Source organism: Aegilops tauschii, chromosome 3, assembly GCF_002575655.3.
Source record: "Aegilops tauschii subsp. strangulata cultivar AL8/78 chromosome 3, Aet v6.0, whole genome shotgun sequence".
In the NCBI taxonomy this organism is placed as follows: domain Eukaryota; kingdom Viridiplantae; phylum Streptophyta; class Magnoliopsida; order Poales; family Poaceae; genus Aegilops; species Aegilops tauschii.
The window spans coordinates 460,295,130-460,367,218 of NC_053037.3; the positions used below are offsets into that span (position 1 = coordinate 460,295,130).

Sequence of the window (72,089 nt, forward strand, 5' to 3'; positions counted from 1 at the left end):
ATCGCGACTATATGAATAAGCCTCCTGTTGAATCAAGGCTGTCTGAAGAAGCTCCTTAACCCGACGCGTCTCGACCACTGCTGGAGAATCGCCTTCGATCGGGATGGCCGCCAGTCGTGAAGCGGCAGCGACAATGTTGTCCATTGGGTTAGAGTAATGACCCGGTGGTGTGGGGACATGAGGTACCACAACGTTGTTCTGACGAGGCGGATCCACCAAACGTGGCTGAACCGGGGCCCCTGCTCCGGGTGCCTCTGCCCGGTCTACCACCGGCGGATTGTTGGTTCCTACTCCTGGGGTGTTAAAGAGATTTCTAGCTTCATAAACCGGCGGAAGGCGAGATCAGTGCCTCCTCTTCAGGACTTCGTTCGACACACTCTGATCCAGCATAATCCGGTAAGCTTGTGCATCCAAAGCGGTCCGCTCCGCGGCTATCCTGGTATCCTCAGCTGCTAAGTCGGCTTTTGCCTGGGTGATCTGATCTTTCACTTTCGCGACTTCTGCATTGTGTGCATCCTGATCCGCCGGGTTAACCTCCGCCATCAGCGTTGCCAACATATCAAACAAATCAGATAGAACCTGAGCTGGCGGTCGCACAGGACCTCCTGCCCTAGCCGCTGCTGATCCAGAAATCATCGCCGTTGCGGTCGAAGAGTGGAGCGCCGGTTGCGTGCCGGCCATGAAGATCGCCACCCGGTTTGGCAGATCAAAGGGGTCCGAAATACTGTCGCCATCGGAACAGCCCCCAATCCGGCCATCTTGTAACTGATATAACGACTCGGTCTCTCCAATCGATGACTCGTCGCCGGAATAAACGACGGTCTCACCACCAGATTCCGATCTATCCTCAGATTCACCTCCATGGATAACTCCCACGAAGGCACGCTTCATGACAGGCTCGACCCGGGTAGATCTCGCACGCTGGGCTGTTTCGACGAGGTCGGTGCAGATGTCCGGCTCAGGGCCCGGTTCGCCGATCTTGCCAATGAAAACGTGTAGGCCACCAAAGGGGACCCGGTACCCGTACTCGATTGAGCCGGCCTCGGGGCCCCAGCCTGCATCGTCGATGTAGAGCCTGCCGCGACGACTCTTGGTCATCCGGCCCACAGCGTAACCCTTGAGTCCTTCGAAGCTGCCCTCCAAGAACTTGAAACCATCGTGCGATAGCCCCACGGTGGGCGCCAACTGTCGTGGTTTTGTCAAGGCAGATGTCCTCAAGAAAGGACTTAGTCGTGGAGCCATCGCGACGGGTTAGCTTAAAGGGGTTAAAGCGGACAAGGGACGCAAGAGAGTTTTATACTAGTTCGGCCCCTTACGATGAAGGTAAAAGCCTACGTCTAGTTGTGATGGAATTGATGGGGTTTCGATGACCAGGGAGCGAATACGCTTTGCCTGAGTCTCGAGTTGTTGTCTGTTGTCCCTGAACCGCTGCCGGGTCGTCCCCTTATATACATGGGTTGACGCCCGTCGGTTTACAGACTCCGAGGCCGGCTCATAATCATGTCCGGCTTGGTCTCTGCTACGCATATCTTACAACACAAGTTTACATCTCAATGTCGGTTTGTGTCTACATGCCTTAAACCGGCTTTGGGCCCTGGGCCTTCATGAAGCGTCACCGTCTGTCTTCATGGGCTTCAGATATAGATGAACTACTTATGAAGTTAACACGGCCTCTCCTGGCCGGTTTACGCCCAGTGGTAATATCCCCAACAGTACCGGAAGGTTATGTTATGAATGAGGAGACAACTAGAGATATTCTTGCTTGTAAGGATAGAGATGATCTAGAGAAATTATTATGCAAGTATAAAGAAAAATATATGAATGCTAGAATGCAATATGATTCTAAGTTTTCTACCTCACCTATCTTTATTGATGATAAGGATTATGTCGTGGGAAACCACGGCCACCTATGGGACCAAGGGCCCCTTGCTGTTTCGGTAGGGGCGATGTTGCGTTGCACAAAGAGCAGAAGAACATGAGACGGCGCGATAGCGATCACACAGACGGTTTTACCCAGGTTCGGGCCACCGTGAGGCGTAAAACCCTACTCCTTCTTTGGTGGATTGATGGTGGAAGAATGATGGCGGAGCGTAGTACACTTGCCCGGCAGGGACGATAGTGGCTACGTGCGTATGGGTGTGTGTGTTGTCCAACCTTCCAACCCTTTCTACCATTGCCATGGGCCTCCTTTTATAGATTAAGGGGTTACCACAATTGCAAAGTAGTCATTATGCACTGATAAGATAGCGAACAGTGCTATCATACCTAACTCTGTTGGCTGACAAGATGCATTAAATGCACCACTTAACATCATGTCATTGGTTGCCCTGAAAGCCTTGCCGGGCTGTTTTGCCAGCTTCACACCTGCTTGCTTGACACGTCGCAGGACGGGTGTCGTTCGTGGGCATTTCTCATAGAGAAAGGCCGCCATGTGGCGAATGGCTGCCACTGAGTCACTTTGCAACTTGACACCGCATCGATCATCGATGTGGGTTGTGGTGGAGTAGTTGGGTGAGGTGGTTTTTCCTTCATGAGTCCCGGCAGGCCCTGCCGGGACGTCTTGGATGTCCTCTTCCGAGGGCGACCCCGTCCCTCTCGAGCTCGTCTACCCGTCAAGGGAGGCTATTCTCCTGGTGGCATCTTGTTTCTCCGGCTTGATCTCGGTTCTCTTGATATGCATATCGGTCCTTTGAAGCTCTTGGTTTCTTGCACTCTAACTTGGGTTGATGCATCAATCCTGTTCCCGTGCCTGTGCACAGTCTGGGCAACAGACCCAGGGTTTGTTGCACCGACAAAAGCCCCCGGGCCTGCCCCGATCGCGCTGTCGAGTGTCGTCGGGGTAGGGCCTAATAAGTGCATCGGCAGGGGTGCTGAAGAGGCTAGCCTCTTGAGGTCTTCTTTGCTTCTTTATTAATCTTGAGCTTGGGTCTGTTTCTGATTTCCCCGCACGTCGTGTAAAGCTAACTGTGGTGGGGACGCTCTTGTAATGGCCCTTGAATGACTTTAACGCACTAAGGCGAGGGCTCGGCCTTCTTGATTGGTGGAGGAGGACGGTGGCCTCCCGTTGAGGGAGCGGCTCCCCTCCCCGGCCTGCTTATAAAAGGAGAGGCGGAGAGAGGGCGGAGCCATTCATCCTTGTGCTCCCCCTCCTCTATTTTCTGCTTCTTGCTGGTTATTTCGAACGGAAGAGCTTGGGGCCTGCCCCCGGGCTCTTGTCTGGAGCTTCGCACAGACCCAAGGGGGGTACTTGGGCGGCGCGGTGACAACGTCGGGGGTGGCAACTCCGGCGTGCCCATCACCGGGCCGCCCACGGCCTTAATTCCAGTGGGAGGGGACGCGAATGTCACCATGCTGAGGCCTGTAGCGGGCGCGGCATGTGGTAGTTAGTCGCTCCATATTCTTTCTCCCTTCGCGGTGCCGAGGAGGGGTCATGGAAAAGAGTCGCTGCCAACAGAGGCGAATATGACCTCCCCCGGGCGCCGCCTTCTTGTCGTGCAGGAGGGCTCTTCGCTCCCATACACGTCTTCAGAACGTGCGATGGCTTCTAACGTCAGGGCTCCTGGGGACGACCATGCATGCTCTTTGTGGGATGACCCAGGGAGCATGGTGCCCGATGCGACTGCCGCGCCGAGGTCTTCGGGCAGTAGTGATGCGGAAGGCGGCGGCAACTCACGACGCATCAAGAACGGGGGCAGTCGTTCCGACGAATCGTGTTTGCCGGTGACTCTGTGTCCCCCATCTGCTCCTCCGGCAGCGTCACCGTCCATGCCTGCCCTCCGGTTTCTTCCTCCTCGCTGGGGGGGGGCGACGCCACCCTGATCCTGGGGAGGCGCCGAATCCTAGATGGACCCGCCACCGGCCTCCTCGACCTCTTCCTGAAGGAGATGGACAAGGGCAAAGACATCACGGGGCACTTATCTTTTTTTGATCTTAAACTTGTAGGCGCCCGCCAAATTTTAGTTAAAATAATGTAATTTCTCGAGTCCATGTTTGTGTTCTGTAATGCTTGTACTTGTATCATCAGCATATTAATGAAAAAGATGAACCTTGCCGGGAACTCGTGCATGTATATGTTCATGCAGAGGTGGGATGCCTCCTTAGTGTAAATAAACGAGTTTTCCCCGGCAGGCTACCCTGTCGGTACCCTCTTGTTTGCCGGAGAACCGAGTCTACCTGGCAAAAAATAAAGGGACCATCCCCCCGCCAACTTCTTTTTACCAAAGGCAACTATGACCATCTTGGCTTGAAGCATCGTTCGAGCCAAGGATGGGAGCACCTAAGTTTCAAAAGAGTGGCAGGGTTTTCTTATGGACAAGCCCTAGCTTACAGAACACTAATGGACAAGAGATAGAACTTATCTGTTGGGCTTGCCGGGGATCGCAGCACTGGTTCATCTTCCCAACTCCTTGTAGAGGCCAAGTTCACGGCAGGAACCTGCAGCTTCATGCAGATGGGAATGATGCAAGATGCGATCCTATCTATATGCATATGCAAATGCTCATGAAATGCTTATGCAGTGCTCTTGAATGCTTATGCATGCATGCAACTTGGTTGGGGGCCCCTAGTGCTTCGTTTATTTCTCTGCTGCTCAGGGTCATCACCTGGCTTTGTACAAGGGGTTACATGCAACTGAGGCAAGGCCTGTACAAATGGGTGGCTGTCGGGCAGGGCCCGACAGCCGCGCCTTACGGGTAGAACTTGTGGAGATGCTCAATATTCCATGAGTTTTGCAATTGAATGCCATCTCCGGTCTCTAGATGGACTGCGCCGGGTCTAGTGACTCGTACTACCCGGTAAGGGCCTTCCCACTTTGGCGTCAACTTGTTTGTACCCTTGGCGGACTGAACGCGCCTAAGGACAAGGTCGCCTTCCTCAAAACACCGGGCATGAACCCTGCGGCTATGATAGTGACGCAGGGCTTGCTGATAGCATGCAGCACGCGTAGCAGCCCGTAGACGGTTCTCCTCGAGTAGCACAGCATCATCACGCTGGTGCTAATCTTGCGCTACTTCATCGCAGGCAAGCACTCAAGGCGACCCGTAAATGAGTTCCGTGGGGATAACTGCTTCTGCCCCATAGACTAGGGAGAAGGGAGTCTACCCGATAGCTCGATTTGGTGTCGTTCTGAGGGACTAGAGAACTACTGGTAGCTCATCGATCCACCGCCTGTCGTGCTTCTACAGCGTATCAGAGGTTCTTGTCTTGAGTCCTCGCAGCACTTCAGCATTCGCCCTCTCAGCTTGCCCATTGCTCCTGGGATGTGCAATAGAGGCAAATGAGATCTTGCATCCGAGGGCATGAACATATTGCATGAAGGCGCGGCTCGTGAACTGGGTGCCATTGTCAGTAATGATCCTTGCCGGGACTCCAAAACGGCACACCAATTCTTTCAAGAACTTGATAGATGACTGAGCAGTCAACTTTCTCACGGAAGTCACTTCCGGTCACTTTGTAAACTTGTCGATAACAACGAACAAGAATTCAAAGCCCCCGATTGCTCGGGGGAAGGGGCCGAGGATATCGAGCCCCCAGAACAAAAATGGCCATGATAAAGGGATTGTCTGAAGAGCTCGGGCAGGCAGGTGGATGTTCTTGGAATGGAACTGGCAGGCTTCACATTTGGTGACTAGCTCGACCGCATCTTGGAGGGCTGTGGGCCAATAGAATCCTTGCCGGAATGCTTTCCCAACTAATGCCCTTGATCCAATGTGGGAGCCGCACATGCCTTTGTGTATCTCAGCCAGCAGTTCCTTTCCTTCTTCCCGGCAGATGCACTTCAATTTCACACCGTTGAGCCTCCTTCTATATAGAGTGTCATCGACAAACCGATACATACTGGCCCTCCGGGCTACTCTTTCAGCTTCATCTTGGTCGCCGGGAAGCTCTCCTATTTGGAGGAAGTGGATTATGTGCCTTGCCCAAGTTGGAGCCTAAGGCTCCGCAACAAGGGCTAGCGGCACCTCCTCTACTGCGGGGGCACATTCCTCATTCACGGGGACCATGGGCCCGGCTGAAGGGTGCAGTCCGACAGCTGGTGAGGAGTTGTTTCTGGCAGGGTCTCTACCAGGAGCGGACGGCTCTACCGGGAGAGGCTTACCGGAGTCCAACTTTATCCTTTTTTGGGCCATTGTTGCTGGGGACACGGAGGGCCGAGTGAGATGGAGAACAAAAGTCCCTGGTTCCACAAGAAGCTTCTTCGCAGCACACTTTGACAGATGATCAGTTATGCTATTTTTCGCACGGGGTACGTGCTCTATTTGCAATTCATCAAAGCTTTCCTCCAAACTCCTCACTTCCTCAACATATGCCTCCATCAATGGGCTTTGGTCATCCTTGTTGACTTGTCTCACCACGAGCTGTGAATCTCCTCGAATGATTAGCTTCTTAATTCCTAATTATGCGGCAATCCTGAGCCTGGCAAGGAGCCCTTCATACTCTGTTGTATTGTTGGTTGCCTCTTCCCGGGAAAAATGCATATGGACGACATACTTCAAGTGCTCCCCGGAGGGGGCAACAAGAAGCACGCCAGCCCCTGCACCTTGTAGGGAAAAGGCACCATCAAAATACATAATCCATTCTTGGGGCGATTCCTCGCCGGGGACAACTGTCTCTGGTACCTCCTCATCAGGGGTTGGCATCCATTCTGCAATAAACTCTGCCAATGCCCTGCTCTGGATAGTTGTCGTGCTCTCAAACTTCAAACCAAAACTGGATAACTCCAAAGCCCACTCCATTATTCTGCCGGTAGCCTCAGGGTTTCGGAGTATCCTTTGCAATGGGAAACGAGTGACAACCGTAATCTCGTGGGCTTGGAAGTAGTGGTGCAGTTTCCTTGAGGCCATGATGAGACCAAAGATCAAGTTCTGCATGCCAGAGTACCTCGATCTAGCCCCCTGCAATAAGGAGCTGACGAAGTACACTAGGCGCTACACCACTTTCTTCCTTGCTGTGTCCTTGGGGTTGCCCTCGCTATCGTGCCCATTACTGTCTTGACCCTTCTCTGGCTCTACCGGTCCTTGCTGACTCTCTGCTTCGTCCACTTCCCGCTGCGCCACCAAGGCTGCACTAACCACTTGGTTGGTTGCCGCTAAGTATATCAGCAACTACTCTTGTGGTTTGGGAGCAACCAGGGTAGGCACGGAGGACAAGTAGGTCTTCAACTCTTGCAAAGCTGCATCTGCTTCCGGAGTCCACTTCATGGGCCCTGCCTTCTTCAAAATATTGAAGAACGGCAGGGCGCACTCAGCAGACTTGGAGATGAATCTGCTTAGCGCGGCAACGCACCCTGTCAGACGCCTTACATCCTTGACCGTCCTTGGCGCTTGGGTCTGCTCGATAGCTTTAATCTTGTCAGGGTTGGCTTCGATCCCTCGATGGGACACAAAGAACCCAAGCAGCTTGCCGGAGGGAACGCCAAATACACACTCCTCCGGGTTGAGCTTTAAATTGATCTTGCATAGATTAGCAAATGTCTCCTCCAAATCCTGAATAAGGGTGGCTCTATCCTTGGTCTTGACCACAATATCATCCATATAAGCTTTAGTGTTCCTGTGCAACTGTGGCTCCAAACCAATCTGGACTGCCCTTGCAAAAGTGGACTCGGCACTCTTTAATCCAAATGGCATGCTGATACGTCTCCGTCGTATCTACTTTTCCAAACACTTTTGCCCTTGTTTTGGACTCTAACTTGCATGATTTGAATGGAACTAACCCGGACTGACGTTGTTTTCCGCAGAATTGCCATGGTGTTATCTTTGTGTAGAAACAGAAGTTCTCAGAATGACCTGAAACTTCACGGAGATTATTTTTGGAAATAATGAAAAATACTGGCGAAAGAATCAAGGCCAGGGGGCCCACACCTTTCCACGAGGGTGGGGGCGTGCCCCCTGCCTCGTGGGCCCCCTGGAGCTCCACCGACCTCAACTCCAACTCCATATATTCGTGTTCGGGGAGAAAAAAACCAGAGAGAAAGATTCATCGCGTTTTACGATACGGAGCCGCCGCCAAGCCCTAAACTCTCTCAGGAGGGCTGATCTGGAGTCCGTTTGGGGCTTCGGAGAGGGGAATCTGTCGCCGTCGTCATCATCAACCATCCTCCATCACCAATTTCATGATGCTCATCGCCGTGCGTGAGTCATTCCATCGCAGGCTTGCTGGACGGTGATGAGTTGGATGAGATTTATCATGTAATCGAGTTAGTTTTGTTAGGGTTTGATCCCTAGTATCCACTATGTTCTGAGATTGATGTTGCTATGACTTTGCTATGCTTAATGCTTGTCACTAAGGCCCGAGTGCCATGATTTCAGATCTGAACCTATTATGTTTTCATGAATATATGTGAGTTCTTGATCCTATCTTGCAAGTCTATAGTCACCTACTATGTGTTATGATCCGGCAACCCTGAAGTGACAATAATCGGGACCACTCCCGGTGATGACCATAGTTTGAGGAGTTCATGTATTCACTATGTGTTAATGCTTTGGTCCGGTACTCTATTAAAAGGAGGCCTTAATATCCCTTAGTTTCCAATAGGACCCCGCTACCACAGGAGGGTAGGACAAAAGATGTCATGCAAGTTCTTTTCCATAAGCACGTATGACAATATTCGGAATACATGCCTACATTACATTGATGAATTGGAGCTAGTTCTGTGTCACCCTATGTTATGACTGTTACATGACGAACCACATCCGGCATAATTCTCCATCACTGATCCAATGCCTACGAGCTTTTCACATATTGTTCTTCGCTTATTTACTTTTCCGTTGCTACTGTTACAATCACTACAAAACCCAAAAATATTACTTTTGCTACCGTTACCGTTACTATCATACTACTTTGCTACTAAATACTTTGCTGCAGATACTAAGTTATCCAGGTGTGGTTGAATTGACAACTCAACAGGTAATACTTGAGAATATTATTTGGCTCCCCTTGTGTCGAATCAATAAATTTGGGTTGAATACTCTACCCTCGAAAACTGTTGCGATCCCCTATACTTGTGGGTTATCACATGCGAATAAAACAGTACGTACCACATGGAGTGATGAACGATGTCTTCTCTTCATCTTCCTTGGACATGAAGATTTGGTGATACCCAGAATGTGGATCTAGAAAGGAGAGAAAATCGCAGCCTGAAGTGGAATCCACAATCTGATCGATGCGTGGCAAGGGAAACGGGTCCTTCGGGCAAGCTTTGTTGAAATCTGTGAAATCTATGCAAAGCCTCCACTTCCCATTAGCCTTCCGGAGTACCACTGGATTTGCCAACCATGTGGGATGTAGCACTCCTCTGACCAAACCATCCGCTTCAAGTTTCTTGATCTCTTCCGCAATGAACTGCTGCCTCTCCAAGGCCTGCTTCCGGACTTTCTGCTTGACAGGTCAGGCGTGTGGGCAGACGGCAAGGTGGTGCTCGATTACCTCCCTGGGAACACCGGGGATATCAGATGGTTGCCAGGCAAACACATCGATATTCGCCCGCAGGAAGGCAACGAGCGCGCTTTCCTATTTGTCATCGAGGGTGGCGCTGATAGTGAAAGTACCATCAACGCCAGCCAGCCCTGCCGGGACCTTCTTCACTTGGGGTGCAGTGACCTTCGATCTCTTACCGTGGGAACTCTCAGGCAAGTCATCAACAGGCACAGCGCACTCCGGAGAGGTACGCTTCCCGGATTCCTTGCCAACGTCCTTGCTACCCTTCTTCTTTCCTATGTCCTCCTTGGCGGGAACTACTGTTGCTGCCTTTGTCGCGACTGCGTCCCGATACATTTTTTCCATGCAAATGATTGCATCCTTCTTGTCTGATGGGATGGTAATGACTCCCATCGGCCCAGGCATCTTCAAGGTGTTTTAGGCATAGTGGGATGCCGCCATGAATTTAGCCAGGGTTGGGCGTCCAAGGATCCCATTGTACGGCAGGGGGAGGTCAACCACATCAAACACAATCTTCTCAGTTCGGTAGTTCAGCTCTCCCCCAAACATCACCACAGCGTGATATTTCCCTTAGGATGACTCCTGCCGGGATTAACTCCTTGAAACGTGCTGGTGGCCTTCAACTCATCCTCTGCTATCTGAAGTTTGCCGATGACTGCCGGGGAAATCAGATTCAACCCGGCCCCGCCGTCCACCAACATTTTTGTGACCTTGAGATTTGCGAATTGTTGGAGAGACCAACAATGGCAAACACCCTACCGCAGTGGTATGGTTAGGATGATCCCCTTCGTCAAAGATGATGGGCGTGCGTGACCATTTGAGCGGCTTCCGGGCCTCTGGCGCTGGTTCCACATCATTGACTTCTCGTGCCCACCGTTTGAGCTGGCGGTGAGAGGTATGCAAAGATGCACCCCCGTCAATGCACAGGGCGTCAGTGGCCTTCTAAAACTCCTGCTCACTGGTTTCCTGTTCATCCCTCCATCGTTCTCATCATCACAGGTTTCCTTCTCTCGACCTCTGGCGGGTTTTCCTTGGTTCCGAAAGGGTTTGCCGGGACGATTTACTTCACCACCTCGGCCCTTACTGCCAGCGACATTCTGACCCTTTTCCTTGTCGCGCTTCTCATATTCTGCTCCCTGTCTCTTAACAAGCTGTTCAACCTGATAACACTCTTGAAGGTCGTGGCCTTTGGTCCCATGAATCTTGCAATATGGCCCATCACCTTTCCCGGCCTTCTCGGCAGCCGCGGCCTCCCGGTAATCAGCGCACACGGCAGCTTCCTTGCCGGGGACCTCGGCCTTGGCCTTCTTGCCGGTACTAGGTGTACCTGATCCTTCAACAGTCATCATTGCCTTATCCTTCTGCTTCTTACTGCGCTTCTTGCTCTTCTTTTGACTGGTTGATTCATCATCATCCTCTGAATCGACGTTGGTGCAATCTTCCTCTCTAGGAAACTTCCTTCCCTCCTCCATCCGAGCACAGTAATCAACCAAGGTGTAGAGCTCCTTCATAGTCTTGGGCAACCACACGTTCATCTTGGAACAGATCCGGCGGTTGCACACATTGGACTGGAAGGCAGCTATCACAGCTGCCGGATGGATATTTGGGATGTTCCTATGGACCTTGCTGAATCTCTATAAAAACTTATGGAGGGTCTCTCCTTCCTTCTGTTGGAGAAGCTGCAAGTCCTGGGTCGACCTGGCTCTTGATGGCCGCCAGTGAAGGCGCCAATGAATTCATGGCACAGGTCAGCCCATGCTGAGATGGAGTTCTCCGGCAGGTGCATCAGCCAAGACCTCACATTGGACTTGAGAGCCAAAGGGAAGTAGTTGGCAAACACCTTCTCGTCTCTTCCCCCGGCAGCCTGAACAGCGATGGTGTAGATGCTCAGAATCTCTGCCGGGTTCAGCCTCCCATCATACTTCTCGGGTATCTCTGGCTTGAACGTGCGAACGGACGGCCAACGGACTTGCTGCAGCTCACAAGTAAAGGCAGGGCACCCAACCTCGAAAGGTAGGCACCCACCAATACCGAGCGCAGGCTCGTCGACATCGGGGCCATTGCATCCATTTGTCTGGCAGTGGTTATCATGGCGTTGCTCGACGATGACGCGCGCGTATCCCCCTCGCCTATCCTTCGGGGTTCGTCATCGGCCTGGACGTGCTCGAGGGTCGGAAGAGGCCATCGAGACGTTGTCAGGTTCTTGATCCTGCTGCGCCCACGCTGGCTGCCTTGGCGGGGACTGCACCGTGGGGGTGGCCCATTCCGTACGGCCAGTAGCATGAGCCGTTGTCATCGCTTGGGGAGGCCGTGGCGAGCTGGCTCGCTGCGAGCCCCCGGCCTCGGCGAAACCGAGCAGACTTTGGATGGTGGCATGCCATTCGTCCATCTCCTCGGCCGCTGGCGGAAACCTCAACAGCAGTTGAGCCCGCGTCATGGCCTCCGTGGCTGTACTTGGCATAGGTGATGATGAAGTAGATCGCACCATCGCTCGGCTCCTGATGGTGCCAGCAGTGGCAGCACCACGCCCCTGCTGTTGCGGGGTGGCCACCTGGATGGCAGGGGGCGCGGCGTAGGCGCTTGAGGGCCAGCGGCTCCGTCGGGCGTAGCGACTTGGTCGACCCGTCCTAGGGGAGGCGCACGCGTGGTGTCCGCTCCTGTGGTGGGGGCGGCCGAAGGGCGGCGATTCGCTCCGGACCAAGCGCCATTGCTGCGGCTGTGCCCGTCGGCGGGAGGAAGGAGCGCGGATGGAGCGTGGCCGCTGGGGCATTGCTGATGTTGTTCTCCTCTGATGTTCCCCGCTCCTGTGTCGGCCGCGGGGGAACTGGTGACGGTGCCGCCTGCTCCGACCACATCCCCAGCAGCGTCCACGCCTCCGCGTGCCTCCGCATCCCCCGCAGCATTAGAGGCCACGGGCGGCGGAGCCTTCGAGGTGGATGGATGAGCCGAAGCACCGGATTTCTTCTTGGGCGCCATGGTCGATGGCACCGTCGAAGGTGAAGACGGTGATGAAGATGACGTGCTGCGCACGCTTTCAGGTTCGCGCAAGTGATCCCCCTACCCGGCGTGCCAAAGATGTCGTGGGAAACCATGGCCACCTATGGGACCAAGGGCCCCTTGCTGGATTGGCAGGGGGATGTTGCGTTGCACAAAGAGCAGAAGAACATAACGGCGCAGCAGCGATCACATAGGCGATTTTTACCCAGGTTCGGGCCGCCGTGAGGCATAAAACCCTACTCCTGCTTTGGTAGATTGATGGTGGAAGAATGATTGCGGAGCGTAGTACACTTGCCCGGTAGGGGCGATAGTGGCTACGTGCGTAAGGGTGTGTGTGCTGTCCAACCTTCCAACCCTTTCTACCGTTGCCATGGACCTCCTTTTATAGATTAAGGGGTTACCACAATGGCAAAGTAGTCATTATGCACTGATAAGATAGCAAACAGTGCTATCATACCTAACTCTGCGTGCTGACAGGATGCATTAAATGCACCACTTAACGTCACGTCATTGGTTGGCCGGCAAGCCTTGCCGGGCTGTTTTGCCAGCTTCACACCTGCTTGCTTGACGTCGCAGGACGGGTGCCGTTCATGGGCATTTCTCATAGAGAAAGGCCGCCATGTGGCGAATGGCTGCCATTGAGTCACTTTGCAGCTTGACACCGCATTGATCGTCGACGTGGGTTGTGGTGGAGTAGTTGGGTGAGGTGGTTTTGCCTTCGTGAGTCCCGATAGGCCCTATGGGACGTCTTGGATGTCCTCTTCCGGGGGCGGCCCCGTCCCTGTCGAGCTCGTCTGCTCGGCAAGGGAGGCTTTTCTCCTGGTGGCATCTTGTTTCTCCGTCTTGATCTTGGTCCTCTTGATCTGCATATCGGTCCTTTGAAGCTCTTGGTTTCTTGCACTCTGACTTGGGTGGATGCATCAATCCTGTTCCCGTGCATGTGCACAGTCTGGGCAACAGACCCAGGGTTTGTTGCACCGACAGATTATGAATTCTCTGTCGACCCAGAGTTAATAACTTTGGTTGAATCTGATCCTTTCCATGGTTATGAAACTGAAACTGTTGTGACACATCTTACTAAGTGTAATGACATAGCCACCCTTTTTACTCATGATGAGAAAACTTGCTATTACTATATTCTAAAATTATTTCCATGCTCATTGAAGGGTGATGCTAAAGCTTGGTACAATACTCTTGCTCCTGGTTGTGTGCGTAGTCCCCAGGATATGATTTATTACTTCTCTGAAAAATATTTTCTTGCTCATAAGAAACAAGCTGCCTTGCAGGAGATATTTAACTTTGTGCAAATTGAAGAAGAGAGTCTCCCACAAGCTTGGGGGAGGCTTCTCCAATTGCTTAATGCTTTGCCTGATCATTCTCTTAAGAAAAATGAAATACTTGATATTTTCTATAATGGGCTAACTAATGCTTCTAGGGACTTCCTAGATAGTTGTGTTGGTTGTGTTTCAGGGAATAAACTATTGGGCAAGCTGAAGAATTATTGAATAACATACTAAAAATTATGATGATTGGACTCTTCCTGAACCACCGCCTAAACCCACCCCAAAGAAGAGGGGCATATTATATCTCAGTCCTGAAGATATGCAAGAGGCAAAGAAATCTATGAAGGAAAAAGGTATTAAAGCTGAGGATGTCAAAAATTTACCTCCTATTAAAGAAATACATGGGCTTGATACACCACCACTGCCTAAGGTGGTAGAGGTAAAGTCTCTAGTGAAATTCAATGATAATGATAATCCTCATAATATGCACCCTAGCCAATGCCTTTATGAGTTTGAGAATTATATTAGAAAGCAAGATCACTTCAATGCAAATGTTATGAAACAATTGAAATACAACTCTGATATGATTTCTCGCTTGAGTGACTTGTTATTTAGAATCTCAAATGATGTTAGAGGTGTGGGAAAGCATGCTTCTATGGTACAAACTCAGTTAGAACAAGTTGCTAAATCTCAAAGAGAGTTGCTTGATGAAATGAATAACAACATACATGACTTTGCTGTTAGAGTTACAACTAGAGGAGGTAAAATGACTCAGGAACCACTTTATCCTGAGGGACACACAAAAAGAATTGAACAGGATTCACAAAGGAACAATACCACCGCACCTAGTCCTTCTAAAAAGAAGAATAAAAAGTAAAATGATAGGACTTTGCATGCTTTTAGTGAACCTGAAATAGAAAAACCTCCTGATAATGATAATGATGTTTCTATTCCTGATGCTGAAACTCAATCTGGTAATGAACATTCACCTAGTGATAATGAAAAGATAATGTTGAAGTTCATGAAGATGCTCAACCAAACAATGAAAAAGAACCAGATAATGATGTTGAAATAGAACCAGCTGTTGATCTTGATAACCCACAACCCAAGAATACTCGATATGATAAAAGAGATTTTATTGCTAGAAAACACGGTAAGGAAAAAGAACCATGGATTCAAAAACCTATGCCTTTTCCACCCAAGTCAACTAAAAAGAAAGATGATGAAGAATTTGAACGCTTTGCTGAAATGCTGAGGCCAGTCTTCCTGCGTACTCGCTTGACTAACATCTTGAAAATGCCTCCTTATGCAAAGTACATGAAAGACATCATCACCAATAAGAGAAAAATACTGGAAGCTGAAATCTCCACCATGCTTGCTAATTATACTTTTAAAGATGGAGTACCCAAAAAACTTGGAGATCCGAGAATACCAACTGTACCTTGCTCCATCAAAAGAAATTATGTGAAAACTACTTTATGTGATTTAGGAGCTGGTGTTAGTGTTATGCCTTTCTCTTTATTTAAAAGACTTGACTTGAATAAACTCACACCTACTGAAATATCTTTGCAAATGGCTGACAAATCAACTGCCATACCTATCGGTATTTGTGAGGATGTGCCCGTTGTTGTTGTTGTTAATGTTACTATTTTGACTGACTTTGTTATACTTGAGATGCCCGAGGATGACAACATGTCGATTATCCTTGGTAGACCTTTCTTGAATACTGCAGGGGCTATTATTGGTTGCAATAAAAGCAAAGTCACTTTTCATATCAATGGTAATGAGCATACGGTGCACTTCCCGACGAAACAATTCCAAGTGAATGGTATTAATGTTATTGAAAAATCTCCGACAATCACTATTGGAAGTTTTCAACTACCTCTACCTACTGTTAAAAAGAAATATGAAATGTTTATTGTTGGGGACATTCATATCCCCGTTGAGGTAACTTAGTGATTTACGAAAGTTCTTCGGTTTCATGCTAATCGAAAGTGATTGTAAATAAGACCTGATGAACCTTATTAATGGATCATTTTTTAGAGGTATGAAGTTGATGAATTTAGTGAGCACTACTTTCTGTCCCTACCTTTTGTTTTCTGTTTTTATTAGTTAAATAAAATAAAATGCCATGTTTTGTCTGTTTTCTGAAGTTCCCGTGCTATAAAAAATGACCCAAAAATAAAAGTTCTCAGAATGCTCTGAAAATTTAATACGATTTTTTTTCTGAATATTTAAGAATTTTTGGTGCAAATAATATCAGAGGGAGGTGCACCAGGTGGGCACAACCCACCTGGGTGCGCCAGGACCCCCAGGCGCACCCTGGTGGGTTGTGGTCCCCACGTGGGCCCCCTCACTTATCTCTTCATACCACTTCATCACCTACCTCCAGAAAAAATCACCATTGCTCTCTCTCTCGTGTTCCTGCTCTCAAACCCGCGGATTTCAATCTTTTTGCTCGAAGCTCCGTTTCTGAAACTGTTTCGGGGGATTGTTGCTTGGTATGTGACTCCTCTGTTTGTCCAATTAGTTTTCGCTTTAGTTGTTTATATTTTGAATAATTAGCTACTCTTGGTGCTGCTGTAGATGAGCTTGCATGTTGAATTCTTAGAGTTCTAAGTAGTTTGAATGTTTGTTATGGCCTCTATACATCCCTATGAGTAGTTGTTACAAATTTTGTAGAGTTTTGTTGAGAAAAATTTGTGGACTAAAAATTTCAGAATTTTTGTTCATAGGAAAAACATGAGTATCTTTAGGAAGTTTGCTTCCAAGAAGAACTCCAAGGGAGTGATTGGGGAGTCACCGGACAGCGATCTCCATACCTGGAGAATGGCGGAGATACGGCCGTGCGAATGGCCGCATACCTGGTTCATGGAAGGGGCCGGAATCCTTCAAGAGTTTGCACAATATGTTGCTAATGCCGGCCTCACCGACTTCATCGTAGCTGAATGCGAACAGTATCATCTCCTCACAAACACCTTTGTGCAAAGTTTTAATTTCCTTCCTAGGAATAATCCTCCTGATGTGCAGTTTAATTTATATGATGAACCCCATCAGATACCGCTTACTGAATTTTGTGAAATATGCTTGCTTCCTTCTGATGGTAGTTTTGTAGAGCCTAGACCTGCAGAGTTTGAAAGCTTCTATCGTACCCTGACAGTAGGTGATGAGAGAGGGGTGTCGGGTATCACTGCTGTTGGCTTGCATTTTCCTGCTGTTCATTATTTTACTCTTTTCATTGCAAAATGCTTGCTTGCTAGAGAGAAGGTGGGTGCACTTAGTTCCCCAAACCTTGTTGTTTTACGTTGTGCACTTGAAGGCGACAACACTTATAGCTTGGGAGCTATTGTGGCACGTCGCCTTCACATTAATAAGTCCAAGGGTAAAATACATGGAGGTATTTACACCACTCGTTTGGCGGCTCGCTTTAATGTTCAGATATGCCTGCATGATCATCCTTTGCCTAAGGTTTACCTAGATCGCGCGGCCATGGATTACCACCAGTTTACTGCCGTAGATTATCCTAACATTCATATTCCTTATAACCTGGTTTTTAGTGTGAGAACTCGTGATATTATTCCATTGCCTGCGCCTGCCTTGTTTGATCCTATTGCTAGGGGCGGATACAGGATTATGCCTGCAGATATCATCGCCTACCGGAACAACCAGGCTGCAGCAGAGGAGGAGCCTCATAAGTGGGAGCCAAAGGTGCCCGCTTCTCAGCAGTTCGACATGGGACCCCATGGCTTCTTCGACTACTGACTGATTACCAAGTTAGGCCAAAAGCCTAAGCTTGGGGAAGTACGTATTCCCACCGACATTACATTCATGTTCACACATTTCATTCTAGTCGTCGGTGTCCACACCTTTTTCATTGTATTATCCATGTTAAATTTATTTTCTTGCTTTCTTCTTGTGTGTTTGAAAAAACTTGAGAAAATACAAAAATATTTCCTGCTTCTTTTTTATTTTCTTTCTAGAGTAGTTAGCTGTGGCACTAAAAATAAAACCCAAAAAGATTTCTTTGTTCTTCTTTTGCTTGTTGGGAGCTTTCCCGTGTAAATAGGTTTCCTCGTTTCTGCTTTTCCTTTTATTTGCTTGTTCTAGAAAACCAAAAACTCCAAAAATATTTCAGTGTGTTTCTCTGAATTTCTTTTCCTTTTATTTGAGTCGTACCGAGGAGAAGACCACGATGAAAATGTTGAGTGGCTCTCATATGCATAATTGTTGATCTAACAAAGAGCCTATTTTACCTTGTCTTCTCCTGTTGAATAAAATGTTTGTAGATTCCAGCTTAGTCCATGGCACTCTTGCACTATTATTATTTTCATATCGTTTGGTCGTGCAAGTGAAAGGCAATAATGACGATATTCGATGAACTGGTCGTGGCAGAGAGAAATGGGTATGAACTCGACTTGTTCATGTTTTTGTAAATATGTTTAACCTAGTATCCATGATTCAGCTCATTATGATTAAACATGTTTGCAATGACAATTAGAGATTATAGTTTCTCATGCCATGCATAAGTAGCTAGGAGTGGATAATGATTTATCTTGGATATCAACATTGCGTTAAAATGATTGTGATGTAGTATGATAATATGGTATCCTCCTCTGGATGTTCGAGTGGCTTGACTTGGCACATGTTCATGCATTTAGTTGAATCAAAACCAACATAGCCTTTATGATATTTATGTTCATGGTGTTCATATCCTACTCATGCTAGTGTCCAATGTTACTTATGCATAATGCATGTTCATGGCCGTTGTTGCTCTCTAGCTGGCCGCTTCTCAACCTATTTGCCAGCCTTCGCTTGTACTAAGTGGGAATTCTGCTTGTACATCAAAAACCTTGAACCCAAGTTATTCCAGATGAGTCCACCATACCTACCCATATGCGGTATTACCCTGTCGTCCTAAGTAAATTTGCATGTGCCATCTCTAATATAAATATCCTTTTGTGTGCCTGGATCGTTCATGGAACGACAGGAGGTAGTTGGTATCTTCCATGCTAAGCGGGTTATTCTCATGTTGAGTGTTTATTCACTCGCCATTGCACGAGAAAAGGGCGGTAATAGGGATGCCCAGTCCCTAACTGCAAACAGAAAAGAGCTTACAAATAATCAAACAAAAACTCCAACGGAGTCAAAACCTTTACTTTATCGCTTGGGAACCGCCACTAGCGTGTTTAGCATGGAAGATATTGATAACTGATGGTCGTGAAGTAAACAAGAAGGGTGCATGTCTCAAAATATCATTTACCTCTGTTTTAAAAATTTGAGCTCTGGCACCTCTACAAATCACTGCTTCCCTCTGCGAAGAGACTATCTATTTACTTTAATGTTGTGTCATCACCTTCTAAAATAAGCGCTAGAACCTGAGAGCACTGCAGTCATGCTGATGCATTGTGTGTAGCTAATGTTGGGTGCATCATGACTGGATCTTTTCTGCCATGAATTACAATGTTTAGTCGCTGCTAGAACTTTGGAGGTGCTCTGCATTTATGTTTTGCGGTCTCAGAAAGGGCTAGCAAGATACCACTATTGTCATATTATATCATGGTTGTTTTGATTAATGTGTTGCTGTTTGAGATGTCTTATTATTGCTTGCTAGCTGATTATGTCATTGATATGAGTTAATATAATTTTTAAGAGTTATTGTCGACATGGTTGGTTATAATATTGGCTGAAAACCTGGGTGTTGTTTAAGCTTATTTATGCAAACAAGAGCAAAAGAGTTCGTAAAAGTTATTCTTTTTCACTTTTAGTTTATCAACTGAATTGCTTGAGGACAAGCAAAGGTTTAAGCTTGAGGGAGTTGATGCGTCTCCAACGTATCTACTATTCCTAACACTTTTCCTCTTGTTTTGGACTCTAATTTGCATGATTTGAATGAAACTAACCCTGGTTTTCAGCAGAACTACCATGGTGTTGTTTTGTGCAGAAATAAAAGTTCTCGGAATGGAACGAAACTTTGCGAGGATTTTTTATATCAATACAGAGAATTTACGGAGCCAGGAACCACCGGAGGGGGGCACCTGGGTGGGCACAACCCACCAGGGCGCCCCCCCGCCCCCATCCAGGCGCGCCCAGGTGGGTTGTCCCCACCTGGTGGACCGGTAGACCCTGAAACCGACGCTATAAAATCACATATTTCCAGAAAAAAAATCAGGGAGAAAGAATTATCGCGTTCCACGAGATGGAGCCACCGTCACCTCCTGTTCTTCATCGGGAGGCCAGATCTGGAGTCCGTTTGGGTCTCCGGAGAGGGGGATCTTCGTTCTTCGTCATCACCATGTTGGGGAACGTAGTAATTTCAAAAAATTCCTACGCACACGCAAGATCATGGTGATGCATAGCAACGAGAGGGTAGAGTGTTGTCTACGTACCCTCATAGACCGTAAGCGGAAGCGTTTATCAACGCGTTTGATGTAGTCGTACGTCTTCACGATCCGACCGATCCAAGTACCGAACACACGGCACCTCCGAGTTCTGCACACGTTCAGCTCGATGACGTCCTCGCCTTCTCGATCCAGCAAGAGGGGCGAAGTAGTAGATGAGTTCCGACAGCACAACGGCGTGGTGACGGTGTTGGTGAAGAACAATCTCCGCAGGGCTTCGCCTAAGCACTACGAAAACCATGACGGAGGATAAACTAGAGGGGACGGGGTTGCCGGCACACGGCTTGGTGTTTCTTGATGTGTCTTGGGTGCTAGCCCTACCCCTCAATTTATATGTTGAGCCTAGGGGTCGAAACTTGGAGTAAAAGCCTCCACAAAGTCGGTTTCACCCGAAAGGCAAGAGTCCTTCTCGGACTCCAGGGCCAGACGCCAGGGTTCCCGGCGTCTGGACCCAGACGCCAGGGACCCTGGCGTCTGGCCCCTAGACTCCACAAAACTTCCTTTTGTGCTTTCCAAAAACCTCGTGGGCTTTCCCCTTTGGCCCAGATAAAGTGTTCTCGTGCCCAAACATTTCGGGAAACATCCGGAACCCCTTCCGATGGATTCCAGAACCTTTCCGGAGATCAAACACTACTATCCACATATCAATCTTTACTTCCGGACCATTCCGGAGTTCCTCGTCATATCCGTGATCTCATCCAAAACTCCGAACAACATTCGGTCACCAACATACATAACTCATAGTACTATATCGTCAACGAACGTTAAGCGTGCGGACCCTACGGGTTCGAGAACTATGTAGACATGACCGAGACACCTCTCTGGTCAATAACCAATAGCGGGACCTGGATGCCCATATTGGCTCCTACATATTCTACGAAGATCTTTATCGGTCAGACCGCATAACAACATACGTTGTTCCCTTTGTCATCGGTATGTTACTTGCCCGAGATTCGATCGTCGGTATCTCAATACCTAGTTCAATCTCGTTACCGGCAAGTCTCTTTACTCGCTGCGTAATACATCATCCCGCAACTAACTTATTAGTCACATTGCTTGCAAGGCTTATAGTGATGTGCATTACCGAGAGGGCCCAGAGATACCTCTCCGACAATCGGAGTGACAAATCCTAATCTCGAAATACGCCAACCCAACAAGTACCTTTGGAGACACCTGTAGAGCACCTTTATAATCACCCAGTTACGTTGTGACGTTTGGTAGCACACAAAGTGTTCCTCCGGTAAACGGGAGTTGCATAATCTCATAGTCATAGGAACATGTATAAGTCATGAAGAAAGCAATAGCAGAATACTAAACGATCAAGTGCTAAGCTAACTGAATGGGTCAAGTCAATCACATCATTCTCCTAATGATGTGATCCCGTTAATCAAATGACAACTCATGTCTATGGCTAGGAAACATAACCATCTTTGATCAACGAGCTAGTCAAGTAGAGGCATACTAGTGACACTCTGTTTGTCTATGTATTCACACAAGTATTATGTTTTCGGTTAATACAATTCTAGCATGAATAATAAACATTTATCATGATATAAGAAAATAAATAATAACTTTATTATTGCCTCTAGGGCATATTTCCTTCACACCAACCCTTCTCCATTGCCATTCCATGATGCTCCCCACCGGGAGTGAGTAATTCCTTCGTAGGCTCGTTGTTCGGTGAGGAGTTGGATGATATTCATCATGTAATCGAGTTAGTTTTGTTAGGGCTTGATCCCTAATATCCACTATGTTCTGAGATTGATGTTGCTATGACTTTGCCATGCTTAATGCTTGTCACTTTGGGACCGGGTGCCATGATTTCAGATCTGAACCGTTTATGTTATCACTATTATATCCATGTTCTAGATTCGATCTTGCAAGTTATAGTCACTTACTACGTGTTATGATCCGGCAACCCTGGAGTGACAATAGTCGGGACCACTGCCGGTGATGACCGTAGTTTGAGGAGTTCATGTATTTACCGTGTGTTAATGCTTTGTTCCGGTTCTCTATTAAAAGGAGGCCTTAATATACCTTAGTTTCCAATAGGACCCCACTGCCACGGGAGGGTAGGACAAAAGATGGCATGCAAGTTCTTTCCATAAGCACGTATGACTATTTACGGAATACATGCCTACATTATATTTATGAACTGGAGCTAGTGCCGTATCGCCCTAGGTTATGACTGTCACATGATGAATATCATCCAACAAATTACCTATCCAATGCCTACGAATTTATCTTATATTGTTTCTGCTAAGTTACTACTGCTATCGTTACTGTTGCACTTGCTACAAGATTACTGCTATCACTGTTACCATTACTATTGCTACTGCTACTATTATCAAAATTATCATACTACTTAGCTACTGATCACTTTGCTGCAGATAATTAATCTCCAGGTGTGGTTGAATTGACAACTCAACTGCTAATACTTGCAAATATTCTTTGGCTCCCCTCGTGTCGAATCTATAAATTTGGGTTGAATACTCTACCCTCGAAAACTGTTGCGATCCCCTATACTTGTGGGTTATGACCCGCCCAGGAGTACGGCTGCGAGGGCCAAGGCATATATTGACCTCATCTTCCAACACCTATACAAGCCTGTACATGCTTCCAGGCGTGAGACCTCGTCTTCTGTTCGTCTATGGTCTCCGCCGCCGCAGGGTACAGTGGTAGCGTTCTCCGATGTTGCGATCTCTGAGGAGTTGGGCAGGTCCGGTCTGGGTGTGGTAGTGCTCAACCTTGAGGGCCAATGTGTGGCTGCCTGTTCTGAACCTGTTGGAGGCGCGTGAAAGACGGAAGTGGCCAAAGCGCTGGCTCTCTGTCATGCTGTCAGCCTAGCTCGGGACGAGGGCTTTTCTGATGCTATCTTTAAAACGGATTGCCTCTCCGTGGTGCAGCATCTGATATCTCTGTCCAGAGATCGCTCGATGGTGGGCTCATTTCTCACGGATGTCAAGTCAATGGCTGAGGGCCTTTCTTCTATGGCTTTCCATCATGTTCGTTGGCATTGTAATGTTCTAGCTCATGTCTTAGCTAGATCATGTTTGAACTCTACTAGTCTTTGTATTTTCCATTATGCTCCGGATTGCATCCGGGAGACTCTTTGTAACTTTGTTGCTTGATCAATAAAGGCCGACGTTCTCTCAAAAAAAAGTTGCGGCATAGATGCCATACGTAGCTTATCTTGCCATGGGCGAGACATAGTCCTGGCGGATAAGATCTGATCGAGACAACAATCGACTTGGACTCCACGGGCTCAAATCATCCGCGAGAGTTATATATCACTTATAGCGAGATGGAAGCTGCTCTCACGTCGGGCGCAAAATGAGCGGGGCGGCCCATTAGCGTAGGACTCACTCGCTATAGGCTAGCTCTGCTCCGGTTTCTCCTGGGTTTTTTTGCTTTTTTGTTTTCCTTTTTTCCATTTTGTTAATTTTTTCACCGGTATTTTTTGTTTTTTATTTGTTATAACTTCAGTTCCTTTGTTGTTCGCTTTTTTTGTTTTGCTGGTTTTTTATTTTCTTGTTTTCTTTTGATTTTCTTTGTTTTCCGCTTTCACTACTTTTTTCTTTTCTTTCCTTTTCACTTCATTTCCTTTGTTTATTTCTTCAATTTTCATTTATTTTTTCTTTGGTTTTTCTCATTTCTCTTTGTTTTAACCGCTTTTCTTCGGCCATCTTTTTTTTGTTTTCTTCCTTTTTATGTGTTTTCCTTTATGGTTCTCATTTGTTTTAAAACCTTTTTGATTGACTTTGTTTTCTTTTCTATTTGTTTTTTGTGTCATTTTTCCTTGATTTTCTAATAACATTTTACATTTACATGTGAAAAAACAATTGTACATGTTAAACATTTTAAAACACATAATTAACTTTTTTCAATAAATATTATTGATTTCTACATCTTTTGTATACATGTTTAACATTTTTGTGCATGGATGGTTAACATTTTTTTACATACATGTGTTTGATGGCTATTTTTTTCATACGCACTATACATTATTTTTCACATTAGGTACATTTTTAATATTTTTCAAATACATTGTTATTTTTTTTTTTGAAAATTTATGTTTGATAACTAATTTTTTACATACACATTGTACATTTATTTATATATAAGGAACATTTTTTGTACAAGTTTAACATTTTTTACATGATCAACATTTTTATAAAATTCGTTTTTTGATGTTCAATTTTTTAAATACACATTCTACATTTTTCATATACATCCGGAACATTTTTCATACACGTTTCACATTTTTAAATAGATGATTAATATTTTTCAAATATTTTGTTTTTTCTTATTACTTTTTCATACGAATTGTACATGTATTTTATACCAATAAAAATTTTAATAAATTTTTAAAATATACGATTAACATTTTTTTATACATGATCATTTTTTTTGCAGAACTAGCAAGATAATGAAAGATTTATCTTGATATATACTTAACGGAAAAATCAAAAAAATATAGGCGCATGTGACAGCATGATTTGATCGCGCACCTTCGCAGTCATAACCAACAGCTCCAACCACTGCAACATATGTGTGTTTGTTGAAAAAAAACGAGCAGTGCAGCTTTTATAAACTCTTTGCGGCCCGCCTGTTCCATGAACACAATGTTGCGCGGGCGAGCCTTTGTTCCACCTCGCATTAGGCGATGTATAATCACACCCCAAATCTCCATGGCACTAGATACTAAAGTTATTTCAAAGTTGTGCGTGAAGGAGCGCCTTATTCTTCGGCCAGCCTATGGCCGTAAGCAAACCCAGTATCATTTTATTGTATTTTACAACCTTGGATGTCAATACGAGACATGAATATGATCATTTTCTTACCCTCTCCTTTTCTGCGTCCGCTATAATTTAGTGCTCGTTTCCATTAAGTATTGTGAATATATTACCGCTGCATGATCTAACTGATTGATTAGTTTAGCGGGGAGACAGTCGTCTAGCACAACCAGGTAGAGAGGTGCTCATTAAATCGGTGGCGCAAGCTCTACCAACGCACATCATGGGGATTTTCAAGCTCCCATTTTCGATGTGTGATGACCTTGCTAGGATAATGAGGAAGTTTTATTGGGGGTCCGCACAAGGTAAAAGGAAAGTACACTGGAAGAGTTGGGACAAACTTATGCGGCCTAAAGATAGGGGAGGAGTGGGCTTCCATGACTTCCGGCTTTTCAATCAAGCTTTGTTGGCAAGGGAAGCATGGAGGCTAATTGTTAAACCTGAGAGTTTTATGTTCTCAAGTCCTTAAAGCTAGATATTATCCAAATGGTACGCTGGAGGATACAATTTTTGGTGGAAATGCATCATCATCATGGTAGGCCATAAGTTATAGTTTGGACCTGTTGAAGAAAGGATTAGTATGGAGAGTGGGAAACTGTAAAAACATTAGAGTTTGGAGGGACAATTGGTTACCCAGACCACATTCATACAAGCCTCTCACTGCAAGGAAATTGTCGTATTCGTTTCGTAGAAGCTTTGTGAACTCAAATGGATCATGGAATTATGACCTACTGCACAAATTCTTCGCCCCTGCAGATATCACCGAAATTCTGAAGATCCACGCACCCCGCATCTAAAGGAGGATGCGCTGGCATGGGGACCGGGTAGACATGGTAAATTCTTCGTCAAGAGTGCATATGATATGGCCTTTGATGAAGCCCATCAGGACAACACTTCGTCTTCAAGCTCGCGGTTGTCCGGTGCACGTTCATGCTGGAAATCCACATGGGCATGCGGGGTAGCCCCCACGGTAAAGAATTTTGCATGGCGCCTTGTGACGGATTTTTTACCAACCTAGCAAAGGAAAAACATAATTGGCCTTGAGGTGAAAAGTTTATGGCAGGTTTGTGCTATGGAAGTTGAAGACAATTATCATCCTTTCGTGATGTGCCACTTGCTCGCAATTTTTATAGGGAACTGTCGAGGGTGTGGAGCCTCCCGAATCAGAATGAGATTCTGAATACCGGACGAGAGTGGTTGTTCCAGGTTCTTGAACCACCAGATGATGTTCGAAGGTGCATGCTGCTGATGACATTCTGAAGAGTTTGGTACGTTCGGAATGAGCTCGTCCATAACTAGTCGGTTCCTCCTGTAGAGGTGTCATGTCAATTTCTTCAGAGCTATCTTGATTCATTGATGGGTATTAAACTGCACACCAATGTTGATCCATACAGAGGGAAACCTGTCATCACTTATGCAAAGCCAAGTATGCCCAATAATGTGCCAAGGGAGGAAGCTAGGACCGGTTGGAGTCCACCAGTGCATGGCTAGGTTAAGTTAAATTCGGATGGTTCTTTTCTTGCAGTAGGGGATGCTGGAGCAGGGATGAAGAAGGCTCTATCATTTTCGTGGCATGTAGGAAGTCACACTTGTGCCGGGACGCCCTTGAGACAAAGTTATATGTGTGCATGGAAGGACTCCCTATAGCTATACAGAGAAGTGAGCTGCCGATCATCATCGAGATGGATTCTTTGGTTGCGGTTTCAATGGCCCAGAGCAAAGAAGTGGACAGATCAGTTTATGCATCGCTAGTAAAGGAAATAAAGTTCCTTCGAGGACTTAGATTATCTTGTATTACTCATGTACCTCGTACCCAGAATCTAGCTAGTGATTGTTTGGCTAGTTTTGCTAGACTAGAGAATATGACCATGACATGGCTAGGGTCAGGTCCTCCGGAAGTTTTGGAGATTGCAAACAGTGATTGTATGAACATTACTATTGAGTAATAAAAGTTTGATTCCCGCATTTTTTTGAAGTATTGTGAATATATTACCTCTGCAGGATCTAACTGATTGATTTGAAGTCCGGGATTCAGAAATCCTATATATACGTACTGGTTTTACAAAAAACATTGTGTATTGCGTGCGGTGGGATAACCACATAGAGCAAAATGTGGAAATAACCATCGAACCGATGCGTAAGTTTTTTATAAACCTATTGTGTAAGAATATCACCACTCTCTAGTATTTCAGCCATTCAAGGAAAATAAAGATGAAAATAAAATCCTAAAACCTAGCGGAAGCGAATCAAATGAATTATGTTGAGGATCGCTATCAGATCATCAATGCAGCTTTACACAAAACATAGGCTCAATCACCCTAGTAGAGACCATTTCGGTGTCCAAAGAGAAATGGGCTCAGTAGAAGAAGATGATCGACACACATGGAGTTTCTAGCTAGTTCACATGCATTGGGATTAGCAGTAAAATCCAAAAAATAGTAAAATTATTTAAAATAATAATACGATTTTTAATTGATAAACATTGATGATTGTTGCACTTGCATGCAAAATTGTGATGGAATGGTATTGATTGACGTCTGAGAAAGAAAAAAACAAAATCAATGCTCCAGAAAGACTCCCTTTAAAAGCATTTTGGAGTACTGATTTTTTTCCCACACATCCACAAATGTGATTCTATCACGAAAATTTTCATACAGATAGAGAACTAAGCAAAGTTTCTTGCAAAAAAAAACCAAAATTCTTTAAAAGTGCATTATTTTATTTTCTAAAATTTTACTGTTCATACAATGTGCATATGAGCTCAGGATTAGGAAAACTTTTGATTATCGGCTCTCTTCTGTTTGCGGGGAAAACTTCTGATTTGTTCATCAACTTATCAAAGTGCAGGTAAAAGTGCTCAGCAGGTGCATTAAAACTTGGTGGAAGAACCCGCATGTACAAAAAAAAAGGATGCAAATACAGAGCACAATTTGAACTCTACTATCCTATTAATACCATCTCCACTCTGTATATACACACACGGAACAGCGACAATAGTAGGCAGAAGATGCACAAGGCTGTACATGCCGTCGACGAGCGGTAAAGCTTGACCGTGACCGAAGCTAAGCAGACCACCAACGTCAAAAAAATATCTCTCTCACAGTCACACAGACAGACGCGGTCACGGCCAGGATACTTTCTACTGTACTCCAAGCGAGACGATCCTATCTGCGGGCCCACCACGGATGGGCGCCCACCCGTCCACGTCGGTCACGCGGCGATGACCACCGTGACGGCCGCGGCGTCGGCGCTCCCGGGCCGCCCGCCGCTGCGCCCGGCGGCGGGTTTGGGCGCGGCGGCGGCGCCGCTGAGCACCGAGTCCCGGCACGTGGGGCAGGAGTCGTGCGAGACGAGCCAGGTGTCGACGCAGCGGACGTGGAACTCGTGGCCGCAGCGCGGCAGCACGCGCACCTTCTCGCCGTCCTCGAACTCGCCGAGGCAGATGGCGCACACGTCGTCCGCCGGCGCGGCGCCCCCGCCCGCGGCCGCGCACGCGCCGTACACCTCGATGGGGAGGCTCCTGAGCGTGCGCTTCTTGAGCCCGCCCCGCCCGCCCGCCGACGCCGCGCCGTCCAGCTCCCCGCCCGCCTCCAGCGACGCGCGGCGCGCCCACCGGATGACGTACCGCGCCAGCGAGTTGAGCCCGAGCGCGAAGAGCAGGGCGAAGAGCAGCGCGGCGAGGATGATGACCATGTTGGTGTCGAAGCTGGCGTCGCCGCCGCCGCCGCTGCTGAGAGCGCGCTGCGCCCCGTTCTCCGCGCTCGACGGCGCCTGCGAGCCCGTCTGGCCCATGTACCAGCTCATGGACCGGGTGTGCGCGCCCATCGCCTCCGCACCTCGGCAATTATGCGCCGGAAGTATGGGTCTGCCCGCGCGGCACCAGTCGCTGGCTTGTAGAAGGACGTGGACGTAGGAGCGGCTGCTATAATGTGGCCGCGGGCCTGCGCGCGCTGCACGCACTTTATATACCAGCTCGCACCCGTTTCGGTTCGGAAAAGCTGAGGCTCGTACGAGTGAGTGCGAGCTAGAGCGGGCGAAGGACCGCTTTCTTGTCTGGGTTTCGATCGGATAGATATCGCTGGGGGGCGATGGAAAATCAAGCCGTGGTGATGGGCCGGGAAATGGCCAGGGGACTTTATATAAAGATCTGGACGAGGAGGAGGAGCGGCTGCCCGATCGCCGGCTGTTGGACCAGGGGGCAGGGAGGTGGTTCGGTTCCGGGCCACACTGTGTCTGTGCGGTGGGTCCTCCGAAATGATCGCGCACGCCTTGGCCGGAGAAATATCTAGCCAGCTTTGCCGGTGCCACGCACTTGTTGGTTGTACGGTTGTGCTGCCTGGGTTGGTGCAAAACTACAAATGGGATAGCCACGCGCGTGCGCGCTGATGCAAACCTGCCTTCTTTTGTGTTGGACGATACTAGAATAGAGTAGCCAGCAGCTGGAAGGAGGGGTTGGGCTCCATGGATTTTGTTGGATCTCACACACGGCTAAAGGGGAAGCAAGGCACGTTGCCGTAGCACGGAGGCGCGTAGGGTTGCTTTGCAGGTTCCGGTGAAAATGAACAGATTTGACTCTTCTCTAAAACTCAGCACAAAATAAAGCTGATCTGAAACAATTCAAACACCGGCCCTTTTCCACAACGGTCTGGGCTAAGGTGCCCTCTTGTTGCTGTGATAGCTATGTCCAGTGAGGGTGTCGTGCCAAGGCGCCATGGTATCTACAATGGCGTCTTAGCATCAGGCGTCATCAAAAGGAGTCATTTTATGAAATATTTTTAGATCCAGTTTATTTTATGCTGAAGTTTTTAAAAAGAGTCAAATTTGTCCACTGTCATCAGGTTCTACGTGGAGTTTCTTTGATTTATTAGGTTGATGCTAACCAGTATAACATTTGCATAGTTCACTTTGTCTTGTACTATATACCACTTTCTGGTAGATAGAAAGAAAAAAGCGAAATAGCTCGATAATTCAAAATGGTGTCCGGGCTCATTTGCACCTGGTGAACAGTAATAAAATAAAATAATAACAACAGGAAAATTTAAAAAAATTAATTTTTTTTGTCATCCAAGATGCTCATATGATTGATGTCCGTGCAAAATTTGGGTGTCTAGACATTCAAGGAGCTCATGGCAAAAAAGACAAAATCGGCTTCGAACAATGTTTTTTAAAATGTTTCTCAAACACCTAAAATTTATCTTTTTGCCACGAGCTCCTCGAATGTCCAAAATTCACAAAAATTTGCACGGACATCACGCACAGTAGCATCTTGCATGCATGCAAAATAAATAGTTTTTTTTATTTTTTCATGATTCATGATTTTACTGTTCATCACCGGGCTCATCTGAGCCCTGGTGCAGATTAGTTGTGTCTGGACTTGCTCTCCTACCTTGTGGAAATTCAGAGACATGTTGATGAAAGTGTCTCGTCCATTTTGAGGTTGTCTTGATAAATTAATATAGACATGTAACATACCCACTAGAGGTAATTACAATAAAATTAGTTTTACAACTTGATGTACAAGGAAACAAACAATCTATCTAACTAGTTTGGTTTATATCTCTGCGGAACGCAACCACATGGATATGAATGGACTTGAAAAACTATAATATTCTAGTGTTTTCTTATGCATAGATGCTCCAAATTTCGCCAAGAGTGTCTTGGAATCTCGGGGTGAATCCTTTGCTCTGGTCTGGCCGAACCTATCAATGGCAATGACCGTGAGGACCGCTAACTTCCTTGGAGGCATCATTGTTCAATGGCCTTTCCTCCTTCTTTCGTGCTCCTGGGAAAACCATAATTCCAGGTATTCCTGGAATGGGCAATGACGACACAACTTGTAACACAGCCCTTCCTTTTTCTTTTCGCGAATAAGCACAGTGTCTATCATTGCATTGATAGAAGAAAAGCATAGAACAAAGTTTTGGTTGCCAAGCCACATACACTGGAAAGTGTGGAAGCGAACCTATGGAGCATTGGGAGGGGAATATATGCTCAGCCCTAAGACTAGAAATTCAATTTACTTACATCAAATATCACACGTAGCCCTTTGGCGCCGGCACCGATAGAAGACCATGCCCACGCTTCGTATTGGATGGAGGACACGAGGTCCGGGAGGGAGGGCCGCTTGTCGTCGAAGATGCAGGCGCTGTGATGCTTCCATTGTTGGGGAACGCGGTAATTACAAAAAATTTCCTACGATCACGCAAGATCTATGTGATGCATAGCAACGAGAGGGGAGAGTGTTGTCCACGTACCCTCGTAGACCGTAAGCGGAAGCGTTATGACAACGCGGTTGATGTAGTCGTACGTCTTCACGATCGACCGAACCTAGTACCGAACGTACGACACCTCCGCGATCTGTACACGTTCGGCTCGGTGACGTCCCACGAACTCACGATCCAGCAGAGTGTCGAGGGAGAGCTTCGTCAGCACGACGGCGTGATGACGGTGATGATGAAGCTACCGGCGCAGGGCTTCGCCTAAGCACTGCAATGATATGATCGAGGTGGATTATGGTGGAGGGGGGGCACCGCACACGGCTAAGAGATCAATGATCAACTTGTGTGTCTATGGGGTGCCCCCTGGCCACGTATATAAAGGATGGAGGGAGGAGGAGGCCGGCCCTCATAGGGCGCGCCCAAAGTGTGGAGTCCTACTAGGACTCCCTAGTTCTAGTAGGATTCCACCTCCCACATGGAATAGGAAAAAGGGAAGGGAGAAGGAGAAGGAAGGAAGGGGGCGCCCCCTTTCACTAGTCCAATTCGGACCAGTCCATAGGGAAGGGCCGCAGCTACCCCTTTCTCTCCTTTCTCGTATGGCCCATTAAGGCCCAATACGAATTCCCGTAACTCTCCGGTACTCTGAAAAATACCCGAATCACTCGGAACCTTTCCGATGTCCGAATATAGCCTTCCAATATATCGATCTTTACGTCTCGACCATTTCGAGACTCCTTGTCATGTCCCCGATCTCATCCGGGACTCCGAACAAACTTCGGTCATCAAATCACATAACTCATAATACAAATCGTCACAAAACGTTAAGCGTGCGGACCCTACGGGTTCGAGAACTATGTAGACATGACCGAGACTCATCTCCGGTCAATAACCAATAGAGGAACCTGGATGCTCATATTGGTTCCTACATATTCTACGAAGATCTTTATCGGTCAAACCGCATAACAACATACGTTGTTCCTTTGTCATCGGTATGTTACTTGCCCGAGATTCGATCATCGGTATCTCAATACCTAGTTCAATCTCGTTACCGGCAAGTCTCTTTACTCGTTCCATAATGCATCATCCCGCAACTAACTCATTAGTCACATTCCTTGCAAGGCTTATAGTGATGTGCATTACCGAGAGGGCCCAGAGATACCTCTCCGATCACGGAGTGACAAATCCTAATCTCGATCTATGCCAACTCAACAAACACCATCGGAGACACCTGTAGAGCATCTTTATAATCTCCCAGTTACATTGTGATGTTTGATAGCACACAAAGTGTTCCTCCGGTATTCGGAAGTTGTATAATCTCATAGTCATAGGAACATGTATAAGTCATGAAGAAAGCAATAGCAACATACTAAACGATCAAGTGCTAAGCTAACTGAATGGGTCAAGTCAATTACATCATTCTCTAATGATGTGATCCCGTTAATCAAATGACAACTCATGTCTATGGCTAGGAAACTTAACCATCTTTTATTCAACGAGCTAGTCAAGTAGAGGCATACTAGTGACACTCTGTTTGTCTATGTATTCACACATGTACTAAGTTTCCAGTTAATACAATTCTAGCATGAATAATAAACATTTATCATGAAATAAGGAAATAAATAATAACTTTATTGCCTCTAGGGCATATTTCCTTCAGTCTCCCACTTGCACTAGATTCAATAATCTAGTTCACATCGCCATGTGATTTAACACCAATAGTTCATATCACCATGTGATTAACACCCATAGTTCACATTGCCATGTGACCAACACTCAAAGGGTTTACTAGAGTCAGTAATCTTAGTTCACATCGCCATGTGATTAACACCCAAAGAGTACTAAGGTGTGATCATATTTTGCTTGTGAGAGAAGTTTAGTCAATGGGTCTGCCCTATTCAGATCCGTGTGTATTTTGCAAATTCCTATGTCAACAATGCTCTGCACGGAGCTACTCTAGCTAATTTCTCCCACTTTCAATATGTAGCCAGATTGAGACTTAGACTCATCTGGATCAGTGTGAAAACTTGCATCGACATAACCCTTTACGACAAACCTTTTGTCACCTCCATAATCGAGAAACATATCCTTATTCCACTAAGGATAATTTTGACCGCTGTCCAGTGATCTACTCCTAGATCACTATTGTACTCCCTTGCCAAACTCAGTGTAGGGTATACAATAGATCTTGTACACAGCATGGCATACTTTATAGAACCTATGGCTGAGGCATAGGGAATGACTTTCATTCTCTTTCTATCTTCTGCCGTGGTCGGGCTTTGAGTCTTACTCAATTTCAGAGCTTGCAATACAGAAAAGAACTCCTTCTTTGATTGTTCCATTTTGAACTACTTCAAAAATTCGTCAAGGTATGTACTCATTGAAAAAAACTTATCAAGCGTCTTGATCTATCTCTATAAATCTTGATGCTCAATATGTAAGCAGCTTCATCGAGGTCTTTCTTTGAAAAACTTCTTTCAAACACTCCTTTATGCTTTCCAGAAAATTCTACATCATTTCTGATCAACAATATGTCACTCACATATACATATCAGAAAGGTTGTAGTGCTCCCACTCACTTTCTTGTAAATACAGGCTTCACCGCAAGTCTGTATAAAACCATATGGTTTGATCACACTATCAAAGCGTATATTCCAACCCTGAGAGGCTTGCACCAGTCCATAAATGGATCACTGGAGCTTGCACACTTTGTTAGCACTTCTAGGATCGACAAAACCTTCTGGTTGCATCATATACAACTCTTCTTTAATAAATCCATTAAGGAAGACAATTTTGACATCTATTTGCCAGATTTCATAAAATGTGGCAATTGCTAACATGATTCGGACAGACTTTAAGCATCGCTACGAGTGAGAAAATCTCATCGTAGTCAACACCTTGAACTTTGTCAAAAACCTTTTTCGACAAGTCTAGCTTTGTAGATAGTAACACTACTATCAGCATCCATCTTCCTCTTGAAAATCCATTTATTCTCAATGACTTGCCGATCACCGGGCAAGTCAACCAAAGTCCATACTTTGTTCTCATATATGGATCCCATCTCAGATTTCATGGCCTCAAGCCATTTCGCTGAATCTGGGCTCATCATCGCTTCCTCATAGTTCGTAGGTTCGTCATGGTCTAGTAATATGACTTCCAGAACCGGATTACCGTACCACTCTGGTGCGGAACGTACTCTGTTTGACCTACAAGGTTCGTTAGTAACTTGATCTGAAGTTTCATGATCATCATCATTAACTTCCTCACTAATTGGTGTAGGCATCACTGGAACTGATTTCTGTGATGAACTACTTTCCAATTCGGGAGAAGGTACAATTACCTCATCAAGTTCTACTTTCCTCCCACTCACTTCTTTCGAGAGAAACTCCTTCTCTAGAAAGGATCCATTCTTAGCAACGAATATCTTGCCTTCGGATATGTGATAGAAGGTGTACCCAACAGTTTCCTTTGGGTATCCTATGAAGACGCATTTCTCTGATTTGGGTTTGAGCTTATCAGGTTGAAACTTTTTCACATAAGCATCGCAACCCCGAACTTTAAGAAACGACAACTTTGGTTTCTTGCCAAACCACAGTTCATATGGTGTCATCTCAACGGATTTAGATGGTGCCCTATTTAACATGAATGCAGTTGTCTCTAATGCCTAACTCCAAAACGATAGTGGTAAATCGGTAAGAGACATCATAGATTGCACCATATCTAATAAAGTACGGTTACGATGTTCGGACACACCATTACGCTGTGGTGTTCCAGGTGGCGTGAGTTGCGAAACTATTCCGCATTGTTTTAAATGAAGACAAAACTCATAACTCAAATATTCTCCTCCACGATCAGATCGTAGAAACTTTATTTTCTTGTTACGATGATTTTCCACTTCACTCTGAAATTATTTGAACTTTCCAAATGTTTCAGATTTATGTTTCATCAAGTAGATATACCCATATCTGCTCAAATCATCTGTGAAGGTCAGAAAATAACGATACCTGCCGCAAGCCTCAACACTCATCGGACTGCATACATCAGTATGTATTATTTCCAACAACTCTGTTGCTCGCTCCATTGTTCCGGAGAACGGAGTCTTAGTCATCTTGCCCATGAGGCATGGTTCGCAAGCATCAACTGATTCATAATCAAGTGATTCCATAAGCCCATCATCATGGATTTTCTTCATGCGCTTTACACCAATATGACCTAAACGGCAATGCCACAAATAAGTTGTACTATCATTATTAACTTTGCATCTTTTGGTTCCAATATTATGAATATGTGTATCACTACGATCGAGATTCAATAAACCATTCACCTTGGGTGTATGACCATTGAAGGTTTTATTCATGTAAACAGAACAACAATTATTCTCTGACTTTAAATGAATAACTGTACTGCAATAAACATGATCAACTCATATTCATGCTTAACGCAAACATCAAATAACATTTATTTAGGTTCAACACTAATCCCGAAAGTATAGGGAGTTGCGATGATGATCATATCAATCTTGGAACCACTTCCAACATACATCGTCACTTCACCCTTAACTAGTCTCTGTTCATTCTGCAACTCCCGTTTCGAGTTACTAATCTTAGCAACTGAACTAGTATCAAATACTGAGGGGTTGCTATAAACACTAGTAAAGTACACATCAATATCATGTATATCAAATATATCTTTGTTCACTTTGCCATCCTTCTTATCCGCCAAATACTCGGGGTAGTTCTGCTTCCAGTGACCAGTCCCTTTGCAGTAGAAGCACTTAGGCTCAGGCTTAGGTCTAGACTTGGGCTTCTTCACTTGAGCAGAAACTTGCTTGCCATTCTTCTTGAAGTTCCCCTTCTTCCCTTTGCCCTTTTCTTGAAAATAGTGGTCTTGTCAACCATCAACAGTTGATTCTTTTCTTGATTTCTACCTTCGTTGATTTCAGCATCACGAAGAGCTTGGGAATCGCTTCTGTTATCCCTTGCATATTATAGTTCATCACGAAGTTATAGTAACTTGGTGATAGTGACTAGAGAACTCTGTCAATCACTATCTTATCTGGAAGATTAACTCCCACTTGATTCAAGTGATTGTAGTACTCAGACATTCCGAGCACATGCTCACTAGCTGAGCTATTCTCCTCCATCTTGTAGGCAAAGTACTTGTCAAAGGTCTCATACCTTTCGACATGGGCATGAGTCTGAAATACTAATTTCAACTCTTGGAACATCTCATATGCTCTGTGGCGTTCAAAACGTCTTTGAAGCCCCGATTCTAAGCCGTAAAGCATGGTGCACCAGACTATCAAGAAGTCATCATATCGAGCTTGCCAAACATTCATAACGTCTGTATCTGCTCCTGCAATCGGTCTGTCACCTAGCGGTGCATCAAGGACATAATTCTTCTGTGCAGCAATGAGGATAATACTCAGATCACGGATCCAATCCGCATCATTGCTACTAACATCTTTCAACTTAGTTTTCTCTAGGAACATATCAAAAATAAAACAGGGGAGCTAAACGCGAGCTATTGATCTACAACATAGATATGCAAATACTATCAGGACTAAGTTCATGATAAATTAAAGTTCAATTAATCATATTACTTAAGAACTCCCACTTAGATAGACATCCCTCTAGTCATCTAAATGATCACGTGATCCAAATCAACTAAACCATGTCCGATCATCACGTGAGATGGAGTAGTTTTCAATGGTGACCATCACTATGTTGATCATATCTACTATATGATTCACGCTCGACCTTTCGGTCTCCAGTGTTCTGAGGCCATATCTGCATATGCTAGGCTCGTCAAGTTTAACCCGAGTATTCTGCGTGTGCAAAACTGGCTTGCACCCGTTGTATGTGAACGTAGAGCTTATCACACCCGATCATCACGTGGTGTCTCAGCACGAAGAACTGTCGCAACGGTGCATACTCAGGGAGAACACTTATACCTTGAAATTTTAGTAAGGGATCATCTTATAAAGCTACCGCCGAACTAAGCAAAATAAGATGTATAAAAGATAAACATCACATGCAATCAAAATATGTGACATGATGTGGCCATCATCATCTTGTGCTTTTGATCTCCATCTCCAAAGTACTGTCATGATCTCCATTGTTACCGGCATGACACCATGATCTCCATCATCTTGATCTTTTATCAACGTGTCGTCACATGGTCGTCTCACCAGCTATTGCTTTTGCAACTATTGCTATCGCATAGTGATAAAGTAAAGCAATTACATGGCACTTGCATCTTATGCAATAAAGAGACAACCATAAGGCTCCTGCCAGTTGCCGATAACTTTAACAAAACATGATCATCTCATACAACAATTTATATCTCATCCCGTCTTGACCATATCACATCACAACATGCCCTGCAAAAAAAAACTTAGACGTCCTCTACATTGTTGTTGCAAGTTTTACGTGGCTGCTACGGGCTGAGCAAGAACCGTTCTTACCTACGCATCAAAACCACAATGATTTTTCGTCAAGTATGTGCTGTTTTAACCTTCAACAAGGACCGAGTGTAGCCATACTCGATTCAACTAAAGTTGGAGAAACTGACACCCGCCAGCCACCTGTGTGTGAAGCATGTCGGTAGAACCATTCTCGCGTAAGCGTACGCGTAATGTCGGTCCAGGCCGTTTCATCCAACAATACCGCCGAATCAAAGTATGACATGCTGGTAAGCATTATGACTATTATCATCCACAACTCACTTGTGTTCTACTCGTGCATATAACATCTACGCATAAACCTGGCTCGGATGCCACTGTTGGGGAATGCAGTAATTGCAAAAAATTTCCTACGATCACGCAAGATCTATGTGATGCATAGCAACGAGAGGGGAGAGTGTTGTCCACGTACCCTCATAGACCGTAAGCGGAAGCGTTATGACAACGCGGTTGACATAGTCGTACGTCTTCATGATCGACCGATCCTAGCACCGAACGTACGGCACCTCCGCAATCTGCACACGTTCGGCTCGGTGACGTCCCACGAACTCACGATCCAGCAGAGTGTCGAGGGAGAGCTTCGTCAGCACGACGGCGTGATGACGGTGATGATGAAGCTACCGGCGCAGGGCTTCGCCTAAGCACTGCAACGATATGACCGAGGTGGATTATGGTGGAGTGGGGGCACCGCACACGGCTAAGAGATCAATGATCAACTTCTGTGTCTATGGGGTGCCCCCTGGCCACGTATATAAAGGATGGAGGGAGGAGGAGGCCGGCCCTCATAGGGCGCGCCCAAAGTGTGGAGTCCTACTAGGACTCCCTAGTCCTAGTAGGATTCCACCTCCCACATGGAATAGGAAAAAGGGAAGGGAGAAGGAGAAGGAAGAAAGGGGGTGCCCCCTTTCCCTAGTCCAATTCGGACCAGTCCATGGGGAAGGGGCGCGGCCACCCCTTTCTCCTCTTTCCCGTATGGCCCATTAAGGCCCAATACGAATTCCCGTAACTCTCTGGTACTCCGAAAAATACCCGAATCACTCAGAACCTTTCCGATGTCCGAATATAGCCTTCCAATATATCGATCTTTACATCTCGACCATTTCGAGACTCCTCGTCATGTCCCCGATCTCATCTGGGACTCCGAACAAACTTCGGTCATCAAATCACATAACTCATAATACAAATCGTCACAGAACGTTAAGCGTGCGGACCCTACGGGTTCGAGAACTATGTAGACATGACCGAGACTCATCTCTGGTCAATAACCAATAGCGGAACCTGGATGCTCATATTGGTTCCTATATATTCTACGAAGATCTTTATCGGTCAAACCGCATAACAACATACGTTGTTCCCTTTGTCATCGGTATGTGATACGTCTCCAACGTATCTATAATTTTTGATTGGTCCATGCTATTATATATTCTGTTTTGGATGTTTAATGAGCTTTATTATACACTTTTATATTATTTTTGGGACTAACCTACTAACCCAAGGCCCAGTGCAAATTGTTGTTTTTTTGCCTATTTCAGTGTTTCGCAGAAAAGGAATATCAAACGGAGTCTAAACGGAATGAAACCTTCGGGAGCGTGATTTTTGGAATAAACGTGATCCAGAGGACTTGGAGTGGACGTCAAGAAATCAACGAGGAGACCACGAGGCAGGGAGGCGCGCCTGCCCCCTGGGCGCGCCCCCCACCCTCGTGGGCCCCTCGTGGCTCCACCGACCTACTTCTTCCTCCTATATATACCCATGTACCCCAAAACCATCGAGGAGCACCACGAAACCCTATTTCCACCACCGCAACCTTCTGTACCCATGAGATCCCATCTTGGGGCCTTTTCCAGTGCTCCGCCGGAGGGGGAATTGGTCATGGAGGGCTTCTACATCAACACCATAGCCTCTCCGATGATGTGTGAGTAGTTTACCACAGACCTTCGGGTCCATAGTTATTAGCTAGATGGCTTCTTCTCTCTCTCTCTTTGGATCTCAATACAAAGTTCTCCTCAATCTTCTTGGAGATCTATTCGATGTAACTCTTTTTGCAGTGTGTTTGTCGAGATCCGATGAATTGTGGGTTTATGATCAAGATTATCTATGAACAATATTTGAATCTTCTCTGAATTCTTTTATGTATGATTGGTTATCTTCGCAAGTCTCTTCGAATTATTAGTTTGGTTTGGCCTACTAGATTGATCTTTCTTGCAATAGGAGAAGTGCTTAGCTTTGGGTTCAATCTTGCGTTGCTCGATCCCAGTGACAGAAGGGGAAACGACACGTATTGTATTGTTGCCATCGAGGATAAAAAGATGGGGTTTATATCATATTGCTTGAGTTTATCCCTCTACATCATGTCATCTTGCCTAATGCGTTACTCTGTTCTTATGAACTTAATACTCTAGATGCATGCTGGATAGCGGTCAATGTGTGGAGTAATAGTAGTAGATGCAGGCAGGAGTCGGTCTACTTGTCGCGGACGTGATGCCTATATACATGATCATGCCTAGATATTCTCATAACTATGCACATTTCTATCAATTGCTCGACAGTAATTTGTTCACCCACCGTAATACTCATGCTATCTCGAGAGAATCCACTAGTGAAACCTATGGCCCCCGGGTCTATTTTCCATCATATTAATCTTTCGTCAACTAGCTATTTCTTTCGCCGTTTATTTTGCAATCTTTACTTTTAATCTTTATCATAAAAATACCAAAAATATTATCTTAACATCTCTATCAGATCTCACTTTTGCAAGTGGCCGTGAAGGGATTGACAACCCCTTTATCGCGTTGGTTGCAAGGTTCTTATTTGTTTGTGTAGGTACGAGGGACTTGCATGTGGCCTCCTACTGGATTGATACCTTGGTTCTCAAAAACTGAGTGAAATACTTACGCTACTTTGCTGCATCACCCTTTCCTCTTCAAGGGAAAACCAACGCATGCTCAAGAGGTAGCAAGAAGGATTTCTGGCACCGTTGCCGGGGAGGCTTACGCCAAGTCAAGTCAAGATTCGATCTCCCAGCAACTAGCATTTCTGGCACCGTTGCCGGGGAAATCTACGCCAAGTCAAGACATACCAAGTTCCCATCACAAAATCTTATCCCTCGCATTACATTATTTGCCATTTGCCTCTCGTTTTCCTCTCCCCCACTTCACCTTTGCCTTTTTCTTCGCCTTCTTCCCGTATGTATCTTTGTTTGTGTTTCCATGTGCCTTCTATTTGCTTGCATCTTTGCTTGCTAAAAAACTATTGATATGGATCCACTTAAAGTGTTCTACTTGGATCATCTTTGATCCTTATGCGCTCGTGCTGAAAATCCCAACTAACCTAGTTGATGTGAAATCTTTAGATGAGCATGCTCGTTTTGTGTGTCACCGTTTGTCTAAAAAAGGGAGACTCTTATGGGGCCAAATAAACAGATTGTTGTGTTATGCTTGCAATCTTTGTGAAATTTATGATTTTACTTGTTGCTCTAAGAACCCTAAAAAACACCTCCCCTACCTATGTGAGTTTAATGATAATGAAATCTTATCTTCTTATGCAAAGGGTGTTTATAGTTACTACGATATCGAACAAATTGAAGAATTTGTTGCTTTTAAGGGTGCTTATGAAGTTGCTTCTTTGATTGAAAAGTATGATATTACTCTCTACGAATCCGAAAATTTTGACATACTTAAATATTGCTATGAAAAATATGCTCATAATGTCTATGTCAAAGAGTTTATTGAAAGAATGACCGTTGCTTCTGAAGGAAATAATGATATGCATGAATCTATAGATAATTATGATTCCGATGATTTGATTGAAATATCACTTGATGAACATGATGCTTGCTATTATTGTGGCCATGATATTTATGAAGATGAATTTGCTATAGTTCCTTATGTTAAACATGAGATCGTTGCTATTGCACCCATACTTGATAGTTCCTTCGATGAAAAGCATGATTGCAATGATGATATTATAAATTCTGTTAATATCAATTGTGCTAACAATATGCAAAACTCTAAGCTTGGGGATGCTAGTTTTGCTATGTCCACTACTTGTTGCAATGATCATGATTGGGGTGATTCTTCTTACAATCTTGAAAATTTATTTAAGCCTCATGATGATATGAGATTGATAATAGTGTTTGCAATAATATTGAATGTGGGTTTGGAAGAGTGTCAACTTTATATCCCACATATTTGGAGAATGTTCAATCTTATGAAGTTTTTGATAAAAGTGGGTTTGGAGAGGTCATGACTTTAGTTAATGTTAATCCCACTATTTTGGAAGAGTGTCAACTTTGCATACATGTGGATCGTGTTAAGAATATGTTATGTGATAGCTATTTTGTTGAATTTGCCTATGATCCTACATGTAATTATTATGAAAGAGGAAAATATGGTTGTAGAAATTTTTATCTTACCAAATTACCTCTCGTCATGTTGAGATTGCTATCGTCTCTTTCTTCTTCCTTGCATATGCTAATTTTTGCTTGCTATGACAATTTGTTTGATTATAAAATGCCTATGCATAGGAAGTATGTTAGACTTAGATGTGTTTATCACATGTTCTATGATGCTCTCTTTGTGCTTTAATTCTTGCCTTTGATGTGAGCATCATTAAAATTATCAATGCCTAGATAGGGGCGTTAAACGATAGCGCTTGTTGGGAGGCAACCCAATTTTATTTTTGTTTATTGCTTTTTGGTTCTGTTTAGTAATAAATCTTTGTTCTAGATTCTGTTTATATGTGGTTTTATGTTTTAATTAGTGTTTGTGCCAAGTAGAACCTTTGGGAAGACTTGGGTGAAGTCTTTTTGATCTTGCTGTAAAAAAACAGAAACTTTAGCACTCATGAGATTAGCTACAACTTTTTACTGGAGAGTGCTATTTAGTTGATTATTTTTGCAGATTATTAATAGATAAATTACTCACGTCCAGAAATTTATTTTAGAATTTTTGGAGTTCCAGAAGTATGCGTTTGATACAGATTACTACAGACTGTTCTGTTTTTGACAGATTCTGTTTTTCGTGTGTTGTTTGCTTATTTTGATGAATCTATGGCTAGTATCGGAGGTTACGAACCATAGAGAAGTTGGAATACAGTAGGTTTAAGACCAATATAAATAAAGAGTGAGTTAATTACAGTAACTTGAAGTGGTGTTTTGTTTTCTTTCGTTAACGGAGCTCACGCGATTTTTTGTTAAGTTTTGTGTTGTGAAGTTTTCAAGTTTTGGGTAAAGATTTGATGGATTATGGAACAAGGAGTGGCAAGAGCCTAAGCTTGGGGATGCCCAAGGCACCCCAAGGTAAAATCCAAGGACAACCAAAAGCCTAAGCTTGGGGATGCCCCGGAAGGCATCCCCTTTTTGTCTTCGTCCATCGGTAACTTTACTTGGAGTTATATTTTTATTCACCACATGATATGTGTTTTGCTTGGAGCATCATGTATGATTTGAGTCTTTGATTTTTAGTTTACCACAATCATCCTTGTTGTACACGCCCTTTGGGAGAGACACACATGAATCGGAATTTATTAGAATACTCTATGTACTTCACTTATATCTTTTGAGCTAGATAATTTTGCTCTAGTGCTTCGCTTATATCTTTTAGAGCACGGTGATGGTTTTATTTTATAGAAATTATTTATCTCTCATGCTTCATTTATATTATTTTGAGAGTCTTTTAGAACAGCATGATAGTTTGCCTTGGCTATAAATTTAGTCCTAATATGACAGGCATCCAAGATGGATATAATAAAAAAATCATATAAGTGCATTGAATACTAAGAGAATTTTGATACTTGATGATTGTTTTGAGATATGAAGATGGTGATATTAGAGTCATGCTAGTTGAGTAGTTGTGAATTTGAGAAATACTTGTTCTAAAGTTTGTGATTCCCGTAGCATGCACGTATGGTGAACCGTTATGTGATGAAGTCGGAGCATGATTTATCTATTGATTGTCTTCCTTATGAGTGGCGGTCGGGGACGAGCGATGGTCTTTTCCTACCAATCTATCCCCCTAGGAGCATGTGCGTAGTACTTCGTTTCGATAACTAATAGATTTTTGCAATAAGTATGTGAGTTTTTTATGACTAATGTTGAGTCCATGGATTATACGCACTCTCATCCTTCTACCATTGCTAGCCTCTCTAATACCGCGCACCTTTCACCGGTATATACACCCACCATATACCTTCCTAAAAACAGCCACCATACCTACCTATTATGGAATTTCCATAGCCATTCCGAGATATATTGCCATGCAACTTACCACCGTTCCATTTGTTATGACACGTTCCATCATTGTTATATTGCCATGCATGATCATGTAGTTGACATCGTATTTGTGGCAAAGCCACCTTTATAATTCTTTCATACATGTCACTCTTGATTCATTGCATATCCCGGTACACCGTCGGAGGCATTCACATAGAGTCATATTTGTTCTAAGTATTGAGTTGTAAGTAAATAAAAGTGTGATGATCATCATTATTAGAGCATTGTCCCAAGTGAGGAAAGGATGATGGAGACTATGATTCCCCCACAAGTCGGGATGAGACTCGGACGAAAAAAAAACAAAAAAAGAGGCCATAAAAAAAGGCCCAAAAAATGAGAGAAAAAGAGAGAAGGGACAATGTTACTATGCTTTTTCCACACTTGTGCTTCAAAGTAGCACCATGATCTTCATGATAGAGAGTCTCCTATGTTGACACTTTCATATACTAGTGGGAATTTTACATTATAGAACTTGGCTTGTATATTCCAATGATGGGCTTCCTCAAAATGCCCTAGGTCTTCGTGAGCAAGCGAGTTGGATGCACACCCAGTTAGTTTCTTTTGTTGAGCTTTCATACACTTATAGCTCTAGTGCATCCGTTGCATGGCAACCCTACTCACTCACATTGATATCTATCGATGGGCATCTCCATAGCCCGTTGATACGCCTAGTTGATGTGAGACTATCTTCTCATTTTTGTCTTCTCCACAACCACCATTCTATTGCACATATAGTGCTATATCCATGGCTCATGCTCATGTATTGCGTGAAGATTGAAAAAGTTTGAGAACATCAAAAGTATGAAACAATTGCTTGGCTTGTCATCGGGGTTGTGCATGATTAAATACTTTGTGTGATGAACATAGAGCATAGCCAGACTATATGATTTTGTAGGGATAACTTTCTTTGGCCATGTTATTTTGAGAAGACATGATTGCTTTGTTAGTATGCTTGAAGTATTATTATTTTCATGTCAATATTAAACTTTTGTCTTGAATCTTTCGGATCTGAACATTCATGCCACAATAAAGAAAATTACATTGAAGAATATGCTAGGTAGCATTCCACATCAAAAATTCTGTTTTTATCATTTACCTACTCGAGGACGAGCAGGAATTAAGCTTGGGGATGCTTGATACGTCTCCAACGTATCTATAATTTTTGATTGCTCCATGCTATTATATATTCTGTTTTGGATGTTTAATGGTCTTTATTATACACTTTTATATTATTTTTGGGACTAACCTACTAACCCAAGGCCCAGTGCAAATTGTTGTTTTTTTTTGCCTATTTCAGTGTTTCGCAGAAAAGGAATATCAAACGGAGTCTAAACGGAATGAAACCTTCGGGAGCGTGATTTTTGGAACAAACGTGATCCAGAGGACTTGGAGTGGACGTCAAGAAATCAACGAGGAGGCCACGAGGCAGGGAGGCGCGCCTGCCCCCCTGGGCACGCCCCCCACCCTCGTGGGCCCCTCGTGGCTCCACCGACCTACTTCTTCCTCCTATATATACCCATGTACCCCAAAACCATCGAGGAGCACCACGAAACCCTATTTCCACCGCCGCAACCTTCTGTACCTGTGAGATCCCAACTTAGGGCCTTTTCCAGCGCTCCGCCGGAGGGGGAATCGATCATGGAGGGCTTCTACATCAACACCATAGCCTCTCCGATGATGTGTGAGTAGTTTACCACAGACCTTCGGGTCCATAGTTATTAGCTAGATGGCTTCTTCTCTCTCTCTCTCTTTGGATCTCAATACAAAGTTCTCCTCAATCTTCTTGGAGATCTATTCGATGTAACTCTTTTTGCAGTGTGTTTGTCGAGATCCGATGAATTGTGGGTTTATGATCAAGATTATCTATGAACAATATTTGAATCTTCTCTGAATTCTTTTATGTATGATTGGTTATCTTCGCAAGTCTCTTCGAATTATCAGTTTGGTTTGGCCTACTAGATTGATTTTTCTTGCAATAGGAGAAGTGCTTAGCTTTGGGTTCAATCTTGCGTTGCTCGATCCCAGTGACAGAAGGGGAAACGACACGTATTGTATTGTTGCCATCGAGGATAAAAAGATGGGGTTTATATCATATTGCTTGAGTTGATCCATCTAAATCATGTCATCTTGCCTAATGCGTTACCCTGTTCTTATGAACTTAATACTCTAGATGCATGCTGGATAGCGGTCGATGTGTGGAGTAATAGTAGTAGATGCAGGCAGGAGTCGGTCTACTTGTCGCGGACGTGATGCCTATATACATGATCATGCCTAGATATTCTCATAACTATGCACTTTTCTATCAATTGCTCGACAGTAATTTGTTCACCCACCGTAATACTCATGCTATCTCGAGAGAAGCCACTAGTGAAACCTATGGACCCCAGGTCTATTTTTCATCATATTAATCTTTCGTCAACTAGCTATTTCTTTGGCCGTTTATTTTGCAATCTTTACTTTTAATCTTTATCATAAAAATACCAAAAATATTATCTTATCGTCTCTATCAGATCTCACTTTTGCAAGTGGCCGTGAAGGGATTGACAACCCCTTTTGTTGGGGATCGTAGCAGAATTTTAAAATTTTCCTACGCTCACCAAGATCCATCTATGGAGTATACTAGCGACGAGGGGAAAGGAGTGCATCTACATACCCTTGTAGATCGCGAGCGGAAGCGTTCCAATGAACGTGGATGACGGAGTCGTACTCGCCGTGATCCAAATCACCGATGACCGAGTGCCGAACGGACGGCACCTCCGCGTTCAACACACGTACGGTGCAGCGACGTCTCCTCCTTCTTGATCCAGCAAGGGGGAAGGAGAGGTTGATGGAGATCCAGCAGCACGACGGCGTGGTGGTGGATGTAGCGGGTCTCGGCAGGGCTTCGCCGAGCTTCTGCGAGAGGGAGAGGTGTAGCAGGGGAGGAGGGAGGCGCCCAAGGCTGTAATCCTACTGCCCTCCCTCCCCCCTTTATATAGGCCCCCTGGGAGGGGGGGCGCCGGTCAGGAGCCCATCTGGATGGGGGGCGGCGGCCAGGGGGGTAACTTACCCCCCAAGTCAAGTGGGGCGCCCCCCCACCCTACGGTTTCCAACCCTAGGCGCAGGGGGGAGGCCCATGGGGGCGCCCCAGCCCACTATGGGCTGGTTCCCTTCCCACTTCAGCCCATGGGGCCCTCCGGGACAGGTGGCCCCACCCGGTGGACCCCCGGGACCCTTCCGGTGGTCCCGGTACAATATCGATAACCCCCGAAACATTCCCGGTGGCCGAAACTGGACTTCCTATATATAATTCTTCACCTCCGGACCATTCCGGAACTCCTCGTGACGTCCGGGATCTCATCCGAGACTCCGAACAACTTTCGTGTTTCCGCATACTCATATCTCTACAACCCTAGCGTCACCGAACCTTAAGTGTGTAGACCCTACGGGTTCGGGAGACATGCAGACATGACCGAGACGCCTCTCCGGTCAATAACCAACAGCGGGATCTGGATACCCATGTTGGCTCCCACATGTTCCACGATGATCTCATCGGATGAACCACGATGTCGAGGATTCAATCAATCCCGTATACAATTCCCTTTGTCAATCGGTATGTTACTTGCCCGAGATTCGATCGTCGGTATCCCAATACCTTGTTCAATCTCGTTATCGGCAAGTCTCTTTACTCGTACCGCAATGCATGATCCCGTGACTAACGCCTTAGTCACATTGAGCTCATTATGATGATGCATTACCGAGTGGGCCCAGAGATACCTCTCCGTCACACGGAGTGACAAATCCCAGTCTCGATCCGTGCCAACCCAACAGACACTTTCGGAGATACCCGTAGTGCACCTTTATAGTCACCCAGTTACATTCTGACGTTTGGCACACCCAAAGCACTCCTACGGTATCCGGGAGTTGCACGATCTCATGGTCTAAGGAAAAGATACTTGACATTGGAAAAGCTCTAGCAAACGAAACTACACGATCTTTTATGCTATGCTTAGGATTGGGTCTTGTCCATCACATCATTCTCCTAATGATGTGATCCCGTTATCAATGACATCCAATGTGCATAGTCAGGAAACCGTGACTATCTGTTGATCAACGAGCTAGTCAACTAGAGGCTTACTAGGGACACGTTGCGGTCTATGTATTCACACATGTATTACGATTTCCGGATAATACAATTATAGCATGAACAATAGACAATTACCATGAACAAAGAAATATAATAATAACCATTTATCATTGCCTCTAGGGCATATTTCCAACAGTCTCCCACTTGCACTAGAGTCAATAATCTAGTTACATTATGATGAATCGAACACCCATTGCGTCCTGGTGTTGATCATGTTTTGCCCTAGGGAGAGGTTTAGTCAACGGATCTGCTACATTCAGGTCCGTATGTACTTTACAAATATCTATGTCTCCATTTTGAACACTTTCACGAATGGAGTTGAAGCGACACTTGATATGCCTGGTCTTCCTGTGAAACCTAGGCTCCTTCGCAAGGGCAATAGCTCCAGTGTTCACAAAAGAGAGTCATCGGGCCCGACGCATTGGGAATCACCCCTAGGTCGGTAATGAACTCCTTCATCCAGACTGCTTCCTGTGCTGCCTCCGAGGCTGCCATGTACTCCGCTTCACATGTAGATCCCGCCACGACGCTTTGCTTGCAACTGCACCAGCTTACTGCTCCTCCATTCAAAATATACACGTATCCGGTTTGCGACTTCGAGTCATCCAGATCTGTGTCGAAGCTAGCGTCGACGTAACCCTTTACGACGAGCTCTTCGTCACCTCCATAAACGAGAAACATATCCTTAGTCCTCTTCAGGTACTTCAGGATATTCTTGACCGCTGTCCAGTGTTCCATGCCGGGATTACTTTGGTACCTTCCTACCAAACTTACGGCAAGGTTTACATCAGGTCTGGTACACAGCATGGCATACATAATAGACCCTATGGCCGAGGCATAGGGGATGACACTCATCTTTTCTCTATCTTCTGCCGTGGTCGGGCATTGAGCCGTGCTCAATTGCACACCTTGCAATACAGGCAAGAACCCCTTCTTGGACTGATCCATATTGAACTTCTTCAATATCTTGTCAAGGTATGTACTCTGTGAAAGACTAATGAGGCGTCTTGATCTATCTCTATAGATCTTGATGCCTAATATATAAGCAGCTTCTCCAAGGTCCTTCATTGAAAAACACTTATTCAAATAGGCCTTTATACTTTCCAAGAATTCTATATCATTTCCCATCAATAGTATGTCATCCACATATAATATGAGAAATGCTACAGAGCTCCCACTCACTTTCTTGTAAACACACGCTTCTCCATAAGTCTGTGTAAACCCAAACGCTTTGATCATCTCATCAAAGCGAATGTTCCAACTCCGAGATGCTTGCACCAGCCCATAGATGGAGCGCTGGAGCTTGCATACTTTGTTAGCATTCTTAGGATCGACAAAACCTTCCGGCTGCATCATATACAACTCTTCCTTAAGGAAGCCGTTAAGGAATGCCGTTTTGACGTCCATCTGCCATATCTCATAATCATAGTATGCGGCAATTGCTAACATGATTCGGACGGACTTCAGCTTCGCTATGGGTGAGAAAGTCTCATCGTAGTCAACCCCTTGAACTTGTCGATAACCCTTAGCGACAAGTCGAGCTTTGTAGATGGTCACATTACCATCCGCGTCCGTCTTCTTCTTAAAGATCCATTTGTTTTCTATGGCTCGTCGATCATCGGGCAAGTCAGTCAAAGTCCATACTTCGTTTTCATACATGGATCCTATCTCGGATTTCATGGCTTCTAGCCATTTGTCGGAATCCGGGCCCGCCATCGCTTCTTCATAGTTCGAAGGTTCACCGTTGTCTAACAACATGATTTCCAGGACAGGGTTGCCGTACCACTCTGGTGCGGAACGTGTCCTTGTGGACCTACGAAGTTCAGTAGCAACTTGATCCGAAGCTTCATGATCATCATCATTAACTTCCTCCCCAGTCGGTGTAGGCACCACAGGAACATCTTCCCGCGCTGCGCTACTTTCCGGTTCGGAAGGGGTGACTATCACCTCATCAAGTTCCACTTTCCTCCCACTCAATTCTTTCGAGAGAAACTCCTTCTCCAGAAAGGACCCGTTCTTGGCAACGAAGATCTTGCCTTCGGATCTGAGGTAGAAGGTATACCCAATAGTTTCCTTAGGGTATCCTATGAAGACGCATTTTTCCGACTTGGGTTCGAGCTTTTCAGGTTGAAGTTTCTTGACATAAGCATCGCATCCCCAAACTTTTAGAAATGACAGCTTAGGTTTCTTCCCAAACCATAATTCATACGGTGTCGTCTCAACGGATTTCGACGGAGCCCTATTTAAAGTGAATGCGGTAGTCTCTAAAGCATAGCCCCAAAATGAGAGCGGTAAATCGGTAAGAGACATCATAGATCGCACCATATCCAATAGTGTGCGATTACGACGTTCGGACACACCGTTTCGCTGAGGTGTTCCAGGCGGCGTGAGTTGTGAAACGATTCCACATTTCCTTAAGTGCGCACCAAATTCGTGACTTAAATATTCTCCACCACGATCTGATCGTAAGAATTTTATTTTCCTGTCACGTTGATTCTCAACCTCACTCTGAAATTCCTTGAACTTTTCAAAAGTTTCAGACTTGTGTTTCATTAGGTAGACATACCCATATCTACTTAAGTCATCAGTGAGAGTGAGAACATAACGATATCCTCCGCGAGCCTCAACACTCATTGGACTGCACACATCGGTATGTATGATTTCCAATAAGTTGGTTGCTCGCTCCATTGTTCCGGAGAACGGAGTCTTGGTCATCTTACCCATGAGGCATGGTTCGCATGTGTCAAATGATTCGTAATCAAGAGACTCCAAAAGTCCATCTGCATGGAGCTTCTTCATGCGCTTGACACCAATGTGACCAAGGCGGCAGTGCCACAAGTATGTGGGACTATCGTTATCAACTTCACATCTTTTGGTATTCACACTATGAATATGTGTAACATCACGTTCGAGATTCATCAAGAATAAACCATTAACCAGCGGGGCATGACCATAAAACATATCTCTCAAATAAATAGAACAACCATTATTCTCGGATTTAAATGAGTAGCCATCTCGAATTAAACGAGATCCAGATACAATGTTCATGCTCAAAGCTGGCACTAAATAACAATTATTGAGGTTTAAAACTAATCCCGTGGGTAGATGCAGAGGTAGCTGAAAGATCGTGGATGTCGCCTAGAGGGGGGGTGAATAGGCGCTTTAAAATAATTACGGTTTAAGCTTGAACAAATGCGGAATAAACCTAGCGGTTAATTTGACAAGCACAAAACCTACAACAACTAGGCTCACCTATGTGCACCAACAACTTATGCTAAGCAAGATAAACAACTAAGTGATAGCAAGATATATGACAAGAAACAATATGGCTATCACAAAGTAAAGTGCGTAAGTAAAGGGTTCGGTTAAGAGATAACCGAGGCACGTGGAGACGACGATGTATCCCGAAGTTCACACCCTTGCGGATGCTAATCTCCGTTTGGAGCGGTGTGGAGGCACAATGCTCCCCAAGAAGCCACTAGGGCCACCGTAATCTCCTCACGCCCTCGCACAATGCAAGATGCCGTGATTCCACTAAGGGACCCTTGAGGGCGGTCACCGAACCCGTACAAATGGCAACCCTTGGGGGCGGTCACCGAACCCGTACACTATGGCAACCCTTGGGGGCGGTCACCGGTACCCGTCAAATTGCTCGGGGCGATCTCCACAACCTAATTGGAGACCCCGACGCTTGCCCGGAGCTTTACACCACAATGATTGAGCTCCGAACACCACCAACCGTCTAGGGCGCCCAAGCACCCAAGAGGAACAAGCTCAAGGGCACCAAGCACCCAAGAGTAATAAGCTTCTCAACTTGTAACTTCCACGTATCACCGTGGAGAACTCAAACCGATGCACCAAATGCAATGGCAAGGGCACACGGAGTGCCCAAGTCCTTCTCTCTCAAATCCCACCGAAGCAACTAATGCTAGGGAAGAAAATGAGAGGAAGAACAAGAAGGAGAACACCAAGAACTCCAAGATCTAGATCCAAGGGGTTCCCCTCACATAGAGGAGAAAGTGATTGGTGGAAATGTGGATCTAGATCTCCTCTCTCTTTTCCCTCAAAAACTAGCAAGGATCCATGGAGGGATTGAGAGTTAGCAAGCTCGAAGAAGGTCAACAATGGGGGAAGAACACGAGCTCAAAGGATAAGGTTCATTGGGGAAGAAGACCCCCTTTTATAGAAGGGGAAAAATCCAACCATTATGTGCTCAGCCCGCACACGAGCGGTACTACCGCTCCACGAGCGGTACTACCGCTCTGGCGGAAGAAGCAGGGAAAAAGGAGCAACCAAACATGAACCTTGGGGCGGTAGTACCGCTTATAAGCGGTACTACCGCGCACCCCAGCGGTACTACCGCTGGAGGAGCAGAACACGGGACCAAAAATGCAGTAGCGGTACTACCGCCCGACCGGAGCGGTACTACCGCTTATAGGCAGTACTACCGCCCATCAGGGCGGTACTACCGCTTATAGGTGGAACTGCCGTGCCTTACTGCCGTGCAACTACTGCAAAACTCGACACGAAAAATGCAAGACCCAAAATCGAGGCGGTACCAGCGCGGAACCGTAGCCGTACTACCGCTTATGGCCATAGGCAGTACTACCGCTTTGGACAGCGGTACTACCGCTTGGGGTGATAAGCGGTACTGCCGCTCTGGCCGCGGTACTTACGCTAGGAAACCAAAAGTGCCATAACTTCTGCATATGAGCTCCGAATTGAGCGAACTCAAGCTTGTTGGATTGAGAAAGACGAGTAGCATCAAAACAGCGACTGGTTATAGTAAGAAGAGGCAGGGGAGGTATGCCAAAAAAATAGAGGAGTGAAACCTCCAACCGAGAAGAACCGGCATAACCTCCAACATCGAAAACATCATAGAAGATGCGAGTGAACTCCGTTTTCGATGAACTCGAGCTTGTCATCAAGATGACCATAAGCTCCAAAACTCACAAAGAGAAGAACCAAACAAGAACCAACAAAGATGATGCAAGGATGCAATGGTTTGAGCTCTCTATGAACGATACGATCAAGCTACTCATCGAGAGCCCCCCTTGATAGTACGGCAATCGATCCTATAGCCCGGTCTCCCAACTACCATCATGACACCGGTAAAATAGAAAACCTATCAAGAGCAAACCTTTGCCTTGCACATGGTCCACTTGAGCTAGATGATGACGATCTTGACTCCCTCAAGTTGGACCACCTTTCTTGGTTGTGTTGGCTCGATGAAGACTAGTTGATTGCTCCCCCATACTCCACTATGGGTGAGCCACTCTTCCGCACATCTTCACTAGTCCATTGTCACCAAGATGGACGGCAAGCTTCAAGCATTTGATCTCTTCATGATGCTTCACTTGAACTTGCGCACCGCAACATCTTCATAAGTCCATTGTCACCACAATGGACGGCAAGCTTCAAGCATTTGATCTCTTCATGATGCTTCACTTGAACTTGCACACCGCAACCTAACCCCACAAAGAACTCTCACAAAGATCATGGGTTAGTACACAAAGCGTAATCGACAATGCTTACCACACCATGGGATCGCTTGATCCCTCTCGGTACATCTTGTGCGCTTTGTGTGTTGATCAACTTGATTCACTCTTGACTTAGTCTTGATCAACCTTGACTCTTTCCAACTCTCTTCATTTGGATGATGTCTTGAAGGTAAACATGAATGATCACACAATCTTCTTCTTCAAGACATGCTTGCAATAAGCTCTACTCTCACATGACCAATCTTTGGATAATTCCTTAACAACACCTTGGTCACCACATAAACTCCTTGAAACCAACACATGGACTTCAAGAAAAGCCTATGGACAAATCCTTCAAATATAACTCAAGGCAACCATTAGTCCATAGAGATTGTCATCAATTACCAAAACCAAACATGGGGGCACCGCATGTTCTTTCAGTAGCGTGCCGACGGCGATCACATCGACCTTGGAACCATTCCCGACGCGCATCGTCACCTCGTCCTTCGCCAGTCTCCGTTTATTCCGTAGTTCCTGTTTTGAGTTACAAATATGAGCAACCGCACCGGTATCAAATACCCAGGAGCTACTACGAGTACTGGTAAGGTACACATCAATTACATGTATATCACATATACCTTTGGTGTTGCCGGCCTTCTTGTCCGCTAAGTATTTGGGGCAATTCCGCTTCCAATGACCACTTCCCTTGCAATAAAAGCACTCAGTCTCAGGCTTGGGTCCATTCTTCGACTTCTTCCCGGCAACTGGCTTACCGGGCGCGGCAACTCCCTTGCCGTCCTTCTTGAAGTTCTTCTTACCCTTGCCCTTCTTGAACTTAGTGGTTTTATTCACCATCAACACTTGATGTTCTTTTCTGATCTCCACCTCCGCTGATTTCAGCATTGAATATACCTCAGGAATGGTCTTTTCCATCCCCTGCATATTGAAGTTCATCACAAAGCTCTTGTAGCTTGGTGGAAGCGACTGGAGGATTCTGTCAATGACCGCGTCATCCGGGAGATTGACTCCCAGCTGAGATAAGCGGTTGTGTAACCCAGACATTCTGAGTATGTGTTCACTAACAGAACTATTCTCCTCCATTTTACAGCCGAAGAACTTGTCGGAGACTTCATATCTCTCGACCCGGGCATGAGCTTGGAAAACCATTTTCAGCTCCTCGAACATCTCATATGCTCCATGTTTCTCAAAACGCTTTTGGAGACCCGGTTCTAAGCTGTAAAGCATGCCGCACTGAACGAGGGAGTAATCATCAGCACGCTGCTGCCAAGCGTTCATAACGTCTTGGTTCTCTGGGATTGGTGCTTCACCTAGCGGTGCTTCTAAGACATAATCTTTCTTGGCTGCTATGAGGATGATCCTCAGGTTCCGGACCCAGTCCGTATAGTTGCTGCCATCATCTTTCAGCTTGGTTTTCTCTAGGAACGCGTTGAAATTGAGGACAACGTGGGCCATTTGATCTACAAGACATAGTGTAAAGATTTTAGACTAAGTTCATGATAATTAAGTTCATCTAATCAAATTACTCAATGAACTCCCACTCAGATAGACATCCCTCTAGTCATCTAAGTGTAACATGATCCGAGTTAACTAGGCCGTGTCCGATCATCACGTGAGACGGACTAGTCAAGATCGGTGAACATCTCCATGTTGATCGTATCTTCTATATGACTCATGCTCGACCTTTCGGTCCTCCATGTTCCGAGGCCATGTCTGTACATGCTAGGCTCGTCAAGTCAACCTAAGTGTATTGCGTGTGTTCCGAGGCCATGTCTGTACATGCTAGGCTCGTCAACACCCGTTGTATTCGAACGTTAGAATCTATCACACCCGATCATCACGTGGTGCTTCGAAACAACGAACCTTCGCAACAGTGCACAGTTAGGGGGAACACTTTCTTGAAATTATCATAAGGGATCATCTTACTTACTACCGTCGTTCTAAGCAAATAAGATGCAAAAACATGATAAACATCACATGCAATCAAATAGTGACATGATATGGCCAATATCATTATGCTCCTTTGATCTCCATCTTCGGGGCACCATGATCATCTTCGTCACCGGCATGACACCATGATCTCCATCATTGTGTCTTCATGAAGTCGTCACGCCAACGATTACTTCTACTTCTATGGCTAACGCATTTAGCAACAAAGTAAAGTAATTTACATGGCGTTATTCAATGACACGCAGGTCGTACAAAATAATAAAGACAACTCCTATGGCTCCTGCCGGTTGTCATACTCATCGACATGCAAGTCGTGATTCCTATTACAAGAATATGATCAATCTCATACATCACATATATCATTCATCACATCTTCTGGCCATATCACATCACATAGCACTTGCTGCAAAAACAAGTTAGACGTCCTCTAATTGTTGTTGCAAGTTTTTACGTGGCTTGTATAGGTTTCTAGCAAGAACGTTTCTTACCTACGTAAAACCACAACGTGATTTGCCAATCTCTATTTACCCTTCATAAGGACCCTTTTCATCGAGTCCGTTCCGACTAAAGTAGGAGAGACAGACACCCGCTAGCCACCTTATGCAACTAGTGCATGTCAGTCGGTGGAACCTGTCTCACGTAAGCGTACGTGTAAGGTCGGTCCGGGCCGCTTCATCCCACAATACCGCCGAAACTGGACAAGACTAGTAGCGGCAAGAAGAATTGGCAACATCAACGCCCACAACTGCTTTGTGTTCTACTCGTGCATAGTAACTACGCATAGGCCTGGCTCCTGATGCCACTGTTGGGGATCGTAGCAGAATTTTAAAATTTTCCTACGCTCACCAAGATCCATCTATGGAGTATACTAGCGACGAGGGGAAAGGAGTGCATCTACATACCCTTGTAGATCGCGAGCGGAAGCGTTCCAATGAACGTGGATGACGGAGTCGTACCCGTCGTGATCCAAATCACCGATGACCGAGTGCCGAACGGACGGCACCTCCGCGTTCAACACACGTACGGTGCAGCGACGTCTCCTCCTTCTTGATCCAGCAAGGGGGAAGGAGAGGTTGATGGAGATCTAGCAGCACGACGGCGTGGTGGTGGATGTAGCGGGTCTCGGCAGGGCTTCGCCGAGCTTCTGCGAGAGGGAGAGGTGTAGCAGGGGAGGAGGGAGGCGCCCAAGGCTGTATTCCTACTGCCCTCCCTCCCCCCCCTTTATATAGGCCCCCTGGGAGGGGGGGCGCCGGCCAGGAGCCCATCTGGATGGGGCGGCGGCGGCCAGGGGGGTAGCTTACCCCCCAAGTCAAGTGGGGCGCCCCCCCATCCTAGGGTTTCCAACCCTAGGCGCAGGGGGGAGGCCCATGGGGGGCGCCCCAGCCCACTATGGGCTGGTTCCCTTCCCACTTCAGCCCATGGGGCCCTCCGGGACAGGTGGCCCCACCCGGTGGACCCCCGGGACCCTTCCGGTGGTCCCGGTACAATACCGATAACCCCCGAAACTTTCCCGGTGGCCGAAACTGGACTTCCTATATATAATTCTTCACCTCCGGACCATTCCGGAACTCCTCGTGACGTCCGGGATCTCATCCGGGACTCCGAACAACTTTCGGGTTTCCGCATACTCATATCTCTACAACCCTAGCGTCACCGAACCTTAAGTGTGTAGACCCTACGGGTTCGGGAGACATGCAGACATGACCGAGACGCCTCTCCGGTCAATAACCAACAGCGGGATCTGGATACCCATGTTGGCTCCCACATGTTCCACGATGATCTCATCGGATGAACCATGATGTCGAGGATTCAATCAATCCCGTATACAATTCCCTTTGTCAATCGGTATGTTACTTGCCCGAGATTCGATCGTCGGTATCCCAATACCTTGTTCAATCTCGTTACCGGCAAGTCTCTTTACTCGTACCGCAATGCATGATCCCGTGACTAACGCCTTAGTCACATTGAGCTCATTATGATGATGCATTACCGAGTGGGCCCAGAGATACCTCTCCGTCACACGGAGTGACAAATCCCAGTCTCGATCCGTGCCAACCCAACAGACACTTTCGGAGATACCCGTAGTGCACCTTTATAGTCACCCAGTTACGTTGTGACGTTTGGCAGACCCAAAGCACTCCTACGGTATCCGGGAGTTGCACGATCTCATGGTCTAAGGAAAAGATACTTGACATTGGAAAAGCTCTAGCAAACGAAACTACACGGTCTTTTATGCTATGCTTAGGATTGGGTCTTGTCCATCACATCATTCTCCTAATGATGTGATCCCGTTATCAATGACATCCAATGTCCATAGTCAGGAAACCGTGACTATCTGTTGATCAACGAGCTAGTCAACTAGAGGCTTACTAGGGACACGTTGCGGTCTATGTATTCACACATGTATTACGATTTCCGGATAATACAATTATAGCATGAACAATAGACAATTACCATGAACAAAGAAATATAATAATAACCATTTATCATTGCCTCTAGGGCATATTTCCAACACCTTTATCGCGTTGGTTGCAAGGTTCTTATTTGTTTGTGTAGGTACAAGGGACTTGCGTGTGGCCTCCTACTGGATTGATACCTTGGTTCTCAAAACTGAGGGAAATACTTACGCTACTTTGCTGCATCACCCTTTCCTCTTCAAGGGAAAACCAACGCATGCTCAAGAGGTAGCAGTATGTTACTTGCCCGAGATTCGATCGTCGGTATCTCAATGCCTAGTTCAATCTCGTTACCGGCAAATCTCTTTACTCGTTCCATAATGCATCATCCCGCAACTAACTCATTAGTCACATTGCTTGCAAGGCTTATAGTGATGTGCATTACCGAGAGGGCCCAGAGATACCTCTCCGATACACGGAGTGACAAATCCTAATCTCGATCTATGCCAACTCAACAAACGCCATCGGAGACACCTGTAGAGCATCTTTATAATCATCCAGTTACGTTGTGACGTTTGATAGCACACAAAGTGTTCCTCCGTTGGAAGTTGTATAATCTCATAGTCATAGGAACATGTATAAGTCATGAAGAAAGCAATAGCAACATACTAAACGATCAAGTGCTAAGCTAACGGAATGGGTCAAGCCAATCACATCATTCTCTAATGATGTGATCCCGTTAATCAAATGACAACTCATGTCTATGGCTAGGAAACTTAACCATCTTTGATTCAACGAGCTAGTCAAGTAGAGGTATGCTAGTGACACTCTGTTTGTCTATGTATTCACACATGTACTAAGTTTCCGGTTAATATAATTCTAGCATGAATAATAAACATTTATCATGAAATAAGGAAATAAATAATAACTTTATTATTGCCTCTAGGGCATATTTCCTTCATCCATATCATCCAAGCGCGAAGAGTGGCGATGGATGCGAAGCCCTTGCGTAGCCTGGGAGGGCAAGACATCGTCGCTCCCACCCACCAGTCGTGCAGAGGTAGAGTCCCATCTGGTGGCAAGGTGGTGAAGCGTCACGAAGCCAAATTTGGTGTCAGACATGTCGGGAGAATACACAACCAAGTAGGAGATGGTGAAAATATGGTCCTTCTTGAAGGCACCTTGTTGGTTTATGAGATATGTCGATGCTTGCTATATATGGGGATATTGGGGCGGTGGCCCTAGATTAGTGGGTGTGGTTTCTTGTTCAACAACGATGGTGGTGTTGAGTGGACTTGGGTCACGGTTGGGTTTTAGTCATTTTTTGGCGCTTCCGTTGGGGTGTGTATGTTACGGTAACATATTATATTACCTCAAACATCTTTTTCCTCATTAATTCTTTGCCATATAATCAAACTTGTCTTGGTGTGTGCTATGTTATTATTGGCACTTGCAAAAATTTATTCCTGCTATGACCAGCCTTAGCTTACTTATGCAAGTCCGTGAGCATGGATTGCTCGCGGGCAACTATCGGATTAGGCCCACTAACCAATCAACTCGTGCCTTGTCACTAATGTACTCATATATGCACAAAACGGACTAAAAACAACAAGTTAACTGAGAATTATGGCATACTTCTCACTTAATTTGCTCATCGTAATGAGAGTACATGTTTGTGAACGTCTGCGTCTATACCGTGTTCCGGAAAAGGAAAAATAGACCTATCAATCCATTCGCATCTCTGAAGCTAAACGTAACCGGGGTCCGCCGTTTTCTCTCAGCTTTTACATGTACCGTCGTGCAGTTCAGTTAGCCGGAAGGTTCAGATAAGTGCGCCTGCATCACTGCATCAGCTCCTGACACCATGCGGATCTTCAGCAATGTTAGTATAATCTATCCCTTCTCCCATGAGATGCACTAACAAAAGCCCCCTTTATTCACCTACCAATATGCCGGTGACAGATCATGTGTACGGGTTGGATACTTTGCTCGATGCAGAGCACACGAATCGCATCCTTATCTCTTAGTTAACTCCGGATGTCACACTCCTAACACGTAGGAGTAAAGTGGCAATACAAAATTATGAAGTGAAACACTTAAATAATCCTTGGTAGTGCTCAAAGCTGCAAATAATCCTTGGTAGTGCTCAAAGCTGCATGCAGGAACGCATGTCCCAGGTTACAGAATAGCGTGTAAAATCAGTGACAAGATCAGCAGCCTTGCCATATGGAGATTACAAGTAATATCGTGTTCTATAAGAAAACGAAGTTGGAGATAACTAATGCCACTTCATGAAAGGGAAGATCCATGCATGAACCTGATTAATTTGTTAGATCTCATCAGAAAGTTAAAAAAAAAAGCTTGCATATGCTTGCACGGACGGTTCTCCGAGCACCACTTGTTGGTACTGATATTATTAATTTTTTTCAGGGGGGTATTATTGAGCGTATTGCCTGATAAAAAAGGACATGCAAAGTTGGTACTCTCTCGGTTTGAACTAAAATCATGACAAGTATTTTGGAACGGAGAAAGTAATATTTTACCAGGTAATTTTCATAGGCATTTTTTTTGCGGGATGAAAATTTGTATTACTCAAACTTCAGAACCCTTACAATCCATCGCAGCCAATACCAAAGTACCAGGAGGACCAGACCCTAACCAGGTCATGGTTCTACCCTCAATACGAGCAAAACTTGCTAAGCTATCACTAACTTTATTTTGGCTACGATTAACATGAGTAATACAATTTTTTCGTAAAGACATAAGATATCTAATCTCCTTGACGATGGACGAGTAAACCGATCTGTCAACCTCTGAAGCTTGGATCAAGTTCACTGCGATTATGGAATCCATTTCAATGTGCACTGGAAGGTCACTTCTCTGAATAGAGAGAGACAGCCCTTCCATGCAAGCGCATAATTCCGCTTCGAGAGCATCGCGGCACGAAAACAGCTGCCTGAGAGATGAGAAAATTATGGCGCCATGTTCATCTCTTAACACCATACCAGCACCAGCCGATCCATCATCCTTGTATGAACCATCAGTACACAACTTTACCCAGCCGGGTTTAGGAGCAGACCACATGGTATCTGCTGCACTTGGCATCATATGTGGCTTGTCTGAAGCATACGTGATTTTCATAGGCATATTCATTCTGATGCAGAGGCCGGGGGTCATCCTCCTTTTCAAAAAATAAATAAATTCATAGGCATATCGATTTCTTCCACCAGTTTGCCTCCTCTACCCCAACATAGCTTAACCAGGATATTTTGGAAAGAATCCATGTATGTCGTTTAAAATGGTATCATCGATCATTGTCCGTTCAACAGGCATGATGTAGGATGAAGTTTGTCGTCGTCAGACTCTAAACAACTTCAATGAACTAGACACTCGACTTATCCAAATCTTTAACTTGAGATTCAACTCGTCGATGAAGTAAGCATCACAAATATCTTCTGATCTACCCACAGATTAGTTGTTGGTCTAGGATACGATCTCATGGCAAATCCATACAGTATCATGCCATTTACCCTACTCATGAGATTTATTGAACTCACGTCATCCCAAGCTATCAAGCACCTGTTAGTTCTACATCCGATTTTGTTTTTTATTTGATTTTTAATCTAGTCAAAACTTACTAAATATAAAAGGTACTGATGGCCACATGCCCCAATTGAAAGTTGTTAACACTCAGAAAAATGAAAGTTGTTTGTTTACCAGTAACTTTTTGTTGGTAAATCTAGTAAATTTGTTTGTGACCCAAACCATCATATTTCAGACTCCAGCTTGCAAAAACCTAACCCTGTAAATAAATAAATCATCTCGCACAATGCTAAGTATGGCAAAAAAAAACACTCGTTAAGCAGCTTAGTGGACTTAGTTCGATAGTGCTCGGATTACACTCAAATATCTCAAAATAAATAAGTATTTTTGTGATATGAAATTATCCTTCGGCTCCACTACAACCGACATATCTTAAATTCAAAGCAAGCTTGCTAACTATTGTTGGGGCTTGAATTGAACCCTTCATCCTAGACATTTCAAATTTCTGACATGCCACACACCACATTAGTAAATATATGAGTTTTTATATAAGGACATATTCTTGAATATACAAATGTCAACATCATTTTTTTTAATAAAGGTATTGCACATCTAATGGTCTCACTTCAGTTTGCCCAAAATAATTAGATTTTATATTGTTGGATATCTGTCGGATATATGTAGGTGTTGTTTCATAATTGGGATAGAATTAGCGTAGGATTAGGTATTTGAGTCAAACAGGTTAATCCGGGGCTAACATGTAAATGGACCATGGCAAAACAAAACTAGATTGGACTAAGCTGGTAGGCTAAACAAGCTTAGTGTTATTGTTGTGATTGCATGTCCTATAATCAAAGATGCCTCAAAGTTTTAACATCAACGACATATTAATTGGTGATGGTAGAGAAGTTTGATTACACACTTTAAAAATGGTTTCTATCTTGAACAAAGGTAGTACATGGCATATACATACAAAAGCATCAAATAACATAACAAATATAGTGTGATCTTGTAACCAAGAGACGTACCTGCAAGTCAATTTCTAATAAATTAGAGGAGTAAAGCTATAACGCATTGCAATTGTTGCAAAACAACTAGCATTGACATGCATCCCGGAACACCTCTAGCCAAAAAAACCTTTTTACCTCTTTTAAAATCCTATGAAAACTTGGTCTAGAACTAGGAAAGCTAGAGTCGTCTCGCCATCAAGGATATTATTCTGATCACAATAAAACAGAGTACTTCCACAATACCTCATGCATTCTCTGAATTTCGACAAGCTTTATAATGTCTCGAGGAACTCGTAACACCTAGCTACCACTCTCATTTCTCATATTTCATTTAGAGAAAAGGCATAAGCTCGCTTTATAACAGAAAGGGGAGAGAACCCCGATTGCACTTTCTAGATACCCTAGTCTGTTCAGCCTGCGAACTTCGTAGAAATTAAGGCTCGCTTTGTTTAAGAAATGATGCTCATACGGGGCACTCAACTCCTATTTTAAGAACACATCACTCAATGTACATATGCTCCAATTTAAAAAATGCTATGAGACCGTGCCAAAAAAAAAACTACTCTCTAGAACGGATAAGTGTGCTTGTGCTCTTTTACCATGTACTTGTCAGAAAAGGACTGTAGTTTTCAATCAGCCTAGCAACTTTGTGTAACTGGTAGTGTGTGATCTTTTTCTTTTTTCACAAAAGATTGTCTGATGATGGCAGCTTGGCCTTGGTGGCGTTGTTAATGTGGTTTTGCAAGATATTTTAACTTCCAATAAAAAAGACTAACGAGATATTTAAGATGGCCCCGTGCATTTTGGACTGTTCTGAAATGGATTGTCAAAAAACGTCCTATATTCCGGGACGGAGGGAGTAGTTTTCAATCAGACTAGCAGCTTTGTGTACTTGATAGTGTGTGATCCTTTTCTCTTTCACAAAAGATTGTATGATGCTGCCAGCTTGGCCTTGGTGGCATTTTTTTTTCTTTTGAAGGAGCCTTGGTGGCATTGTTAATGTGGTTATGCAAGATATTTTAACTTCGAATAAAAAAGACAAAATGAGATATTTAAGATGGCCCCGCGCAGTTTGGACTCTTTAACCTTTAGAGCAACTCCAACGGGCCGACCCAAACGGACGGCGCTTTTGTCCGCTTTTGGTTCGTTTGGGTCGGCCGTCCGCCCGGCGTCCGCCCTCCTTTAGATTTGGGTTGGCAGTGCGCCCAACGCGCCGACCCATTTCATGACCGCGCGCGCATAGATCATGCCAGCGGCCATGTCGTCGCCCTGGTTTTGGCGCTCCAGCGCGCGGGAAAAAATCGGCCTAGCGCGCGCTGGTTTTGGCGCTTTAGCGCACGGGAAAGGTTCGCGCGCTGGTTTTGGCGCGCCGGCCGCGGTCAGTTCTCGTTATTAAGAAGGCGCTCACTCCACACTCTGTCCGCCGCCCACTCGTCTCGGCCCCTCTCATTAGCCTCGCCGCCTCTGCGCCCCCATGTCGATGTGCCGCCTGGGCGCTTTAGATTTTCGCGGAGTCCGCGAGCGCCGCTCCGGCGCCTTCTCCTCCGAGATCCGGTTTGGCGAGAAACGCTTCATTCTCGGCACCTTCGACACCGCAGAGGAGGCGTCCCGCGCGCACGACGCGGCGGCGTGGCGCCTCCTGAGGCCTCGTCGGGAGATGAATTTTCCCGACATGTCGAGCCAGCGTGCGCAGGATCTCGCGCCTCTCCCGCGGCTTTTCACCGACGAGGATCGTCGTGACCACCGGAGGCGGCAGCGTCGCCTCGTCATCGCCGAGATGGACGTGGAAGCCATGGTGGTGTGGTGCGAACGCTTCCCGCAGGACATCGTCGACGAGCGCCAGTTCTACAAGCAAAGAACGACGGAGAGGGAGGCCAGGAGGACGGAGCGAGCACAAGCGTGCGCGAAAGCAGGCCGCTTAATTGAACCTGAAGCTAGGAGAAGCGTCGTCCTGGGACTCCGAGGAGGAGCGGTATGCTGACGCCTACATTCAGACGTCGGAGGAGGACATTACCGAGTCGGAGTCGGAAAACGATGAGTAGTTGATATTTTCTTTTGTCTGTCTATGCTAGAACTATCTATGTATCATTTTTCTAAAAAAAATGACCGGCGGCGTCGGCGACGAAGCAGGCGGGCGAGGGTGTGCTGTTGGATGGGGAGAAGCCAATGTGCCACCGACCAGTGGACCTGGGGAGAAGAGAGGGCGAGCGCTCGCGCGTCCGTCTTGTGTACGCGCCGACGCAAATCCAGCTCAAAAATGAACCGGGAATGGATCGACAGACGGACAAAAGCGGACGCGCGTCCATTTAAATCGGCGTGTTGGGCCGACTTTTCTGTCTGCGCCGACTCAAAAAAAAGGCGACGGACGAAATGGATAGCCCCAATGAAGTTGCTCTTATTACCCAAAGGCAAAGCTAAAAATGTTCCGAGACGGGTCCCATACTCACCCCAGTGGGGATTACGTGCACCATGCACGCTAGTATAAAACGTGAAAATTCGGTGTGAGTGGGGACTCCGAAGGATGCAACCTATCCATGTTTACGACATAGGAACCGGACACGGGTTCAAAACCTCGTACCTCAGCCGGTGAAGTTGGTATAAAGCACAATTATTTTGCTATACTTTTCTTGCACAACTTGCCCGGCCACTTGGGTGTCGAGGAAGAACTTTTATTTAGAACACGTCGAAATGCGCGCGCAGAAAAGATTGTTATCTTGCGTAATTCTGCTTTAGTCTTGAACAGGCGGGCCTGCCTTTCAGATGTATTTACTGCGATCTCTGCGGATCAACTCTCGAATAAATCAGACTTTTTTTGGGTCCAAATCTCAGACGATGCTGAAAGTGTGCAGATATGCTCAACTTTTTTTTAGTTGTAAATTTTTGTAGGTAGCTTGCCAAGCTAACCGCTTGATGCAGATATGCTCAACTGAACATGGCATCTCAGTGAAGTTCCGGCCGGATTTGACTGGGCCGTAACGACAGTCGAGAGAGCGAAGATAATGAGAGACGGAGAACGATCGGCAGGTTTTGCCCTGTCTGACAAGGACACGTCGGCGTCGCCAACTAGCAAAAGCGCAAAAAGGAACGGGTCCTCGTTCCATGGATGAAATCCACTAACTCCACGATCGGACCTGCGAGCGTGTTCAAGTCCTGTTCGCCGCAGAATATTCTGCACGAACGGGAGGGCGCCACACTTACGACGAATATAATCTTCGTCGGTTAACTTTGGTTCCGGATAGATAAGCCGTCACCGGGGACAGGGAGGCTCAACTTGCTGCATGTAATCACTAATCAGTCTGGATTAGAGGCAATCCACCGGATTTTCGACTGGACGATTGCGGCCAGTGGATGTCTTATTCTCAGCTGTGAAGTGATGTGCTGAGAAACCTCACATCGAGCTCGTGAATGGATGATAGATGCATGGGTCTTCCCCGCCCAATCAGTCGTGTCAAAACTTATCAGGTGCTCCCAGTACTCCCAAAAGCTCCCCGTCTCTTCAATACCGGAAAAATATCAGGTGCTCCCAGTACTCCCAATGCTCCAACTACAGAAAAAACAATTTTAAATATTTCAAAAAATTCTAGAAAAAACTATGAATGTTCACAAGAAATGTAGCTACAACTCCTAAAAATTTCAGGTCCAAACTCTAAATGAACATTGACAAAATGAAATCTAGCATTAATAGTGTCATAAAAAGACAAACACAACATTTGACACTATTCACATCTAAACTTGTCTTTTTTGTATCTTAATGTACATTTTGAGTTTGGACCTGAAGTTTTTAGGGGTTATAGTCACATTCCTTATGAACATTCACATTTTTTCCAAATTTTTTGAAACATTTAAAATTTATGTTTTCAAACACTTCTTCTTCGGTACAACCCCTCTGGAAACATCAACGGTCCAGATCGTCCTATACCCCTTCACCTGAAAACTTAAAAAAGGGTAGGATGGTCATTGCCCCTTCCCCTCTCCCAGCCCCGCCCCCGCGACGTACCCGCGCGGCCCGTCGACGTACGTACGTGTACGCGCGTCCGACGGCGTTTTTTTACTGTGGCGATGTACGTACGTCTAACCGCGTCGGTGGTCAAAGAGCGTCGGTGGTCAATCCGCGCGTCGGTTGGTCAATCCGCGCGTCGCCCGGTGAAAGCGCGTCGTGGCGCGTGAACTGCGGCCCGCCGCCCCGTCCCGTCCGTCCCCTCGTCTGCCGCGCCGCCACCCTCGACTGCCGGCCCGTCCGCCCGTCGCATTAGCTGCCCACCCACCCGCCCGTCGCATTTCATCCCCGTCCGCCCGCTGCCCCGCCGTCTGCCCTATAAATCGCACCCCCGTCCGCCCGTCGCCGCAAACACCACTCCTCCCGACTCCACCTCCCAAAAGGCCGCCGGCGACATGTCGTTCCACCGCGGCAGCAGCTCCGACACCGGCGGCGACGACGGACCGAGCGCGTGGCCGTCGAGCCTGAGCACGCCGGAGACAGAGGAGTTGTACCGGTTTGGGCTCCTCGTGCCGCCGGGTTGCCGTCTTCTGCACAACTAGAAACTCGACAAGGACGGCTACCCGAGGCGCGGGCCCGGCGCCACCGCGGAGGAGAAGCGGACCGGCGGCCGCAACAACATCGCCGGCCGTCACGCGTTCTGGGACGGCAAAGACTACGCCGCCGTCATCGGCGCGTACCGGCTGGCGGAGTCCGGCGTCACGCCAGACCTCATCGGCGACCGCCGCCGCCTTCTTGTCCCGCGCCCCCGTCCAGAAGCGCGCGGCCGTCGGGCCCCTCCACCACCTGCGCCGGCGCCCGCCGATCCCCCCGCCCCGCCGGAGGTGGAACTGCCGCCGGAGCAGGTGGTTCTTCGGGAGGACGGCGATCCCGACGATACGCCGGGTTACCTCGTCTCCCTACGGGCGTCAGTGGCTGCAGAGGCGGCGGCGGCTGCGAGGGAGGCCGCCGAGCAGGCGGCAGCGATCCAGGCGGCGGCGGCGATTCCGCCGGTGGTCCCGCAGGCGGAGGCGGAGGCGTCGGAGTCGTCGGACGAAGACGTCATCGACTGGGAGCGGTTAGCCCAGGTCAGCGACGACGACGACGGCAGTGACGGCGCGGCGGAGTTCATCGATCTCGCGGCTAGCGACGAGGAGGAGGAGTAGTTGTTTTAAAAAAATGTTCTAAGTATGAACTATGTATCGTTTAGGTTCGGATAAACTCGTTTCGTTTCGGTAGTGTTGAATGGACTATGTAAAATATCTCTATGTTCAATCTAGTTTGTTCGAATCTTGTTTTGCGTGCGTGCCCTGCAAGGGCACTGTAGCACGTGAAAAAAAATTGGGCACGTTTGACGGATGCGAAGCGGAGACGTGCGACCGAGGGTCCCTTCCGCCCATACCGAAACCACCCCCTTCCACAGCAAATACCTGAGCGGTTTCACGGAATGCACCCAACTTTTGCCAGCGCGTGTGGGGCCCCACCCGGGCACCCAACGGCCAAAATGAACGAAATCCGACAACGAACGCACGGTGCGTCACGTCCGGGCAGTATTTTAGGGGTTTTCGGCCCGGAAAATCGTAGAAAATCCATACGGACTCGAAACGCGATAAATTTTTGCGTGCGTGCCCTACAAGGGCACTGTAGCACGTGAAAAAAAATTGGGCACGTTTGGCTAAGTTAAAGAAAAATGAGCCTACTTGATTAAGTAAAAAAAATGGGCAAGTTTGGCTAAGTTAACAAAAATTGGTTAAGGTAAAAAATTTGATACAGTTTAAAAAAATGAGCCTATTTTATTTAGTTAAAAAAATGAGGCCCTCTATGAAAAAAAAACGCCGGCCGTCTCGCTAACCGACGCGCATGCGTGCATGGGGCTGTCCCACTAACAACGACGCAATCAGCGCTCGGGCAACGTCGTTAGCCGACGCACATGCAAATTTTCCTTGTACGTCCAGCCCGTCTCGCCGCCGCCGCGATCTGCACGTGCTGTCGACATACGCCGCCCGTCGCCCCACACTCCAAACGGCGCCGGTGCGCCCGCGCCGGCCTGCCCTGACCTGACCCGTCGCCCTCTATACGCTGCTGGTGCCTCTCCCACCGTCGCCCCACCGTCCAAACGCCGTCGGTGCGCCCGCGCCGGCCTGCGTACCCTGACCCGTCGCCCTCTATACGCCGCCGGTGCCTCTCCCACCGTCGCCGTCGTGTAAGTTTTTTTGTGTGTATGTTTTCTTATACGACGAGGCTCATAGCAGTAAGATGGTATGTGACAGAAAACTATTTGATGCAGTATGAATATCGACGGTGTGATTCCATGTTCTGTTCAAAAGTGGGTTAGCCTAGTTGACAAACTGTCACCAAGTCAGAAATTCCGGTTTTATGAAACGGATATGCAGGGCATGTTTAGAATACCATCAGATGCGTGATTTTTTGCTTCACTTTTTACTCCAGGTTACAATCCAAGTAGCAAAAAATTCATGGTCGAAGAGAGTTCTGGAAGTACTGCTGGAAGTAAAGGCCTTATTTCACTAAGGCCTGATGATGTGTACTCCATATTTGGTTGGAAAAACAATGGAGTGGATGTTTTTGGGTTTCTTAGTACTGAAGGAGAAAAAGCAACCAAAAAAATACCAGTTAGTTTTGTTAGCAAGAAAAATGGTAAGATCATGATTGATGATCTCATAGAAAAGATTGTGAAGAATAAGAGCACTAACGATGACTTTATTCGGATGACATTTCTAGTTCTCTTAGGAACTATAATTGCACCAGTGTCTCATGAATACGTTCCGAAGAAATACTATGCCTTAGTGCAAAATATTAAGTTGATAAGGAAGTTTAACTGGAATGCATTCACTTCGCGATTCTGTTTGTCGGAGATTGGTAAGCTTCTGCAGGACGGCCATGTTAGGCAGTGGCCCCAGGGGACTTTAATACTAACTTTTTTTTTGACACTAATGTTACGATTACATATATGTAATACGATCTCGTTTATTTTCTGTACAGTAAACTATGGTAGCGCATTATTAAAAAAACACGGCGATTTTGTTTAGAAAAACAAAAAAAAATAGTTTACAAAAACAACAATAATGTTTAGATTTACATATATGTAATCGTGTCGTCGTTAAGTTTTTGTACAGTAAACTATGGCAGCACACTGCGTGTTATTTTGTTAGCAAAAAGTTGGTTTACAGCACACTGGGTGTTAGTTTAGTTTAGAAAAGCTAAAAAAATTAGGTAAAAAAATTGCCCGCCCGTCCACAACGTGTCTTAGTAAGCCCGTCGTTATCAAGCCCACCGGGCGACTACGACAGGCGTTTCAGAACACGCCGTGTAAACTAGGCCCAACAGGGCAGCATCGACGGGGTAGTAACCAGAGGAGTTCAATGTGCCGACGGGAGCTGAGTATATAAGTTGGTCGTCGTCCCCTTCGGCCGGCGAGGTGGGACTAAACTTGCGTCGGCCGCGGGGCGACGTGGAGACAGCCAGACGCGACGTGGGCCGGCCCAAAAAGGCCATGGACGGCGCGGACTTCTCGACGGCTCGACGCGCCGTGGGCCGGCCCAGTTAACCCCCGCTGAGACGACGCGCTAGGGAAACTAACGCTAGTTTAGTCCCACCTCGCCGGCCGAAGGCGACGACGACCAGTTTATATACCCAGCTCCCGTCGGCACATTGAACTCCTCTGGTCTACTACCCCGTCGATGTACCCCGTCGATGCTACCCTGTTGGGCCTGGTTTCCACGGCGTGCTCTGAAACGCCTGTTGTAGTCGCCCGGTGGGCTTGATAACGATGGGCTTAGTAAGACACGCTGTGGAGACGGGCGGGCATTTTTTTTCCTTTTTTTCTTTTTCAACAATAATTCGCAGAGTACTTCTCTTATTTTAATATATTTGACAGCCGACGGAACTGTAGTAAATACATGCAGAATTCATAATATAAACAATGAATAGTGAATATTTATATCAACAATAATGATGTCTCAACATAACAATTGTCACCACAGTAATTTTATTGTAGTGGACAGAAAATAGCAAGTCTCAAATAACAACGGTCTGTAGGCAATAATCTTGTTTCACACATATAAAATACTCAACACGAACATAAATTTAACAAATGTTTTTCATATAAATGGAAGAGGTAAAACACTTGCATCGTCTTTACTTGAGTCTTCAAGCCCAGTTGCTGCATAGAATAAATAAAAAAATTGTGAGAATCAATGTACGGTAGATGAATCAACGAAACTAACATAAACAAAGCAAAAAGACATACAGTTACATATAAATGGATGCAGTAAAACAGATGCACCGTCCTCACTTCTGTCTTCAAGCCCAGTTGCTGCATAGAATAAACTATGAGAATCAATGTACCGTAAATGAAACAACAAAACTAACATAAACAAAGAATAGACATACTCTTCATTTTTGCTGCATGTGCTCCTGTTATGACCTGAGCCGCTGCATATGCTACATTTTCGTCCAGATTTCTCGTCAAATGCTTTAGGCCTCTCATTTTTTGTCACATCTGGGCCACCCTTACCGCGACCTCTACTGTTCTGCTTAGGTGCGCCCTTCGTCGAAACCTTTACTGGATCACGAACCAGAATATGATCTCGGTTAGGCTCAAATGGATTATTGTTCACGAAGCTTCGCTGACTATCATCTTCATTTCCCTGAATGTCCTTATTCGCTATAATATCATCCAGAGCTGCCGTCAACTTGTCGAATAAGAAAGGATTACTGCATGCGACATGACATGCTTCTGAAGATTTGATGGTCAACTCACTATATCTAGCTCTGTCCTCACCACTCGACCAACCCCGCGCAAACAGATCACTGGTGCGCTTCACGGGCAGTCCAGCTCGTGCTTTTTTTTGAGAATCTTCGCAGGACACAACACTTGGGTATCACAGGTAAGTTCAGTGCATTCAAAACATGAAGAATGTGCTTGCAAGGAAGCCCTTTGCGAGTCATACTTCGGCAACTACACTTTATAGTTTCTGCCGAGTTACCTGGCGTATAGTCCACATTAAATCTGTGATCCCTGTTATTCTTCCACGCAACCACAAATCTCTGACTATCGGTCCCTGTCAGTCTATCAATTACCTCAAGCTCCTGTACCTTCTTCATATCTTGTTGCAACATATAAAAGTTTGCCTGCGTGAATGCTTTCGCAGCATACGACTTAATGGCCTGACACTCAGTCACTGTTACTGGAAGAGTCTGTGAGGCCGTGTAGTCATCATAAGCTTCATTCTCACGGAGGCGAACAATACAATTCTCGTAGTGTACAATCATGTCAACGATCGTCATACCATAGTCAAGATGAAGGTGCAGGCTGGAGTTCAGACTCTCACTCCTCTGATTACTGCGCATACCAAGGAAAAACCCACCAAACAAATATGATGCAGCCTAAAGCGTCCTCTTCCTGTACATCCTATGGAGCCATGTTTTCGTTCTCTCCGTCTGCCATTTGCGCACAAACGCGGCCCATCTCTCCTCAAAAACCTTATGTGTAGTGGCATAGTACAATAATGCCCTGAACTCCTTCAATGACTTGTGGTTGAGGTGTTTCTGCATATTCTTTTCAATATGCCATGAACATAGACGATGCCACACGTCAGAAAGCACCTTCCTGATAGCCCTTATCATCGCTGCATCTCCATCGGTAATTACAGATTTGGGCCTCTTCTGACAGTTAGCTTTCAAGAACGTGTTAAGCAACCAAACATATGTAG

The 72,089-nt window shown here is 45.8% G+C and overlaps 1 protein-coding gene across 1 annotated transcript; it reads right to left on the reverse strand.

Annotated features, from left to right (window-relative positions):
* Positions 1-27,847: 27,847 nt before the first annotated feature.
* LOC109768527 (RING-H2 finger protein ATL72) lies at positions 27,848-29,024 on the reverse strand. Its single transcript, XM_020327259.4, has one exon. The coding sequence runs from the start codon at positions 28,732-28,734 to the stop codon at positions 28,120-28,122; it is 615 nt and encodes a 204-aa protein (XP_020182848.1). The 5' UTR covers positions 28,735-29,024; the 3' UTR covers positions 27,848-28,119.
* Between the last annotated feature and the right edge of the window lie 43,065 nt (positions 29,025-72,089).

Excerpts from the sequence above, each read along its gene's own strand:
- LOC109768527 (XM_020327259.4), bottom strand. The coding sequence starts at position 28,734 with ATGGGCGCGCACACCCGGTCCATGAGCTGGTACATGGGCCAGACGGGC.